General features: G+C 45.4%; 5 protein-coding genes and 1 long non-coding RNA gene across 10 annotated transcripts in view; 4 read left to right on the top strand and 2 right to left on the bottom strand.

Annotated features, from left to right (window-relative positions):
- The window catches only part of kcnj14 (potassium inwardly rectifying channel subfamily J member 14), a 56,176-nt gene extending 52,116 nt beyond the window's left edge, over window positions 1-4,060 (bottom strand). For both annotated transcript variants that reach the window (XM_071395007.1, XM_071395008.1), the window contains exon 1: window positions 3,522-4,060. The gene's annotated coding sequence lies outside the window, so the exon portion shown is untranslated. The remainder of the gene's footprint in view (window positions 1-3,521) is intronic.
- Window positions 4,061-11,614: 7,554 nt separating this feature from the next.
- On the top strand, window positions 11,615-15,357 carry uts2r3 (urotensin-2 receptor 3). Its single transcript, XM_071395213.1, has 2 exons — window positions 11,615-11,629; window positions 13,360-15,357. The coding sequence occupies exon 2, from the start codon at window positions 13,459-13,461 to the stop codon at window positions 14,614-14,616; it is 1,158 nt and encodes a 385-aa protein (XP_071251314.1). The 5' UTR covers window positions 11,615-11,629; window positions 13,360-13,458; the 3' UTR covers window positions 14,617-15,357.
- Window positions 15,358-41,510: 26,153 nt separating this feature from the next.
- On the bottom strand, window positions 41,511-44,726 carry LOC139573286 (uncharacterized). The gene is made up of 5 exons (XM_071396563.1): window positions 44,594-44,726; window positions 44,201-44,370; window positions 43,657-43,995; window positions 41,927-42,019; window positions 41,511-41,832 (listed from the first exon to the last, which is right to left on the bottom strand). Exons 2-5 carry the CDS (start codon window positions 44,343-44,345, stop codon window positions 41,759-41,761), a joined length of 651 nt encoding a protein of 216 aa, XP_071252664.1. The 5' UTR covers window positions 44,346-44,370; window positions 44,594-44,726; the 3' UTR covers window positions 41,511-41,758.
- Window positions 44,727-45,536: 810 nt separating this feature from the next.
- khdc4 (KH domain containing 4, pre-mRNA splicing factor) lies at window positions 45,537-56,001 on the top strand. Of its 4 annotated transcripts, none has more exons than XR_011674574.1 (14): window positions 45,537-45,779; window positions 47,518-47,710; window positions 47,916-48,044; window positions 48,257-48,336; window positions 48,495-48,547; window positions 48,671-48,822; window positions 50,457-50,668; window positions 50,859-50,919; window positions 51,086-51,143; window positions 51,226-51,440; window positions 52,716-52,859; window positions 53,751-53,838; window positions 53,996-54,087; window positions 55,061-55,120. XR_011674574.1 is itself a non-coding variant. In XM_071396561.1 (14 exons), exons 1-14 carry the CDS (start codon window positions 45,751-45,753, stop codon window positions 55,309-55,311), a joined length of 1,782 nt encoding a protein of 593 aa, XP_071252662.1. In that variant the 5' UTR covers window positions 45,537-45,750; the 3' UTR covers window positions 55,312-56,001. The 4 variants fall into 4 exon arrangements, 3 of the variants coding, with proteins under 3 accessions (XP_071252662.1, XP_071252661.1, XP_071252663.1); XM_071396561.1 differs by having other exon boundaries at window positions 53,723-53,838; window positions 53,999-54,087; window positions 55,061-56,001; XM_071396560.1 differs by having other exon boundaries at window positions 53,723-53,838; window positions 55,061-56,001.
- Window positions 56,002-56,443: 442 nt separating this feature from the next.
- LOC139573287 (uncharacterized) lies at window positions 56,444-57,137 on the top strand. Its single transcript, XR_011674575.1, has 3 exons — window positions 56,444-56,573; window positions 56,668-56,720; window positions 57,005-57,137. It is a non-coding gene; the product is annotated as an uncharacterized lncRNA (long non-coding RNA).
- A 1,501-nt stretch (window positions 57,138-58,638) lies between these two features.
- clk2b (CDC-like kinase 2b) lies at window positions 58,639-66,423 on the top strand. The gene is made up of 12 exons (XM_071395272.1): window positions 58,639-58,927; window positions 59,930-60,020; window positions 60,204-60,270; window positions 60,370-60,486; window positions 60,917-60,938; window positions 61,125-61,297; window positions 61,362-61,383; window positions 63,309-63,438; window positions 63,510-63,592; window positions 64,022-64,101; window positions 64,383-64,473; window positions 66,039-66,423. Exons 1-12 carry the CDS (start codon window positions 58,862-58,864, stop codon window positions 66,213-66,215), a joined length of 1,119 nt encoding a protein of 372 aa, XP_071251373.1. The 5' UTR covers window positions 58,639-58,861; the 3' UTR covers window positions 66,216-66,423.
- Window positions 66,424-69,000: the final 2,577 nt, after the last annotated feature.

Genomic DNA, 69,000 nt, shown 5'->3' with positions numbered 1-69,000 from the left:
TGTTTGTGAACAGAGCCCTAGGACCAGCTTGCTTAGGGGACTCTTCTCCAGGTTCATCTCTCTGTAGGTGATGGCTTTGTTATGGAAGGTTTGGGAATCGCTTCCTTTTAGGTGGTTGTAGAATTTAACGGCTCTTTTCTGGATTTTGATAATTAGTGGGTATCGGCCTAATTCTGCTCTGCATGCATTATTTGGTGTTCTACGTTGTACACGGAGGATATTTTTGCAGAATTCTGCATGCAGAGTCTCAATTTGGTGTTTGTCCCATTTTGTGAAATCTTGGTTGGTGAGCGGACCCCAGACCTCACAACCATAAAGGGCAATGGGCTCTATGACTGATTCAAGTATTTTTAGCCAGATCCTAATTGGTATGTTGAAATTTATGTTCCTTTTGATGGCATAGAAGGCCCTTCTTGCCTTGTCTCTCAGATCGTTCACAGCTTTGTGGAAGTTACCTGTGGTGCTGATGTTTAGGCCGAGGTATGTATAGTTTTTTGTGTGCTCTAGGGCAACGGTGTCTAGATGGAATTTGTGGTCCTGGTGACTGGACCTTTTTTGGAACACCATTATTTTGGTCTTACTGAGATTTACTGTCAGGGCCCAGGTCTGACAGAATCTGTGCAGAAGATCTAGGTGCTGCTGTAGGCCCTCCTTGGTTGGTGACAGAAGCACCAGATCATCAGCAAACAGTAGACATTTGACTTCGGATTCTAGTAGGGTGAGACCGGGTGCTGCAGACTGTTCTAGTGCCCGCGCCAATTCGTTGATATATATGTTGAAGAGGGTGGGGCTTAAGCTGCATCCCTGTCTCACCCCACGACCCTGTGTGAAGAAATGTGTGTGTTTTTTGCCAATTTTAACCGCACACTTGTTGTTTGTGTACATGGATTTTATAATGTCGTATGTTTTACCCCCAACACCACTTTCCATCAATTTGTATAGCAGACCCTCATGCCAAATTGAGTCGAAGGCTTTTTTGAAATCAACAAAGCATGAGAAGACTTTGCCTTTGTTTTGGTTTGTTTGGTTGTCAATTAGGGTGTGTAGGGTGAATACATGGTCTGTTGTACGGTAATTTGGTAAAAAGCCAATTTGACATTTGCTCAGTACATTGTTTTCATTGAGGAAATGTACGAGTCTGCTGTTAATGATAATGCAGAGTATTTTCCCAAGGTTACTGTTGACGCATATTCCACGGTAGTTATTTCTCTCTCTCTCTCTCTCTCTCTCTCTCTCTCTCTCTCTCTCTCTCTCTCTCTCTCTCTCTCTCTCTCTCTCTCTCTCTCTCTCTCTCTCTCTCTCTCTCTCTCTCTCTCTCTCTCTCTCTCTCTCTCTCTCTCTCTCTCTCTCTCTCTCTCTCTCTCTCTCTGTGTGTCCTTATCTTTCACTCTGTAATTCCTCCTCTCTCTCTGTCATTCTCTGTCTCTCCCTCTCTCTCTCTCTCTCTCTCTCTCTCTCTCTCTCTCTCTCTCTCTCTCTCTCTCTCTCTCTCTCTCTCTCTCTCTCTCTCTCTCTCTCTCTCTCTCTCTCTCGCTCTCTCTCTCTCTCTCTCTCTCTCTCTCTTTGTCTCTCTCTCTCTCTCTCTCTCTCTCTCTTTCTCTCTCTCTGTGTCCTCTTTCTCTCTGTAATTCCTCCTCTCTCTCTCTTTGTCTCTCTTTGTCTCTCTCTCTCTCTTTCTCTCTCTCTGTGTACTTCTCTTTCTCTGTGTAACTCTTCCTCTCTCTCTCTCTCTCTCTCTCTCTCTCTCTCTGTCCTTCTCTTTCTCTCTGCAATTCCTCCTCTCTCTCCCTGTGTCCTTCTCTTTCTCTCTAATTCCTCCTTTCTCTCCGTGTGTCCTTCTCTTTCTCTCTGTAATTCCCCCTCTCTCTCTCTCTCTCTCTCTCTCTCTCTGTACTTCTCTTTCTCTCTGTAATTCCTCCTCTCTCTCCCTGTGTCCTTCTCTTTCTCTCTAATTCCTCCTTTCTCTCCGTGTGTCCTTCTCTTTCTCTCTGTAATTCCTCCTCTCTCTCTCTCTCTCTCTCTCTGTACTTCTCTTTCTCTCTGCAATTCCTCCTCTCTCTCCCTGTGTCCTTCTCTTTCTCTCTAATTCCTCCTTTCTCTCTGTGTCCTTCTCTTTCTCTCTGTAATTCCCCCTCTCTCTCTCTCTCTCTCTCTCTCTCTCTCTCTGTACTTCTCTTTCTCTCTGCAATTCCTCCTCTCTCTCTCTGTGTCCTTCTCTTTCTCTCTGTAATTCCTCATCTCTCTCTCTGTGTCCTTCTCTTTCTCTCTGTAATTCCTCATCTCTCTCTCTCTGTGTCCTTCTCTTTCTCTCTGTAATTCCCCCTCTCTCTCTCTATGTGTCCTTCTCTTTCTCTCTGTAATTCCTCATCTCTCGCTGTGCTTCACAGAACACAATCATCTGATAATGACCGAGAGAGAGTTGGCACGCAAGGAGGCGTGTCAGTCTGTGAAACTATATATTTTTCTCACCCTCCTCCCCTTTCCATCTCTCTGACCTCTCACTATATCCCTAGCTTCAAAGGACAGAGTGGATGGTAGAGGGGTAATCCTTGGCCCCGAGTCCAAATACAGCGCTCCCTCTCACAGAGCTGCCAAACACTGGCTCACATGGCCCAGGGAACCACACACAGATAACAACATAACTTATGATGATGAAAATGGTGACGATTTCAGCATTATCATCATACAAATTCTGATTGGTTGAACTACAGTAAGAGTAGGTAATACAGTTCTGACCTTCAATTATGTTTTAAGTAACTAAACAAGAATAAAGTAAGGTTCTTCCCAACAGCCTAGTCACAGACAGACGTCACAACCCTGTCAAATTATACAACGCCTGTGATTCCCAATACTTCCATTTTTTTTAGGAATGTTTTTCCATTACCCAAAATAATCAGCCACGAAAACACAGCAATACAGGCCTTTGTTTCCCTTTTCCTTTAACCTATCAGTATACAATGTACAGATATGTCTACAGTGGGGTGGAAATCTGTCACTTTGAAGGACAGTTCCACCAAATCCCTTTGGACAATATGTTCCCACTATTCTAGTGAGGATCCCGATCAAAACAGATGACTATTAATAACATGTTGCCAACTAAAAATACACCAAATACAAAACAGAGGAGGCTGTTAATAGTTGCTTCCTCTGAAGTAAACACCTGCCCAATATGGAAATGGACAGATTTACAATGTAAAACACTGTACAAAACAATTGTCAAATAATTAAGAGGCATTTTCAAGTGTCTACTATCTGCATGTCTCTAACAGAGCACTTTAAAACAGTGTAAACAGACATTATTCCACTGCGACATAAACAATATCATATATGTTTGTGGTTTGTCAACTATGAACAACAGCAGGTTATGTCTAATGTCCATGATGCTACCATTTATGGAAGCTTGTGCGCAAATTTCAAAACAGTTATATCGGTTAAAACAGCAAGAGTATTATGATCAAATTTGTCCAATACAAAAATGTGTATTTTGGCAACTTATTTAATGCAAAACAATTATCACTCACCGTTTTATTCGCCTTTTTGTAGTTGTAAAGAAATTCTGCACATTTCCATTCAGGACCACCTGATTGCTTTTCTTCATATATGAATTTGTAACACAGGAGGTAGCCAGCCTACTGTAAAGTGTCCGGGACGGGTACCCTCCTCTCGCTCTGTATGCCCGTGCGCTGGCTCGCACCGGGATATTACCCTCGTTGACTGACTGCTACCGGCCACGTCTCGTAGTGCGCTCTGACTGGCTCCTTCTCCCTCGCTCTCTCCAGTAACAACTGGCTACTTCAAATATCCCCTACATGTGTGGTGTTGTGACAGTAAAACTAATGGTGTGACAGTAAAACTAATACATTCTGCATATGATTTTATTGTCTAAAGTTTAAATGTAAAGTGGAGAATATTGGTCATACAACGTCAATGCGCAAAAGCAAAAGGCATTGCGAAATGGGTAGGTTGCTCAGCAGGAAAAACATATATTGTTACCTTCATTTCTGGTGTCATTAATAATGTAAATGTTTGTCATGCAAATAAAAGGTAATTGTGCAGGAGGCGTGTGTGTATGTAGTGTAGGCTCTGTGTGTGTGTTTACTAATACTTAATCTGTTTTAATCTCGGTCAAATTCACCAAGGCGTGACCTATGATGTCATATCATAGCCTCTGTCATCTAATGCAAATAGGATCAGACAGCCAGCAGCGCACCGGAAGGTGATGGAAAGGAGGTTAGGGGCTGAAACCAAGGATGTCATATCATGACGCCGGGCAATAAAGCATTCACTTTTCTCTGGCTAAAGTTAGCAAATGAATCACATAGTGTACAATCATAATAAGGAGTAAATGATCACGTCACTGTGCGAATTAGATATGAAGGATTAATAGGCCTACCAGTGATTCAATACATTAGCTGTGGTTTTGTACCGTTATGCTACTGGTCCATCTAGCCGTCTGTCCTTGCATAGTGTGAGAAAGGTACACTGATTGTAATTGATCGATGGAAAATTCTCTCCAGGCAGCGAGAGAGAGAAATAGAGAGAGAGAGAAATGTGTACATGGGAGGGAGAGAAGGGGAGCGGGAAAGATAGAGGAGAGAGAGAGAGTGTACATGTCATGAGAGAGAGAGGAGAGCAAGAGAGAAAGAGATGGAAGAAATACTTCATTATTGCCTCTAACAGCTTTTGAATGTGAAAGTTCATGATCAGCACAGCAAAGAGAGAGAGAAGGGAGGCATGGTTTTATGAAACAGTTCAATTCAGTGGCATAGACAGACATTCGTTGGTGGGTGCCCCCCCAAAAAATGTTTTTACACATTTTGCCATGAGGCTGAGAGAAAATGTCTAATTTCCTGCAATTAAAGCTAAAATATAGGTGTGTTAACTGTGATAAAGGCACTGGGTTATGAGCTGTCTTGTTTGCTAAATAAACAAATGACATAGGCAGTGACATGGTGCATATAGCCATAGAAGCACAGTGACATATGCTTCAATGCAGTCATATTTGTGGCATATTGGGGTTGTGGCTTTCAATTAGTTATTTTTGGCAACCCATACTGTGAGAGTGAATGTCATTACAGTTCATCAAATATGACTAACCCAGTGCACTGCTTGCTATGAATTCTATCTGAAGGCATTTGCATGTTTAAGTTAAAAGACAAAGAATGTCCCATTTGGAACACTGACAAGTAAACACCATCCTTTAATTTTTTCATCTCAATCTGATTGGATGGGCCTGTCTCCCAGCAGGTGGGCCTGCACCCACCTAGGCCCACCCGTACCTACGCGCCGGGTTCAATTAAAATATACATCCCATCATTCAGAACATGCTTCCCCTAAAGATCTGTAATTGGCATTTCCAGGCTATGCTTTTTTATAGGGTGTTTGTATGGGTAGAGCAGAGGGAGGGTGCTTTAGCAACACATAACCACCAGAGAGCAGATGTCAGCCATTTTTGCAATCATCACCAAAGTGCTTGCAGCAACCAAGGAGGTTTGGGCTTATTTTTTTAGCCCTTTTTCTCCGCAATTGGTAGTTACAGTCTTGTCCCATCACTGCAACTCCCGTACGGACTCGGGAGAGGTGGCCGGCTGCAACACAGCCTGGGATCGAACCTGGGTCTGTAGTGACGCCTCAAGCACTGCGATGCTGTGCCACTCGGGAGGTCGAGGTTTGGGATTTAGATTATGCATGATAGTATAAACTACCCAACAGGGAATCTAAGCACTATTTCCCTCTGCCTTGGGAGAAAATGCCATTTATGTGACCATTTTCATGTAGCTTTCCTCTCGGGGCTTGTTTCAGAGTATAAGGGTTTCTTTTTTGTGATTGTCAAGTGATTTGACACTAAATATATTGCATCCTACACCAATATTATAATTATTACATAACTATTACATTAAAATGATCATAATAGATGTTAAACTACAGTTACATTGAATAAATGCTTTATAACCGTCTCAGCATCTGGGAGAAAGAAGACAAGACGGATATGTCCAATAGTTCCACTGATCTGCTCATCACAGTGATGGGGACCATCTCCCTCCTCTGCAGTAAGACCTTGGCTGCAGAGATAACATACCACATGGGCTCCATAAAATTCTGATCTAGCACAAAGAGAGATTCAGGCCCAGTAACAGTTTCCAGATTTTGTCATGGTCACAGAATGTCCAAATCAAATGCTCCAGGATTCAGGAGGAGGAGGAGAGACCATCTTGGTTCAATCTGTGGCTTTGAGGTTCTCCAGACTTCACTGCCTGTCAAAAGAGACTAGAAACGTCATATATAAGTGATTCAGAGGCGCAGGTTAAACTGTTCCTCCCTTAGAGCAGCCATTAGCAGTTCATATGACTCCTGTGGGAAGCCACATCCAACACGATCTCACAAACTCACTGCTATATATGATGTTCGTCCAAAAGACACAAACATCGATTTGCGAGGCTGCAGTCAAACGTCCAATACTGCTGTCAACCTTCCCTCAGAGACTGGCCACATCACTGTTACTCTGACTAAATGGGACAGTAGCAATTGAGGTGGTAAAAGGACTACCAATATGGAGGTAACTCTTCCTGTGCCATAAAGATCTAGACCTATTGGCAGAGGCCAGTCTCGCTGAAAGAAATATCGGCATCTGTTGTGCTGGTAAATGACAACACAATAAGCCAAAACAACCCTTGCTCTGTGGATTAGTGAAAGTGAAACATCTTGTTTAGAGTCCTACATAGGCCTGTGTGCGGAGGGGGATCAATAACTCATCGCGAGCGTGGCTAATCAGCCGGAAGGAACAACCGTTTGTCATGCAGAAAAGATGTCCGCCCATTTAATTATTAGTATGGGAAGCTGGCCAACCGGTGGGCAATTTGTCAGTCAGTCGTTGAGAAACAGGAAGAAATTAATTAACATAATGAAGGTATAGCGCAAGGACAGCACGAGAAGCCGGAGGTGATTATTTGGTGTATTTTAATTTCTGTCATGAGAGGCTACTAAAGTTACATCCCTTGTAACTACCGCTCACAGATGCTGATATATAGAAAAATAAAACACTGTTTTTCCAAGGAGAGTGTGTGTGTGATTTCAAGCTCAGTTATTCATAACCTCTGGAACTCAGCAGTAGCCTACAAAGACACGTCAGAAGGATTGTCGGTCACATGGAAGGCTTCACACCTGACTTACATCTGGCTACACAACACTGGATGAATTACATACATTCGACACACACCTGACTTACATCTGGCTACACAACACTGGATGAATTACATCAGACACACACCTGACTTACATCTGGCTACACAACACTGGATTAATTACATCAGACACACACCTGACTTACATCTGGCTACACAACACTGGATGAATTACATCAGACACACACCTGACTTACATCTGGCTACACAACACTGGATGAATTACATCAGACACACACCTGACTTACATCTGGCTACACAACACTGGATGAATTACATCAGACACACACCCGACTTACATCTGCCTACACAACACTGGATTAATTACATACATCAGACACACACCTGACTTACATCAGAACAATACGGATGACTGTTGGCTGTCATGAAATACTGAAATATAATGTCTGTTGTCGTTATCATGGTCATGACAGCGTAGTACCACTGTGACAGCTGCCTCAAGGATATGGTTCCTACCTTGGCGTATTACAATTTACCTCTGTCATCCAAGGGTTTAGACCAGCCAGGTTCTCTATGTGATGTCCATCTCGAAGCGACAGCTAGATCCAGGTCCCTTCCAGACACAACCTAAAACAACATAAATGTAACGTTATAGAGCATAGATGTGATCAGCACAACAATGGTCAGGAGGAGAATGAAGACCCTGGTTTGGGGTCAGTTTCAATGATGAAAGAAATAGATAATAGTTCAGAAAATAAGAAATTATATAATTGATCTGGACACATCTCTGAAGTCACATCTCTGAATGAGGTTATTCTTCGTTCCTCAAATGTTCATTGAAACAACTGTAGAGTAGGTTAAGATGCCGCAGTCATAGCTCAAGTGCATGTAATTAGAGATTACACCAGACAGGACTGTCATGTGAACAGAGATTGATGGGCTGGATGTGTACCACAGAAGAAAACACGCCGCATACCATCTCAGATTAACTTCCCTTCTCATCTCCCCTTCTCTCCATTTCTCCCCTCTTTCCCCCAATTTGTCGTTCTCAATTTTCTCCTCATTTGTCTGAGTCAACATTGACCACTAAATTCTCTCGCCTAACTATTCCATACCCCTTCATCTCTATATTTCTCTCTATCTCTGTCCACTTGAGAGCCCAAGCAGTGAGCACCCAGAGCTCACTGCTCTCTCCCGTCTTTGGCCTTTCCTTCTACCTTTCTTCATCCCTGTCTATATACACTGTATCTCTATTTCAATCCATTGTTCTGTCTGTATCGGAGCAAGCCTATGTCCCTGTACCCCTCCTAGCCCCTCTCCCTCCAGCTTCTCCCGCCCCTAGCCCCTCTCCCTCCTAGCCCCTCTCCCTCCAGCTTCTCCCGCCCCTAGCCCCTCTCCCTCCTAGTCCCTCTCCCTCCAGCTTCTCCCGCCCCTAGCCCCTCTCCCTCCTAGCCCCTCTCCCTCCAGCTTCTCCCCCACCCAGCCCCTCTCCCTCCAGCCTCCCCCCCCCAGCCCCTCTCCCCCTTAGCCCCTTAGCCCCTCTCCCCCTTAGCCCCTCTCCTCCTTCTTTGGCATGCCCGTGCCAGGTATTTGTTCAAATTCCTCACACCCTGCGGGGCTAGGTATGTCCCCCCACCCTCCCTCTCTCGACTTCTCGTCTTTACGACCTGTCTCAGTCTGTCTTGTGTTCTCTTGCTAACACATGTATGGGACATCAAGACCAGACCTCAGCATTGGTATCACATACAGTGATAGAGGCGTACAGTGCACAGGTTAATACTCAATAAGTACCACACACAACCAGGTCAATGTGGCTGAGTTGCTAGGGGCATAGTGGTGCTGGCAGACCCAAGATGGTGGTTTCAATTCCCGCGCACAAGCCTGAATGTGAGTTAGAAGTTTCTTCTATGCTTAATGACCAAATCATTGCTATTTAAACTTGTTTCTGACATGGAAATATGTTGTTAGAGGCACTGGCTGCCTTACTGTAATTCAGACATCCCACCACCATATAAAGCACTGTGTGTGTGTGTGTGTGTGTGTGTGTGTGTGTGAGAGAGAGAATCTGTGTGTGTAGTATTGACATTGGGCCGAAGTTGAAGTGCGTTAGTTATTGCAGCGCTCCCCGAAATGACAGCAAATAACGACGTCTCACTGGTGTGTCAGCACGTCTGTCCGTCTGCCTCCTGTCCTGTTCTGCTCTGTTTCACTGGAAAGCCTCATGAGTCACACATTTTTCCTGGAAGATACTGGAACTAACACGCATATCAAGACCAGTGTGTATGTGTAATCTAGCTACTTATTCAATATACAGTATGTTGCGGCAGAACGTTGCTGATTGTAGTTCTGTCTGTTGCAATTGAGGATTGATTCCTTTTGGGGTCGATAAAGTTACAGTTTTACATTTAAATCATTTTGCAGAGGCTCTTATCCAGAGCGACTAATAGGAGCAATTAGGGTTAAGTGCCTTGCTGAAGGGCACATCAACATAATTTCCCACCTTGTTGGCACTGTGATTCGAACCAGCAACCTTTCCGTTACTCGCCCAACTCTCTAACCGCTAGGCTGCCTGCCGCCTTATACCTTATCTTAATCAGTCCCAATTGAGTGATTGACTTTGTAATTGAAGAAACACACGAGTGTAAATGTCACTGAAAGAGTATTGTCGTGCGTCATCGTGATTCTTACTGGAAGGTGCATGTTCAGTAAACACTAGTAACGTAATGTCTATAATGAAGAATGTACAATTGAGTTCATTCATAGCAACAATGTTTGTACAATATGTATTGTACTCTAGTCTAGTGTACTCACCATTGGTTAAGTTCTTGTGTTGTTAATTTTTGTGTCATGTTGTTATAAAGTAATTAAGCCTACTGTTTATTGCACTGGCAGGATAAATATTGCATAATTAATTTCAAAGCGATTCACTGATTCACAGGGAATAGCATTAGTATGTCTTGGCCTAGGCTATGAGGAAGCCAGATACTGTATTTTTTATTTACATTTTATTTAACCTTTATTTAACTAGGCAAGTCAATTAAGAACAAATTCTTATTTAAAATGAAGGTCTACCCCGGCCAAACACTCCCTTAACCCGGGCGACAGAGGGCCAATTGTGCGCCGCCCTATGGGACATTTAAGTATTTGTAGTAATATAACATCCTATATAAAATAAAATAGCTTTTTATTTCAGTAAAGGGTTCGTAAGATAAGTATTTATTTGGCTTTAAAAGGGATGTTCTTGATCTCTTAATTGAAAGGTTGGTATTATTTTTACCCTCCAACAGTAATCTCTTTGTTGAGTCATCTCATCAGAATACCAGATCCCCAGCTTTTCCTCCTCTTGGAATCACAGCTGAGACCAAAGCATCCAGCTGATATAAATCTATAATGATATACTTTATGGAGGACTTTTAACATTTAGGCATCATGGTAATACATCCTTGACTCATTGGCATCTGCAATGTACTGCAGTCTACTTCTGAGATACCATTTATGGTCAAATGCTTGAATTTAACAAGTCAATGCTTGAATTTTGTGGGGAAATCTTTCCAGGACGTTTATCTGGACCTGGCTCAAAATTATTGAACCGATTATATCAAAATATTGAATTTTCACATGCATGATCATGCAACAACACTGTTCAACCCTCACCTTTTCTTTACAGCAAATACAACTAATCTAAAAACGCACATAGTAACACAAGAAAGCCCAATTCAAGTGTAAAGGAGCCCATTATTTTTACCATAATATGAAATGTTATGTTAGGATGTAAATACAGAACACTTCATATGAACCTAAAGTATTGAAAGACACACTCATTCAAGCAAGCAATGTTACATTTCCAAATGGATTCATTATTTCAATTTAGAATAGAATAAATATTATCTTAGGGAAGCTTGAAGAGTGTCCAAACTTTCACCATTTGACAATAACCATTTACTGTAAGGACTTGATTATAGGCTGCATGAATGACAGCTATAATAGTTACTTTAACCACGACCTTTAATAACTGACTAATATAACCAGATGTCCAATATAATAAATAAAACAAACCACAACAAATGTTCAGCCAAAATATGGAACTCTATGTGCCACCAATGAAGTGAAAGACCTCTCTCTCTCTCTCCCTATCATTCTCTCCCTCTACGCTGTGCGCGCGTCTGTTTCTCCTCCTTCCCCCTCCCGTGGACTCGTAGACACACCAGAGACTGGGCTGCGGGGGCGAGGGCCACACTATGAGGAGGGAGAGGAGAGGAAACATAGCATAGCGAGGCACAAAGTTAGGAGGAACAGCTTTAGATCCATCAACCATCACCTGTCTGATAACGAATAATAAAGAATTGAGGATATCTATTTTTTCTATAGACAAAAACTGGACCAACTATAGGCCTCTGTGGATTTTTGAATGGAAACTGAATCGGACATTCAGACCAATTAAATGGATGATGATGTTATTTGCAACTAACGGAATTGGATTGAATAAGGTAAAGACAACTCAACAAATGATATAGCATACTTCAAAAATGTGTATTTGTTGTCTTGGCTAGAGCAGTCTGTAATAAAGAGCTCTGGTCTTGGATATCCACTTCTGTGGAAGAATTGTCTAATACGCTACCTATTCATCTGACCATTTAGCCTAAATTATTATTATCAATAATTAACAAGTCATCATTAGGCCTACTCTACTCTTCAGTCAGTCTTTTCAGATATGTTTATGTCACTGTGTTAACCGTAGGCATTGGCCTGTTTGTCAAATGTATTAAATTCAAACGTAATTTATATTCTCTGACAAAATGTTATATTTGGAGCTTGCACAAATATTTTCACAAAATAATACCCGTCACCTACATTTAGAAGGCATAGCCTATTCGTTTTAGATTATGATGTGGTAGCCTTGGCCTAATAATAGAAAGCAAAATTAGGCTAAAATATGAAATACCTAAGTAACAATCTAAGGAAAGAAACCTCCAGTAAAAATGCAACCGTCTGAAAGAAATGTCAATTTGTTAGAGATATTAACAGAGATGTTATTTTAAGGGACACGTTAAACCCAGTGGGGCCACAGCGGGAGTTCGGCAGGCCCTCCACAGTTCAACAGTAGCTCTTAACCCCGGTACTGGCGGAGCCAACATGTGTCATAGGCTTTTTCTTCTGCACTCTAGTTTTACCCCCTCGATCTGCTTTGACGTTACCGCGTACAATTACAATCACTGCAATTACCACTACACGAGAGCTATAAGTTAGGTTGGATAGGTTATTTGGATTCGCCTATAGGAAACCACGTTGCAAACAAGTCTATACTTGTGTGTTTATAACCATTATTAACTTATTATAATTAGCCTAATGTAGATATCGCAATGTTTTGTTTAATGAAACAGTGGGTTTCAAACCTCATTTTATGCCCTAATAAATCACCGATTGTTAAACAAAACATGATATTTTATTGCCTACAACATGGGTTCTCTCTGTCTCCTGCCTTGCTCTTCCTATCCCCAGCCACAGCGGTGTAGCAAGCCGATGGAATTTCATAAACTGGTGAGGAATATGTTCTGTTAAGTTAAAAATGTGGTGACAGCTTGACGCCGGAGTCTCTGCATTCTCGTGCCCCCGGTGCGCAAATGTGCACGTAGACATAAATCTGGAAAGGGCCGAAAAACGCGTCAGCTTGCTTGCCTGCCTCATGTTCAACTTCATGAGGCGCGCGGTGAATATTTGTATGTGTCGGTTCCACATTTCGTTTCGTGCCATGAAATTGTTGCCCACAACCAGCGGTGCGACCTTAACAGGAGTGCAGGGGGTTCATCAGTAAATTTATGACCTACAAATTGGCTCTACACCCCTACACAGAAAAGCCAGTGTGAAAAAAAGCACTATAAACGTATCTAGAATTGAAGCTTTGCCAATACAACGACTTCTATGATGATGCCTTTCTAAATTGCCTCTGTTACTGGGACTACTACACAAATACAATACATTAACAGAACATTAATCCATATGCCAAAAACAAAATGGCCAAAAAGAGGCAGAATACAGTTGTGTGGCAAATCATTAAATGCTGTAGATGCTTTTCAGAAGGCCATTTTCTGTGTTTCAATGCTAATACATATAACTTTCTCCTCTCCCGTTTCCCTTTCTCAACCATGCTCCCCATCTCTTATGTCTACCCCCCCCCTACACTCTTACCATTGTCCACCACCAAAACCCTCCCATCCAGCCAAGTGGAATCAAAATAATAGTTATTCTCCCTCTGACATTTATATAAACCCAGCTAACCTCCACACCACCACCATTTCAGAAGTCTCAACTAAAAAGTATGGATTTCTCTAGCTCCCTGCCTCCCTCACCTTCTCCATTATACACCTCCCCCTTCATCCCCAACTCCTCCTTCCCCTCCGCCTCTCCATACATCTCTCCTTCCCCCAGCCTGGCCTCAACCGCTCTCTTCTGCTCCCTCCTGTCCCTCCTGGCTCTCCTGGGCATTGGGGGGAACCTCTACACCATGGGTCTCCTCATCAGACGCAGGAGAGGCAGAAGGAGGCGAGGATGTTCTAGCAACTGTTTAGGAGGGAGAGGAGTACCGTTACCATCCTGCCTCTCCTCCTCTCCCCCCTCCCTCTCCCCTTCCTCCTCTCCCACCTCCTCCTCCTCTTCCTCCACCTCCCTCCATCTCCAGGTGCTGAGTCTAGCTCTGGCGGACCTCCTCTACCTCTTCACAGCTCCCTTCATCGTGTACGACAGCCTGGCGGCTGACTGGGCATTTGGGGAGCTGGGCTGTCGCCTCCTCTTCAGCCTGGACCTGATCACCCTGCATGCCTCCATCTACACCCTCACCGCCATGAGTCTGGACCGCTATCGGGCTGTGGCCAACCCCCTGGCCACCTCGTCCTCCCCCTCCTCTGGGCTGCTCCGTGTGGGCCTAGCCTGGGGCCTGGCAGTGGCCCTCAGCCTGCCCATGATGATCACCCTCCACCTGGAGGACGGAGACGACGGACAGCTGTGTGTCCCTGCCTGGGACGAGCAGAGCTCCAAAGTGTATATGAGCGTGCTGTTCTGTACCAGTATGATAGGGCCGGGGCTGGCCATCGGGGCTCTGTATGCTACTCTGGGCCGTCTCTACTGGGTGTCCCAGACCCGGCCCTGGGACAGTGGTAGTGGGGGTAGCACGTCCTACCCTCCGCGGGCCCCAAGGCCCAAGGTCCTGCTCCTCATCCTGGGGATAGTTCTGGCCTTCTGGGCCTGTTTCTTGCCCTTCTGGGTGTGGCAGCTGCTGCCGCTATACCGGCCCGACATGCTGCGGACAGTACCGGTGGGTACCCAGGTGACGGTGAACCGGATCCTAACGGGGCTGACGTACGGGAACTCTTGCGTGAACCCATTCTTCTACACGCTGCTCACAGGGGGGAAACGACGGAGGAACAGGCAGGCACCGACGTCAGCGAATCAGCTCTGCCGCAAGAGCAGTCCGCAGTAGTGTTCGTGACAACACAGACAGTCCGGTATAATAGACTGCTCTGGGGGCTGGTGGGGGGCTGCTTACAAACTGTCCGATTCAAACACCCCCGTCTCCCCCTGAAATATCAAAGGGCATTTCACTGTGTGATTGTTACTCCATAAGGACTATACCAAAGACAGCACTTTGTATGCACGTTTGTGACTGGACCATATTTCCTATTTGGAGATTAAAAATGTGACGGGCTGAGCGAAAATACCTAAGCTTCAAAACTTGAGAAATATCTCATTGATTGTATGAATTCACAAAAATACATCCACATACGGGCCATGAGTGGAGTATGACAACAGGGAAGCAGCGTTTGTGTGTTATGTTATCATTTAGTGGACCCGCGCATTTCCAGTAAAATGACACACTTCTATCAGTCTGGAATGCCATCAAAGAAAATGTTTTGCTTTTGAACAGCAACTGATTGTCACTGGCCATGACATATTTGGAGATTTTTCTTTAAAAAGTTGTTTATTGACACAGAGAATGATGTTTGAGGGGGTAGAGAGGACCTCGTTTCATGGACCCTTAAAGTTTGATATGCACCCCTAAAGTCAGAACTTTTTTTATTAGCAATACCTGCATGGTGGGTTTGGACTTATTTTGTAATGAACTCTGCAATGCTTTGCATGGTGACGATGACGCCTGTATTTATATCCAGTTTGGTGTGTATAATATGATATAATATATCAAATAAAAACATGCTTTATATACTAGAGTCTATGTCACAGGTTTTTTGTTCCCTAGAGGAGAGGATGTGTTCCTTCTGACCCCTCAGAAAAGGACACAACATAACTGAAAACACAGATCTCATACCCACGGTTTTATGGTATTTATGACAATAGCAGACGAGGGGAGAGAAAGAGGGACGGCCAGAGAGAGTGAGCAAAGAGATGTAGAGGGAAGGAGGGGAACAGAAGGCGAGAAGAAGGAGCGACAGAAAAAGAGAGAAAAAAGCAGAGAAGGACAGGCCAAGAAGAAAGTGCTGAGTGGAAAAATCCCTGGATTTGAGTTTGCACTCATACTTTTATTTGTGTGTCTGTGTCAGCGTGTCTGTAAGTCTCTCAGGTCTTCCCCTTCCCTGTGTGTGTTCGTTGGGCAGCCTCTCTCTCTGTGTCTCCTTGTAGCAACAGCGTGTCTGTCTGTGTCTGACTCAAACACTGACTGTACTGTACACCCAACAAAACCCTGTGGCTCTTTGATGCAGATGAGCAAATATTGTTGTTTGACAGAGAGGAGTGAGGTTGGGGGGATAGGGGGCTGGGTGGGGGGGATAGGGGACTGGGTGGGGGGGATAGGGGGCTGGGTGGGGGGGATAGGGGACTGGGTGGGGGTAATAGGAGGCTAGGTGGTGGGAGGGTTAGGGTCTGGGTGGTGGGAGGGATAGGGTCTGGGTGGTGGAGGTGTACATATGTGAAGGAGTTTGTTTAGAAGTATTGCGTGCGTGCATTTAAGAGAGGGGAGAAGAACAATGGACTTGTTGATGCATGTCACGCTACTAATCAGTGGGAATAGGGGACAGGTGTGTGTAATGAAAGTTCCGGAGGGATCCGTGACAGTATCTATACCCCCCCACCCCCCCGACGTGCTGCACCAGCAGCGCAACGACACCGGCTTCGAGGACGATCACAGGAACGCAGTGCGGGTCGTTCAGGGCTCGATGCAGCTGCCGAAGTTGCGGCGGCGTCGGATGGACCAGTAGCAGTAGCGTCGGACGGACCAGTAGCAGTAGCGTCGGACGGACCAGTAGCAGTAGCGTCGGACGGACCAGTAGCAGTAGCGTCGGACGGACCAGTAGCAGTAGCGTCGGACGGACCAGTAGCAGTAGCGTCGGACGGACCAGTAGCAGTAGCGTCGGACGGACCAGTAGCAGTAGCGTCGGACGGACCAGTAGCAGTAGCGTCGGACGGACCAGTAGCAGTAGCGTCGGACGGACCAGTAGCAGTAGCGTCGGACGGACCGGTTTTGGCGGCGTCGGACGGTCCAGTTGTGGCTGCTGAAGTGGCATCGTTGGACGGACCCGTTATGGCGACGTCGGACGGCCCAGTTGCAGCTGCCGAAGTTTCAACCCTGTGTTTTTGTTACGTATTTGTTTGGTCTTCCTCCCTGTGCCCTTACAGGGCACGCCGTAATATGGGCTTAATAAAAAAAACTATTACGCATTCCTGCACCTGTCTCCCAAATCTCTTCATACCAACGTGACAATAATAATCAAACTAAATTATATAGAGATACCATGTAGCATACCTTTTAAAAATACAGTGCATTCGGAAAGTATTCAGACCCCTTGACTTTTTCCACATTTTGCTACGTTACAGCCTTATTCTAAAATTGATAAATGTAAAAATCTTCATCAATCTACACACAATACCCCATAATGACAAAGCAAAAAAATATATATATACATTTTTGCCAATTTATAAAAAAACAAACAGAAATATCACATTTACATAAGTATTCAGACTCTTTACTCAATACTTTGTTGAAGCACCTTTGGAAGAGATTACAGCCTCGAGTCTTCTTAGGTATGACACTACAAGCATGGCACACCTGTATTTGGGGAGTTTCTTACATTATTTTCTGCAGATCCTCTCAAGCTCTGTCAGGTTGGATGAGGAGTGTCGCTGCACAGCTATTGTCAGGTCTCTCCAGAGATTTTGGATCAGGTTTAAGTCCACTCAAGGACATTCAGAGACTTGTCCCAAAGCCACTCCAGTGTTTTCTTAGCTGTGTGCTTAGGGTCGCTACTCCTGTTGGAAGGTGAACCTCAGTCTGAGGTCCTGAGTGCTCTGGAGCAGGTTTTCATCAAGGATCTCTCTGTACTTTGATCCGTTCATCTTTCCCTCGATCCTGACTAGTCTTCCAGTCCCTGCCGCTGAAAAACACCCCCAAAGCATGATGCTGCCACCACCATGCTTCATCGTAGGGATGGTGCTAGGTTTCCTCCAGATGTGATGCTAAGCATTCAGGCCAAAGAGTTCAATCTTGGTTTCATCAGACCAGTGACTCATGGTCTGAGTCTTTAGGTGCCTTTTGGCAAACTCCAAGTGGGTTGTCATGTGCCTTTTACTGAGGAGTGGCTTCCTTCTGGCCACTCTACCATAAAGGCCTGATTGGTGGAGTGTTGCAGAGATGGTTGTCCTTCTGGAAGGTTCTCCCATCTCCACAGAGGAACTCTGGAGCTCTGTCAGAGTGACCATTGGGTTCTTGGTCACCTCCCTGACCAAGGCCCTTCTCCCCAGATTGCTCAGTTTGGCTAGACGGCCAGCTCTACTCTAAGCTTACTCTAAACTTCTTCCATTTAAGAATGATGGAGGCCACTGTGTTCTTGGGGACCTTCAACACTGCAGACATTTTTTGGTTCCCTTCCCCAGACCGGTGCTTCGACAGAATCCTGTCTTGGAGCTCTATGGTCAATTCCTTCGACCTCATGGCTTGGTTTTTGCTCTGACATGCACTGTAAACTGTGGGACCTTATATAGACAGGTGTGTGCCTTTCCAAATCATGTCCCATCAATTGAATTTACCACAGGTGGACTCCAATCAAGTTGTAGAAACATCTCAAGGACGATCAATGGAAACAGGATGCACCTGAGCTCAATTTCAAGTCTCATAGCCAAGGGTGTGAATACTTTTGTTTTCGCTTTGTAGTTATGGGGTATTGTGTGTAGATTCAAGATGATTTTGTTTTATTTCATCCATTTTAGAAAAGGGCTGAAAATGAAATACAGAAATCTCATTTAGATAAGTATTCACACTCCAGAGAAAATACTTTATAGAAGAACCTTTGTCAGTGATTACAGCTGTGAGTCTAACTGGGTAAGTCTCTAAGAGCTTTGCATACCTGGATTGTACAACATTTGCCCATTATTCTTTTCAATATTCTTCAAGCTCTGTCAAATTGGTTGTTGATCATCGTGAGACAACCATTTTCAAGTCTTGCCATAGATTTTCAAGTAGATTTAAGTCAAAACTATAAATCGGTCACTGATAAACATTCCGTCTTTTTGGTAAGCAACTCCAGTGTAGATTTGGCCTTGTGTTTCAGGTTATTGTCCTGCTGAAAGGTGAATTCCACACCCTGATCTGTTTCACCTGTCCTTGTGATTGTCTCCACCCCTCCAGGTGTCGCTTATTTTCCCTGGTGTATTTATCCCTGTGATTCCTGTCTCTCTGTGCCAGTTCGTCTTGTATGTTAGTCAAGTCAACCAGCGTGTTTTCCCGTACTCCTGCTTCTATTCTCTTTTTGCCAGTCCTCCTGGTTTTGACCCTTGCCTGTTTTCTGGATTCCATACCCGCCTGCCTGACCTCGAGCCTGCCTACCACTCTGTACCTCCTGGACTCTGAACTGGTTTTGACTTGTCCACGACCATTCTCTTGCCTACCCCTTTTGGATTGATTAATAAATATCAAAGATTCAAACCAGCTGCCTCCCGTGTCGGCATCTGGGTCTCGCCTTGTGCCCTTATAGTGGAAAGCAGTCTGAACCAGGTTTTCCTCTAGGATTTTGCCTGTGCTGAGCTCTATTCCTTACATTTTGTATCCTAAAAAACTTGTCATTCCTTAATGATTACAAGCATTATCATAACATGATGCAGCCACCACTATGCTTGAAGATATGGAGAGTGGTACTCTGTAATGTGTTGTATTAGATTTGCCCCACACGTAACACTTTGCCTTCTGGACAAAAAGTTAATTGCTTAGCCACATTTTTAGCAGTATTACTTTAGTGCCTTGTTGCAAACAGGATGCATGTTTTGGAATATTTGTATTCTGTACAGGCTTCCTTCTTTTTACTCTGTCAATTAGGTTAGTATTGTGGAATAACTACAATGTTGTTGATCCATCCTCAGTTTTCTCCTATCACAGCCATTAAAATCAGCAACTGTTTTAAAAATCACCATTGGCCTTATGGTGAAATCCCTGAGCCGTTTCCTTCCTCGCTGGAAACTGAGTTAGGAAGGATACCTGTATTTTTGTAGTGACTGGGTGTATTGATACACCATCCAAACTGTGATTAATAACTTCACCATGCTCAAAAGAATATTCAATGTCTTTTTTGTTTTATTTTTTTTACCCATATACCAATAGGTGCCCTTCTTTGTGAAGCATTGGAAAACCTCCCAGGTCTTTGTGGTTGAATCTATGTTTGAAATTCACTGCTCGACTGAGGGTCCTTACAGATAATTGTATGTGTGGGGTACAGAGATGAGGTAGTCATTCAAAAATCATGTCAAACACTATTATTCCATGTAACTTATTATGTGACTTGTTAAGCACATTTTTACTCCTTGAACTTATTTAGGCTTGCCATAAAGGGGTTGACAACTTAATGGCACAAGACATGTCAGCTTTTTATTTTAATTCACTTGTAAACATTTTAAAATATATAATTCCACTTTGACATTATAGGGTATTTTTTTTAAATACAGGCTGTAACACAACATGTAGAAAAAGTCAAGGGGTGTGAATACTTTCTGAAGGCATTTTCTAAGAAAATGTACTTCCTTCCCGTGTTTTGTGCTGCTGGGATGGTGCAAAACTAGGCTGGCTATACTGTATTACACACAGCAATGGATAGGCTATCCCAATCATCAGCCCTGGCCTGCCCTGCTCTTGCTGATGTAGACATAAAGCCTTTTGTGCTGTCTAACCAATGGCTGTGATGTGTACAGTGGCACTTCAGGAGGCGAGTCAAAGGCTTCTTCCGGAAAAAATGTTATTTGTAAAAAAAAAAAAATTCAATATCTGTGCGCACGGACTAGGCCTCCTGATGTTCTGTTCCGTTTAGGAGGGAGAGCGCGAAGACGAGAAGGAGGACTGGAGTTAAGCTTGCTACAGCTATAATTTATTTTAAATGAAAACAAAATATTTTGTTGACCATAGTGAAGCTATTTGTCGGAGCTATTGACCTCACAATAAGCCAGATTTGACTAATTTACATAATTTACATTACTATGAAGCGGCAGCATGGACAGTGCATGGGTGCTGAAATGCTATTTCGAGAAGGCCTAATTAATTTAAACAGTCTTGATTTTAATTTGACTTTAGGCTACTAAAGAAAATAGCTAAAGCATAGGCCTACCTCTTGTTAGCTTTTGTGGACCTTATTATATACAGCGATCTATAACGACACTTTAGTTTGCAATACTTTATGCTTTAAACAAACTGTAAAATGCCGGGGAAAGTTGTGACTATGATGCATATGGGATATCTTTGGTTTGTCTCTACGACATCAGAGGATGCACTACAACCTATTGCCGAGGAGACAAAAATGTTACTTTGAAGTAATGTGTAATTCTGTCACTATTAATTGACGTCTAAAATGTCAACAGGCTATTAAACAATACACTAACTCTAAATTAGCAAGCTGGGTAGCCTAAGAAAGAAAAATAATAATTTGGGCTATATTATTATTATTTATTTGACCATTATTTAACCAGGGGAAACCCATTGAGACCAGGGTTTCATTTTGAAGGTTTCCCTGGGAACAATAATGTCAGGACTCCTACCGAAGGTGGCTCCCCTCCCTGTTCGGGTGGCGCTCGGCGTTCGTCGTCACCGGCCTACTAGCTGCCACAGATTTTTTTCCTCCCCCTCCTTGTCTGTTTATTAGTTACACCTGTTTGTAATTAGGTTTATTAGTTGGGCTTTATTACCCAGCCGGCCCTGCTGGGTGTGCGGGATTGTTTGATGTGTACTGTCGTACACGCCTGTAGCCACGGTTGTTCGTGTACGTTGGTTATTTTCGGAACTGTTTAGTTCCCCTGTGTTTTGGGGCATTTGTTTTAAGTGGCGTCGTTTTCACCTATGTGGTGATTAAAGTAGTAACGCTACTCTGAACTTTCTGTCTCCTGCGTCTGACTTCTTCCTCCACTACACCCCGGGCATTACAAATAAATCAACATAATCAGAATCAAAACAACACAATCAATTTACAATTTCACATTTCAACAAATCAAATTCAAAAGCAGCAGATAAAATTACACATCAATCAAAACAAGTGCATTTCTCCTTCACCACATTCCTCATGAAAGTCCCAACCTGACCCTTCGAGACCAGAGAGTCAAGCCTCAAAGTGGGCTGCATGTCATTCCATGCGCTAAGGGCACAATAACTAAAGGCAATCTTCCTGAACTCTGTGGAGACCAGAGGAACCTCTAGAACTATTCAGTCTTGAGAGCGAGTCTGGTGGCTTTATTTCCAATTAAGAAGTGAGGTAGCTAGGGAGTTTCTGGAGAACTGTTTTATATACAAATAGCAGCCAATGTTGGGCCCTTTTGGTAGTCAGAGACTCCCAGCCAACAGAATTTTATAAAAGGCAATGATGTGTACGAAAATATTGTCCAGTGATATAGCTAAAGCCACCATTTAAGAAATCAATTGTGAAGCATTTGTGACATGCTACAGGCTGGCAGGAGAGCTCAGCATTTCAACTACAGGACTTTAACAACATGCCTATATATTTTGCATTTAGGCTATAAACAATTACCTTATTTTTTACTTAGAATTAAATAATAATGAAATGAAAAATGTCTTATTAGGCTATAGAGTCATTCTACAATGCCTTTGAATTCACTTTTAGAAACATGAGTTTGGCCAGTCTTTGGTTTGAGGATCATGCGGTGAGCCATGCATGCCTAGTTGTTAATTTAGCCTAACAGATGTTCTTATATTCCCATGCCCTAATCACAGTAAACACACATCTATTTTGTGATAACAACATCATGGAATATAATAGAATACATTTGTAAATGTACAAGTGCATATACTGTAGGCCTACCTGATGATATTACATGAATTCTTGAATTCATGTATGATCAGATACTTCAGATGTAACTGGTTCTGTTGCGTTCCATTTTTACAGTTGATGGACAACTTTAGCACTGTTCCAAACTTAGACTATACTCTTTTTTAAAGTCTAGTTTCTCAGACCGCAAATAAGATGATAGATTCATGCCGTGCTTTTATTATTATGGAGATCTTCTCACCCTTGTCAACGGTGGTCTGCCAATCACAACTTTCTGCCACTTTGCCATGTAATGCTTACAAAATAAAAAACAGTTTCTAAAACTGCATCTAAGGCTCTGGTCTGTCCTAGGAGTGAGGGTAAACGGTAGACATGTTCTCTGCTATCTACATTGTTTTAATTGTTATTATGGGTATAGTGGAGGGTCACTTGTTTTTTTTAAAGCGTTCAGGGAGGGTCGGGTAAAAATATATTTTATTGAAGGAGGGCCATCCATTTTCAGGTCCGATTTTCTTCAGTTATCATTCATTATAAATAACGTACAGTCCCTAAAAGTTTTCTCGGTTACTATTCAGAAAGGCCTAAATGAAGGGGAATCTCAAATCCGCAGAGAGAGTGGACCTACACAGGGGGTAAGGAGGGAGCTGGTAAGTCCTGTAACTAAGAGACATATTGGTAACACCTGACCCCTAAAACACTGATGATGAGAAACATTAGTGAGCAGTAGCTCGTTGGATTGGTTGGCTGATGGGCAAACGCCCTTTTCCAGGGTACTTTTATCAACATACACAGCAACAACACCCTCTGGAGACCAATTAAAGTTAGTTTTGACAGATCGCTATCCACGATAAGTCTCCAATAATTATGTGATGTCAACAAATTACGCATTCACTTTCATGGCGATATGGGTGAACTGTGGAAATTCTTGTGGACTTCAGAACTGTTCTAGCCATCTGAATGTGCGTCCTGGCCGTTCTGTCTGTATGGTTGGGAGCCTCTCCTGAAGTCTCGGGGTTTGCCGCCATGTGTTTCCATTTACCTGGCTTACCTCGGAGCGTGACGTTCCCACCGCAGTTATTACCCAGCGCCCTGTGCGCCCTGTGGGGGGTGCTTCTTCTGTGAAGTTAATGCAATAGCCATCCACCTTGAGACCCTTACTGTCACAGACAACTAGTCGGTCTCAGAGACCTTCTTAGTCCAACTGGGCTCTCGGACTAGACGTTATAGTAGAGATACAGCATATATGACAGACAGAGACGCTGTACAAAGAAAAACATATTGGCACGTTCTTGGGACGAATGTAGGGTTCATGTGGGAATGTGTTCCACGGATCACAAACTTACAGCAAAATGACAGAAATGGAGGGTTAAACTGAAGCTCATCCAAAACAGACATTTCACTCCATTTTCGCCATTGGGGATTTGACAGTACTGGCAGTGGAGTTGGTCGTTGAATATTGCCCGCCTCAGGCATATTGGACAGGCCGTGGGTGTCAGTGTATTCTCATACTCCATATATCAGATGATTAAGTTATCCCTCACGTCTGCTGGGATGACTGAGTGTTTGATAAACTTCAAACACGTTGTGTTTATTCAACCCAACCAAACCGGCGGAAAATATTGCCTCAGTCGGAGGCTTAGCCAATCCATAAACTGTGGGTTTGTGTTGGTGGTAACCAGCGCCTGCAGGTCGGGTCCAACCATAACTTCTGCCTCCTGCTCTCCACAGAAAAGTCTTATTTCACACCGAGACGGGTGTCTTTGTCCTCCTATCCTCTCGTCCGCAGGGAGAGCAAGAAGACAAATATTTTCTTTCAGGAGCGTCGCTCTGTTACCTGAGAGTTTCATAAATCCAGCACGTCTATTTCCTGGAACTGTTGAGTGTCTTTCCATCCCCTCGCCCCTCCGCCCCACCCTCCAGACCCTTCTCTCAGCCAGTGTTTGGGCCTGGAGCAGGTGCCCCTCCCCTGGGCAGCCTGCTCAGGAAAGGCTCCTGCTGTGCAGACGAGACTGGGCCGCAGCCCGGGCCAAGCTCATGCTGTGAGGGGTATAAGAGGCTCCCTTCTATCCAGACACACACAAAAAAGATTTGCCTTGCACTCCTCCTCCTCTCTCGCTCTGTTTCTCTCCAAAATGCAATCTTCCCATCTGTTTTCCCTCTCTCAAATCACTTTCTTTCTCTACTTCGCAAGTCGCTCTGTTTCCCTCTCTCTCTGCCTCCCTGTCCCTTCTCTCACCCCATATGACTTTATAAAGGTTACAGACCAAAGCACGTCCATCAATCCTGGAAAATTATGAAAAACATGACTACTAAAAAAAGGTTTAACTCTTTACTCAAGCTATCATAATAAGCAGTAAGAGTTACTGTAGTTACTCATGCCCTGTAGGCCAAGCTGTGTGAGTTACTCATGTCAGTGTAGTTACTCATGTCCTGTAGGCCAAGCTGTGTGAGTTACTCATGTCAGTGTAGTTACTCATGTCCTGTAGGCCAAGCTGTGTGAGTTACTCATGTCAGTGTAGTTACTCATGTCCTGTAGGCCAAGCTGTGTGAGTTACTCATGTCAGTGTAGTTACTCATGTCCTGTAGGCCAAGCTGTGTGAGTTACTCATGTCAGTGTAGTTACTCATGTCCTGTAGGCCAAGCTGTGTGAGCAAAGAAACTGAATTTATGGAGCATCACAACCAGTCACAACTGACACATGGTTACTTACTACATCATTTAATGTGGTAACAACATTTATCAAAGTATGAGGGTAGGGTTTATTTTAGCGAATGCAATCGAAAACCTGTTCAAAACTCCCCTACTCGTAATTGCTGGTTTGACAGCAAACACTTAAACCAGGGAACAGACAGAGTCTCTTTGTTCACCCTATGGCACCCCCACCATGAGGAACCCTCCTCCCCGCCACGTCCCCTGTCTTCACACTTCTGTGTCAGCCGCCAACATCAGGCGAGACCCAGGCTTGCGTGCCTTGAAGGCTGGAGGTTACATAAACCTACATAGGCACTGCAGTTCGCACATGGGCTCTTACTAGTAAAGACTGTAAATATGACATGTCTCTCCATCCTTCTCCAGGGCTTGACATTAACGCGTGTAAAAAAAATTAGTAAAAAGCAAGTTGGACAAGAAGAATATAGATTTGAGATGTCCGAATGGACAAGTAAAACAATCACACAAAAAACATTGCAATATCAAACAATTACAATTGGATCAGAGTTGGATCATTGTCCCTCCTGAATGCGATATATTGCTGTTCTCCCAATTTCTGAAGACTGCATCCAGTAGGATTGTATTGAATTGACAGGTAGAAGCAGTCTTTCAATCATCTCGGGTTGTGAGCTTTTGAGAACAAAGCAAAGAGCTGTGTGTAGCAGTGTGTGCACGTGTTGATATTCGGTGCTAATTAGTGAGTTATTTACACAGGTAACGCACATTTTGGTCAGCAAACAGGGTTTGTACAGTCATGAAAATCCTGGAAAAGTCATGGTGTGCAGCTGTGTGCATCACCTGCATGTGTGCCAGTGTGAGTCGGCCAGAGAAGAGAGAGACATTGCAGCAGGTAGGCCTAGCCTATAAAATAATGATAAACAGACTAATTAGATAACTACATAACAACTAACTACATATCGTGTAGCCTGGCTAGTTATCTCGGCAGTTATCTATTTAACATTATCATGTATTAATGTCACAGGTACTCAAACTGCAAATGACCGACAAGCAATTGATGAACTGGTGCCTTAAAGCTGGAATCCGTAAGGCGGCGTCCGTAAAAAAATGTAACATGCTGTGTGACGCTCCTCAGCTTATCAACAAAAATGATAGGAACGGTGGAAGGGCGGCCATTGGAGCCGTTTCCCCCTACTGCAGATTCCATCTTTAATAAACCAATGCCACATACTCCTGTAGAGACCAACCATCTCTACAGCGCTGAATATTGGGAGCTGAAAAATAAATCTGTGTGGAAAGCTGGAATTCCCCTCTGTTCAACATTGGCTATGTCATTCTAACAACTTTAAAATATATTCTTAGAATAGCCTAGTTGACAAATACCTCCCATGCTGTCAATAGATCTCCACTGAAACCAGAATATTTGAGCCTTACAAGGTTATAGATAAACACGTCTTAGTTACCTTGCTTTGAATTAGCCTAATAAATCCATTTGATCCCTGATTCATTGAATGAGTAAATTATTTTATAAAGAAATATAAAGTATTTGGTTGTACAGTTGTGGCCAAAAGTTTTGAGAATGACACAAATATTAATTTTCAGTCTGCTGCCTCAGTTTGTATGATGGCAATTTGCATATACTCCAGAATGTTATGAAGAGTGATCAGATGAATTGCAAAGTCCCTCTTTGCCATGCAAATGAACTGAATCCCCCAAAAACATTTCCACTGCATTTCAGCCCTGCCATAAAAGGACCAGCTGACATGTCAGTGATTCTCTCGTTAACACAGGTGTGAGTGTTGACGAGGACATGGTTGGAGATCACTCTGTCATGCTGATTGAGTTCAAATAACAGACTGGAAGCTTCAAAAGGAGGGTGGTTCTTGGAATCATTGTTCTTCCTCTGTCAATCATGGTTACCTGCAAGGAAACACGTGCCGTCATCATTGCTTTGCACAAAAAGGTCTTCACAGGCAAGGATATTGCTGCCAGTAAGATTGTGCCTAAATCAACCATTTACTGGATCATCAAGAACTTCAAGGAGAGCGGTTCAATTGTTGTGAAGAAGGCTTCAGGGCTCCCAAGAAAGTCCAGCAAGCGCCAGGACCGTCTCCTAAAGTTGATTCAGCTGCGGGATCGGGGCACCACCAGTACAGAGCTTGCTCAAGAATGGCAGCAGGAAGGTGTGAGTGCATCTGCACGCACAGTGAGGCGAAGACTTTTGGAGGATGGCCTGGTGTCAAGAAGGGCAGCAAAGAAGCCACTTCTCTCCAGGAAAAACATCAGGGACAGACTGATATTCTGCAAAAGGTACAGGGATTGGACTGCTGAGGACTGGGGTAAAGTCATTTTCTCTGATGAATCCCCTTTCCGATTGTTTGGGGCATCCGGAAAAAAGCTTGTCCGGAGAAGACAAGGTGAGCGCTACCATCAGTCCTGTGTCATGCCAACAGTAAAGCATCCTGAGACCATTCATGTGTGGGGTTGCTTCTCAGCCAAGGGAGTGGGCTCACTTACAATTTTGCCTAAGAACACAGCCATGAATAAAGAATGGTACCAACACATCCTCCGAGAGTAACTTCTCCCAACCATCCAGAAACAGTTTGGTGACGAACAATGCCTTTTCCAGCATGATGGAGCACCTTGCCATAAGGCAAAAGTGATAACGAAGTGGCTCGGGGAACAAAACATCGATATTTTGGGTCCATGGCCAGGAAACTTCCCAGACCTTAATCCCATTGAGAACTTGTGGTCAATCCTCAAGAGGCGGGTGGACAAACAAAAACCCACTGATTCTGACAAACTCCAAGCATTGATTATGCAAGAATGGGCTGCCATCAGTCAGGATGTGGCCCAGAAGTTAATTGACAGCATGCCAGGGTGGAATGCAGAGGTCTTGAAAAAGAAGGGTCAACACTGCAAATATTCTTTGCATCAACTTCATGTAATTGTCAATAAAAGCCTTTGACACTTATGAAATGCTTGTAATTATACTTCAGTATTCCATAGTAACATCTGACATAAATATCTAAAGACACTGAAGCAGCAAACGTTGTGAAAATTAATATTTGTGTCATTCTCAAAACTTTTGGCCACAACTGTAATTATAGGCTTAATGATGCAATATTTTATAGGCTATGAAGGGTGGCCAACCATCCCCCAGGAGAGCCTTAAAGATGGAATCCGCAGTAGGGGCAAACAGCGCCACTGGCCACTGTCGTGGCAATTTCCTGTATTACCAAATGATGAGAGAGCAAACCACACACCAGTCAGTTATACTCAAACTTTACCTTTAATAATAATTAAGCTTTTGCAATAGCATTTGACTTTCAACATTTTAGTATCTCTAATGAAAAGTTGAGAGAGGCCAACATAATGGCAACTGAGATCTTTTATAGCAAAGATCCACCCCCTAGTCGACATGACAAACCACAGATAATAGGAACTGTTCACAAAGAAAGACTTTTACTTGAGAGAGAAGTATCCCATAGCTAGACAGCATTCGCTATCAATTATCGTTCAGTTTGGTCTCCTAAACAAGGTTCTTATCTCGTTCTTGGTACTTCATAGTACTAAATAAAACATTACCTCATCCAATGGCATATATCAAATGTCAATTCTAGATACTCCCATCTCAAATACACCCCCTCCTTGACAAGCTCACTGAAGACAGTGAGCCTCTTAGGTCATATACTAGGTCAAGATAAGGGCAACATCAAAGGGGTAATACAATGTTTACAGACACTGCCATACTCCTCCCCCCAATGACAAAAGGAGGGAGTGACTGGCGTACAGACATTGTATGAGATAACTAACTGGTTCCCCATTAATCACGCCATCCCTTCACATATTTTAGGAATAGTTATAGACACATTCCCATAAGAAGACAATGTTCCATTCTGTCCTCCTCCCCTTCTGATATTCTGCATAGCACCACATGGTTTAACAGATACATTGACATATGAAGACAAGCCTGACCTCTCCCCTCTCTGGGCCCCAAGTGACTAAGCCCTAGCTGAGAAGTGCAACTGCCAACCCTATAGTCCAAAGGGAAACATTCTAATGACAAGTATCTCATAAGCATATGATGAAAATAAAACATCTTATCTATGTTACCCAACTAATTCTGATTCATCCCCAACATTCCCCTTTCAAGGGACTCCGTCCCTTCTGAAGAATCAGAACAGTAACATGGTACCTTACTAACAGTAGTTGCAGAGTATATGAAAAAATAAAAAAATACATACTCAAAATTTAATGATAATAGGGAATCAAATCCCTTCAGAAACTAAGTTTACAACCTTTATACCACAAGACAGACTTGCACAAGTTTAATCACACAGAATAATACATTTGTTGAGTAAAATAAAAAATAACAGAACATAAATGCTCCCTAAATTACAGGAGAACCAGTGTCTAAACACAGGCCTCATCACAACATATAGGACAGTCATCCCTCTGAGTCCTCATGCTCAGAATTGGGTTCCCCGCTATCAGAGATATAGTTAGGAATAGGGAATAGGTCAGGGAAATCATTCATATACTGTGAACCCTCTATCTACACTGTCCAGTGAGAATATTTCACTGTGTTCACCTGATTGTCGTCCATCAATCTCAGATTCTTCATCTACACCTACTTAATTTGCAAGCAAGGGCATAGTAAGAACAACATCAACCACTTTATTAAACAATTTCTTCACACAAATGATAATTAGCAACAGAGCAATCAGTAATATTAGACCATAGATGCACCAGTGGAAAATAGTCGCTCCCCAAGCACCAAACACTGACTGAACCCATCCTAAAGGATTCCAGTCGATGTCAGGCTGGTGTTCCCTTTCGAGAACACCACTAAGCTCTTTCAAATGTTCCACTACAATAGTCAAATTGTCATCTCCCTGGGGTATGAATGTACAGCAGTGATCTCCTATAATTTGACACACCCCTCCTTCACGTGCTAGCAACATGTCAAGTGCCACCCTATTTTGTGTTGCCATGAGTCGAGTGGCTTGCAACTCTGGTCTTATCATAGAAAACCCTGCAGTGGTCAAATTTACCAGGGATTCCAAATGATATCCTAGCCTATCCAACTCATGTGCATTCTCCGATGCCCCATACCAGGGGAATAAACCACGCCAGAACTTTTCCAATTTCGAGGATCGTCGCGAGTCACTGGGGACATAATTGGATTGCGAGATGTCCCTCTTAATTAGTCTTAACCTGCTTGGAATGGAGGAATTCGTTTTTTTGCATTACCACAAGGGATATGTTTAGTTTACCAAAAATACAGCACCCTGTCCAATTTGTGGGTAGGTAGAGATAGGCTTTATCACCACAGATCCAATAATGATCAGTAAATGTTGCCGAGCCAAATTGATGAGAACGATAGTCAGTTTCCGCATCAATAATGGTATGCCCCACCCCCAGTCTAATGGGGTTTCCAGAGCTGCATGTTCCCTTCTTCCAGCTACATCCTATTGGGAAAACACTATAATTGACTCATGTTGACATTCCCAGATAGGATTCATTAAATTGTGGTATGGAAATATTGCTTGGGTTGTGACAATGACAGGTTCTGAATGGGGTTCGCCGGGGTTGGACTTGAATAGGTTCTGGTACACGGGATCTAGGTTCTAAGATGATTCTACTGCACCAATGTGAACAATCAAATCCCCCTCGTAAATCTTTTGTTGATGACAAATTACCATTAATGCATTTATCCCTCAGTGTTCTACCTAGTGAGGGTTGACCCCCTGTGTTCTCATTGGACAAGAGCACTTCTAGTGCACATAGTGTCATTAATGCTGACCTCTACTGAATACTGTAAGAATGGGGAGATCGCTGAATGTGGAAACAAGCTACATACATTACAGGAGGTATTTCCTAACATCAGTTCAGTCTTTACTGTATAGTTAAGCAGTGACCACCAAGTGTTTCCCTCGTGATTCCTACTGTGATGCTCATCCAGTGGATGCATCGACCTTCTTCTTCTTTCGATATGGGAGCGGCTATTGTTTGCTGGACTCCTATCCTGAGCCTGCCGTTGGCTCGAGCTGGAGTGGCTGTTATTTAAGTCCCGCCATGGGACTGAACGGTCATTAGTCGAGTCCGTACCATGTTGTCTTTCCAGGACCGGTTGTCCTTGAGTCACTGTCCATATGGCAACTGTAATGAGAAGGCTCAAGACAAGAGCAAGAAACATTATGTGTAGAGTCTGGGCCTGATCCTCCCATGGCCATATAGGCGGTGACTTCCGGCATCTCTGGTCCTCCATCCTCAGGGTCTGGTGGGCAGTATGGCACCTTCCTGCAGTGGCTGGCATGGATCCAAGTAGACCTCTCAGCTACGTGAACAGCAGTGGGGGTAATCAGCATCACCTGGTATGGTCCAGTCCACCTCTGCTGGTTCCAATGCTTTCGTCTCAGGTCTTTCCCCACCACCCAGTCACCTGGTTGCAGTTTGTGCAGGATCCCCACCAGAGGCTGGGGTAGAGACGCTTTCACCCTGGGGAAAATAGCCCTCAGAACATTGTTTAGAGCAGTTCAATAACTTACCATGTCATCGTCACAGCCCATCAGTGTCAGCTTGTTCTGTGGGAAGGGAGAATTAATCATCCTCATTGGTCTACCTGTCAGAACCTCATGAGGAGCCAATCCAGTGGTTCTGTGGGGCCACCCTCGCATGTACATCAGAGCCAGGGGCATCACAGTGACCCAAGAAAGCCCTGTCTCTGCCATAAGCTTCACCATCTTAGATTTTAGAGTTTGATTAGCGCGTTCAACTAAACCGCCAGATTGCGGCCTATAGCTACAATGGGTCCTGAGGTCTTTCTGCAGACAAGTTCTGTATCACCAGGTTTACAAAGTGGGAGCCATTGTCGCTGGTTAATTTAGATGGTAACCCCCACCTTGGGATGATCTCCCTAAGGAGATTCTTGGCTACTGCTATAGTAGTGGAATGTCGACATGGGAAAGCCTCTACCCACTTGGAGAAGGCATCCACTATCACCAGACAATATTTGTAACCTTGACAAGGAGAGAGTTCAATAAATCCATCATTATGTGTTCAAATGGTCCTTCAGGGGTTGGATGAGCCGACAGTGACATCGGAATCCCTCTTCCCATGTTGTTAGTCATACAAATCACACATTTTGCACCAAATTGTTCAGCAAACACAGAAAACCCAGGTGCAAACCAAAATGTATTTACAAAATCAACAACTCCCCCCTTTGACACATGATCCCTACCATGTGACAACTTAGCTAAGTAGGAGAAACATGAACATGGTAAGACTGGTAGCCCAGCCGGGCCCAGCCAGAGTTTCTGCACCTGATCATATGTACATAGTCGTTTCCACTTCCTCAACTCAACAGGACCTACAGAGGATTGCAAGTCAGAGATATCAGTGAGAGAGAAGAGGTTATGATCAGGAAGTAAAGCCATCTGTAACACAGGTTCCTCCAAGGAGACAGCTACTGCCTTAGCTGCCAAGTCAGCCATAGCATTACCTTTGGAGACAGGGTCGGAAGAGTTAGCATGAGCAAGGCACTTACAAACAGCAATTTCAGAAGGGAGAAAAATAGCTTTTAGCAAGTTATCAACAAGTTTTGAATGAGAGATTGTCTTACCAGAGGAGGTCAGGAAGCCACGCTGTTTCCACAGAGTACCAAAATCATGTACCACACCAAAGGCATATCTGCTATCTGTATAGATAGTAGCAGACTGGCCTTTAGCTAATATGCAAGCTCTAGTGAGTGCAGAGAGTTCTGCTGCTCGAGCAGAAAGGTGGGTGGGTAATTTAGCACGTTCCAGTGTGGTTGAGGCAGTAGTAACCGCATACGCAACCAATGGTTCTCCTTTCTCAGAACGCTGAGCAGAGCCATCTACAAACAGTTCCAAATGTGCATTTTGCAAAGGGACATCAGTTAAATCCGACCTTGGTTTAGAGACAAGCTCCACCAGAGCAGCACAGTCATGCGGCTCTCCATCATCCTCGGTGGGCAACAAAGTAGCAGGATTTAACACAGTGCACCTCTTCAGGGTCACATGACACATTGTCAGAAGAACATTCTGATAATGGAGCAGTGGAGCTGGTGTTGGATGGGCCGTCTTTGCCTGTGAAATAAGAGCATGTACAGCATGAGGAACGTGTACAGTGAGTTCACACTAGGCAACAATGTCTGCACAAGCCGACACAGCTTCAGTAGCAGCAGCCACAGCTCTCAAACAACAAGCCAGACCTCTGGCCACACTGTCCAGCTGTTTGGAATAATACCCAACCGGGCACTGCTTTCCTCCATGTTCCTGTGTTAAAACAGATGACATAAAACCATTTTTCTCACAAACAAAGAGGTTAAAAGGTTTAGAATGGTCAGGGAGTCCCAAACAGGGAGAAGTAGTAATGAGTTGTTTCAGTCTGGTCAGAGCAGTCAGTCCCTCTGGTGTCCACTTAATTCTGTCAATCATAGCCATTTTGTGGCCATAAATAAGGTCAGCAAGCGGCTGCACCACCTCAGCATAGTCAGGTAACCACGCCCTACAATACCCTGCCATACCAGTCAATGACATCATGTGTCGTTTAGTAACCGGCTGTGGGACGGAGAGAATAGCCTGTATCCTCTCTTTACCCAGCTGCCTGCCATTGGGAGAGATGTCATGACCCAAATACCTCACTGTCTGTGAAACCAACTGTAACTTCTTCTTTGAAACTTTGTGGCCATTCTCAGCAAGAAATATCAACAAAGCCCGAGTATCAGTTCCACAAGTTTCCATTGAGCTGGAGCACAACAACAAATCATCCACATACTGAATCAGAGTGCTGCCCTCAGGGGGTATAAAACCCTCCAGATTTTGTGCTAAAGCTGCTGAAAGAATAGCGGCGGATTCCACGTAACCCATTGGAGCCACAGTCCACGTAAATCTCTTACCTAATAATGTGAAAGCAAACCAGAACTGAGATTCTGGTGCCACTGGAATACTGAAAAATGCATTTGTCAAATCTATCACAGAGAACCACTCTGCTGTGGGTGGTACCGCCCCCAACAGTGTAGTAACATTAGGAACCACCGGGGCACGGGCAAAAACTGCATCGTTCACAGGCCTTAAGTCCTGGACCAATCTCCAATCACCTGAAGGTTTTCTAACAGGCAAGATATGGGTGTTACAGGGTGATTCTGGACAGGGAATTAAAGCACCATTAGCTAACAGGGATGCATGAACAGGAATAATACCTGCTATTGCCTCCCTACTGAGTGGATACTGTGCTCTAGATGGGTGCCTGGTATCTTTAGGAGTGACCACCATTGGCTCAGCTCCCTTTATTCTCCCCAAATCATACTTGTCCCTTGCCCATAGGCGTTCAGGGACCCCTCTCAGGAGGGGTGAGTCTTCACTCAACAACATGATATTGGTAGAAAAGAAACCTGATCAACACCATGCACACCCCTCTCAGTTGGAGTTTCCCAACTGAGTGGGTAACAACTTGTCAGTGTGCTGGGTGAATAAGTTGACCCATCAGGGCACATCTCCCAGTCTGTAGCATTAACCAAGCTTTTCATCCACATTCCAGTATCCACCCATTCTACTCTGTCTGATTTTGCCAGGGACACGTGTGGTGCGCTATCCTCAAACAGGTAGAGCTCTTTCTGTGCAGGGATTAGATTAACCCCTAAAGCACAGAAATCACTGCTACAGTAGAAACCCTCACACTGCACTGACTCATCCTGTAATGTATCACACAGCCATTGTTTCTCATAATGGAGATCTCTTGTCAATGGTGAAAAATGGGAGGTGCAATGTAAGCCTGCTTCAGACATGAAACTGCCCTCGTGGCCCCAATGGGTTTTAGTCATTGAGAAAACACGAGCAATATTGGGCACCTCATCATCAACATCCCATGCATAATACAAGTCACAAAGCTCAGACATTAACATCAATTGCTCCCCCCCCTTTCTCCTCTTCCTCATGAATAACAGTTAAACCGGTTCGGCCACATGTTATGTTGATGCCAAGTTTACACAGGAGGTCCCTGCCCATCAGATTGACAGGACAGTGGTCGGAGTAGAGAAATTGATGTTGACAGTTCTCCTCACAAAAGGAGACAGGCATAGTTACCTGCTCTCTGAGTGGGAGGCCTGAAGCCCCTACAGTTTTGACTATTTCATTAGACATGGGAGGTTTTGTCATGGCCTTGCAGTTAATCACAGACATAGCAGCCCCAGTATCAACAAGAAATATTAGTGACTCACCATTGACGCAAGCCTCCACGGTTGGCTCTACTCTCGGAACGGTGTGACACTTTTTAAAAACAAATGCTCTTGTTGCTCTGTAGATTTTAGCACAACTGTCCCTGTCTCCTCATCATGTCAATACACCTCCTCCTGTCCCTGTCTCCTCATCATGTCAATACACCTCCTCCTGTCCCTGTCTTCTCATCATGTCAATACACCTCCTCCTGTCCCTGTCTCCTCATCATGTCAATACACCTCCTCCTGTCCCTGTCTTCTCATCATGTCAATACACCTCCTCCTGTCCCTGTCTTCTCATCATGTCAATACACCTCCTCCTGTCCCTGTCTTCTCATCATGTCAATACACCTCCTCCTGTCCCTGTCTTCTCATCATGTCAATACACCTCCTCCTGTCCCTGTCCTGGATTGTACAGGGTCGTCTGTGCCGGCGGCCCCGTCTGCCAGGCTCCAGGTTGTCCTCTGCCTGGAGGGACTCCTTGTGGGCCCCACTGTTGCTGTTGCTGGACCCCGTGAGGTGTCCCGACCTGCCATTGGTTGGGAGGTGGCTGCCACGGCTGTTGTTGGAATGGGGCTGTCCATGCATGTGCTCCTTTTCCTCCTCTTCTTGCCCCATCCCTTTGGGCCCCTCTTCTCGGTCCGCCTCTGCCTTTGTTCCTCTGTGCATTCGTTGTCTCGGAGCAGTCAGCAGCAAAATGACCCGGCTTCCCACAGTTGTAACACTTGCGCACTCCACCCCCTTGTCCTGTCCCTGCTGGGACTGCTCCCTGGTAAAACATCATCTGGGCAGCCTGTAGTTTCTGTGTCTTCACTTTTTCTTCCTTTATTTTTTCTTCCTTCTGAGTACTTTGTTGTCTCTCAGCATGCTTGCAGTGCTGTACCACCGTTGCTAATGGCTCAGTCTCCCAACTGATGCAGGTAGTCCTCACAGCTTTCTCCAGGCCCGGTGTCAGACCCCTCACCAGGGCGTCTTTCAGCAGATCCCCATATGCATGTTCGTTTGGTCTGATACCACTGTGTAGCCTGAAACAGGTCTCAAGTCTCTTTCTGAAAGCCTCCAGGCCCTCATCTTTCTTCATAGTGCATTCTCTGATGGCAGTCCAGTCGGTCTTAGTTGGATACATCTCCACAATCCTGGCCAGCAGTGCCGTTATCTGGTCCTGATATGCGCCATTCACAGTCCACAGGTAGTTGCAATCAAACTGTCCCTGTACATCCGCCCACCTGAGTCCCAGTTTCTTTTTACAGATATGGGCTATCTCAGCAGCAGATGGTTTGTACTGACCCACCAATACCCTCATTTCTGCTGAATATTTCACAGCGTCCTTACTTGGGTCTGGTAGGTCTACAATGTCTTTGATTTCATCATGTCTCCACGTCCTCTGGACATACACAATGGGGTTCCATGCTGCGGCGGCAGCAGCATTAGCATCATCAGGTCGAGGCTGAGGGTTGGGACAGGCCATCAGAGGGTATTGTCGATACTTGTCTGATGCTGGGTCGTATGGGGAGGGGGTAGAGACACGCCTCTCCGTCCTGGCCCGTAGACGGTCCTCACTTTCCTCCCTGGAGCTGAGTGGAGGAGCCTTGAGAAAGGGATTGTTGATCTTTTTACCCTTCTGGCGTGCTCCCCCCACTGCGCCTCCAGTGGGACTGGCCGGAGTCACTCCAGACCCTTTCAGGACTTCAGCCAGGCTCCGTGCCAGACGATCAATCACCGTGGTGTTGGGAGAGACAGGGGGTGAGGCTGCAGGTTGTAGTGGTCTTGCATCCAGCGGATCAGCAGGAGGCGGCTGAGGAGGAGGGAGGTCCGGCAACACTGGGTAGAGAGTTTGAGGAGTACAGTAGGGAGGGGGACAGTCTGTCATCATCATCCTTCCTATTGCTTCTCACTGTTTCATCTTTCCCCTTCCTTACTCCTTCCTCAGTCTGAACTACCATATTCTGACAGGGTTTTCCCTGAAATGGGTCCTGTCTCTTCTTTCGTTTGTCAGCTTCCCTTTCCCATTTTCTGAATTTCACCCAGTCAATTTGATCCTTTTCCCCTAGTTTACCTTCCTTCTCTACCAATCTCTGTCTTATCTCGTCTAACAGCGTCACACTTAGTGTCCCTGTCAAAGGAAAACCACCCTCTCTATGCCATAGAAGTACCTGTTCCAGAATATCCCTACCCCATTTATCTACCATAACCTTCAAGGCTCCAGTAGGAGGGTCCGGAATGCCTGGTTCTTTGCTCCCGCGCGCACCCATGGCTCCTTAGTCACACACACACAAACTCACACACACACACACACACACACACACACACACACACACACACACACACACACACACACACACACACACACACACACACACACACACACACACACACGGAGAGAAAAACAGTTATAACAGAAATTCCTTAAGTACTCACACAGAACTTTAATGATCACCCACACAGGATTGGTCAGATGCTCACACAGAACTGGTCAGATGTCCACACAGAACATCAGAACATAATTGAAAGGTTACGCACACAGAGTCAACCTACCGCGCCCACACAGAACGCTCCTACAAAACAAAACACTCACACAGAGTAACCCAGGGCATACCTGGCTAGCACATTTAAAATAATTGGAATTCACCACTTCTGAGGGTCACTTAGACAGTCACACAGACACTTTCAGAATGAGGCCCTTCTTCCAATAGGGCTTCACCAAGTACCGTGTTTCACACAGAACACACAGTCACCCTGGCCCCTCACCCCCACAGACCGCACCAATCCCCACTGTGATCAATTCAGTGTCAGGACGGCTCTAGGTCGCCTGCAACCGACCAGTGGCAAAGTATCTTTGAGTCCACAAACTCTCAGATTACTCTCCTCCGACTCGGCCCTGCTTACGCCTCCAAGGTGCCCCCCTCACACAAGAACACACTCAGAGCCCACGTAACAGAGGCTTTTGTTAAAAAACTCAACTTCAAGTGTGGTTTGCTCACCTCAACTTTTTTTTTTTTTTTACCATGTTCGGGATGTGGTATCCACTCGGCTCGCTGCCTCTCAGATCTTAGGTTGGTCCATCTGCTCCGTTCCCGAAGTGTGGTCTCCCTGAGATCCCAAGTTTGAGGGATCCCTTGTGCACGATTTACCTACGTCGTCAGGAGCGGTCACCGAGTGAAGATTCACATCCCATCCTCGTCGCCAAATGTCGTGGCAATTTCCTGTATTACCAAATGATGAGAGAGCAAACCACACACCAGTCAGAGTTATACTTAAACTTTACCTTTAATAATAAAGCTTTTGCAATAGCATTTGACTTTCAACATTTCAGTATCTCTAATGAAAAGTTGAGAGTGGCCAACATAATGGCAACTGAGATATTTTATAGCAAAGATCCACCCCCTAGTCGACATGACAAACCACAGATAATAGGAACTGTTCACAAAGAAAGACTTTTACTTGAGAGAGAAGTATCCCATAGCTAGACAACATTCGCTATACATTATCGTTCAGTTTGGTCTCCTAAACAAGGTTCTTATCTCGTTCTTGGTACTTCATAGTACTAAAGCATTACCTCATCCAATGGCATATATCAATTGTCAATTCTAGATACTCCCATCTCAAATACACCCCCTCCTTGACAAGCTCACTGAAGACAGTGAGCCTCTTAGGTCATATACTAGGTCAAGATAAGGGCAACATCAAAGGGGTAATACAATGTTTCCAGACACTGCCAAACTCCTCCCCCCCAATGACAAAAGGAGGGAGTGACTGGCGTACAGACATTGTATGAGATACCTAACTGGTTCCCCATTAATCACGCCATCCCTTCACATGGTTTAGGAATACACATTGTTACAGACACATTCCCATAAGAAGACAATGTTCCATTCTGTCCTCCTCCCCTTCTGATATTCTGCATAGCACCACATGGTTTAACAGATACATTGACATATGAAGACAAGCCTGACCTCTCCCCTCTCTGGGCCCCAAGTGACTAAGCCCTAGCTGAGAAGTGAAACATTCTAATGACAAGTATCTCACAAGCATATGATGAAAATAAAACATCTTATCTACGTTACCCAACTAATTCTGATTCATCCCCAACACCACCACACCACAGCTGTTATTGTTTTGTTGCTGAGCTGAGGAGCATCGCGCAGCATGGTAAAAAAAAAAAGATATGTACATTTTAGTGCTCTTCTATCGGGGAGGGAGTGTTTGTTGTTTGTGCTAACCTCTTCTGTCATTGTAATATCGAAGGACAAGTGGCTAAAAATGTTTGTCAAAGCAGTGTATTCCGCCGTCTCTCCCTCTTTCCATGTCTCTGCCCATAAACAGTCCTCCCTTGTCAAGTTGGGAATCAAAGCTCCCCTGACCTCTGACCTATTGACACTTAACTCATCTGAACCCCATTCCCGAACTTACACTTCAAAATAAACTCAGCAAAAAAAGAAACGTCCTCTCACTGTCAACTGCGTTTATTTTCAGCAAACTTAACATGTGTATGTTTAACATATTTGTATGAACATAACAAGATTCAACAACTGATACATAAACTGAACAAGTTCCACAGACATGTGACTAACAGAAATTGAATAATGTGTCTCTGAACAAAGGGGGGGGGGGTCAAAATCAAAAGTAACAGTCAGTATCTGGTGTGGCCACCAGCTGCATTAAGTACTGCAGTGCATCTCCTCCTCATGGACTGCACCAGATTTGCCAGTTCTTGCTGTGAGATGTTACCCCACTCTTCCACCAAGGCACCTGCAAGTTCCCGGACATTTCTGGGGGGAATGGCCCTAGCCCTCACCCTCCGATCCAACAGGACCCAGACGTGCTCAATGGGATTGAGATCCGGGCTCTTTGCTGGCCATGGCAGAACACTGACATTCCTGTCCTGCATGAAATCACGCACAGAACGAGCAGTATGGCTGGTGGCATTGTCATGCTGGAGGGTCACATCAGGATGAGCCTGCAGGAAGGGTACCACATGAGGGAGGAGGATGTTTTCCCTGTAAAGCACAGCATTGAGATTGCCTGCAATGACAACAAGATCAGTCCGATGATGCTGTGACACACCGCCCCAGACCATGACGGACCCTCCACCTCCAAATCGATCCCGCTCCAGAGTACAGGCCTCGGTGTAACGCTCATTCCTTCGACGATAAACACGGATCCGACCATCACTGCTGGTGAGACAAAACCGTGACTCGTCAGTGAAGAGCACTTTTTGCCAGTCCTGTCTGGTCCAACTACGGTGGGTTTGTGCCCATAGGAGACGTTGTTGCCGGTGATGTCTGGTGAGGACCTGCCTTACAACAGGCCTACAAGCCCTCAGTCCAGCCTCTCTCAGCCTATTGCGGACAGTCTGAGCACTGATGGAGGGATTGTGCGTTCCTGGTGTAACTCGGGCAGTGGTTGTTGCCATCCTGTACCTGTCCCGCAGGTGTGATGTTTGGAAGTACCAATCCTGTGCAGGTGTCGTTACACGTGGTCTGCCACTGTGAGGACGATCAGTTGTCCGTCCTGTCTCCCTGTAGCGCTGTCTTAGGCGTCTCACAGTACGGACATTGCAATTTATTTGCCCTGGCCACATCTGCAGTCCTCATGCCTCCTGCCGGAAACTTGCCTTAGGCATGCTGCAAGATGAGCAGGGACCCTGGGCATCTTTCTTTTGGTGTTTTTCAGAGTCAGTAGAAAGGCTTCTTTAGTGTCCTAAGTTCTCATAACTGTGACCTTAATTGCCTACCGTCTGTAAGCTGTTAGCGTCTTAACGACCGTTCCACAGGTGCATGTTCATTAATTGTTGATGGTTCATTGAACAAGCATGGGAAACAGTGTTTAAACCCTTTACAATGAAGATATTTGGATTTTTACGAATTATCTTTGAAAGACGGGGTTCTGAAAAAGGGACGTTTCTTTTTTTGTGAGTTTATATGGAGACAGAATGCAATTCTCAGATCTTGGCTCATTCATCATACAACCCTTTAAGTCTAACAATTCACCAATAAATGGAACATAAGGGCAAACATATTATAGCTTGCTTTACACTGTTGAGATTCACTCACACTCACTTTTAATCAACTGGTGGTGGGCTTTAAAAAATATGGAACCTGTTATGAGAAAAGAGTTGGGTCTATTTGACAATACAGGCATGTTGCAGTGTTGAATCAATGTATTATTTGAGTGCCACATTGTGGTGAAAATAAAACAAAAACATTCTTTGGTCAAAATTCTCCAAATAATGATATGTTTATTATTCTACACTCCAATTTTGTAATAAATGATAGAAAGTTTCTCAAGTCAGCTGGGTCCAGATACATCTGCAAGATTACAACAAAACATCTGTTTTAATCTTTTGAGTAAAAAACATGCAACAGGGTGATCAAATTAAGATCCTACACCTGTGCACTAATGTGTGCCATGTGTGCTACATGAGTTCTCACAGCACGTCTCACCGGTCCTCCCTCTCATTTTGGTCCCTGTATTGTACTGCACTCATTGCACTGCAATTCTCCTTGTCCTCTGCCTCTGAGCTGCCACACTGCATGGTCACACAAAGAGAAGAGATAGGTGTTGAACTGACTCAGTCCCAGAGACTCAAGAGTCAGACTAAGATCCACTATGCTGCCACTTACATCTCATCACGTATAGTCTCACAAGAAATGCCAATGGAGCCACGGAGAGGATCAGGAAGGTGCCAAAGCAGGTGACCAGTATCAGAGACAGGTCTGGATGAAGGCAGAATGAGAGAGATCAGGATACAAAGTGAATGGTAAAGAGTGGCAGTTTTGACACCAGAATAATGAATATGATTTCAGACCAGCAATGAGGAATGAAAACCTATGGCAATTGGTAAACTAAAAGTATTCTTAGTATCCATATTCTTATCGGCAGACTCAGTAGCCTCGGTTTTTCTAATGACTGCCTTGCCTGGTTCACCAACTACTCTGCAGACAGAGTTCAGTGTGTCAAATCGGAGGGCATGTTGTCCGGTCCTCTGGCAGTCTCTATGGGGGTACCACAGGGTTCAATTCTCGGGCCGACTCTTTTCTCTGTATACATCAATGATGTTGCTCTTGCTGCGGGCGATTCCCTGATCCACCTCTACGCAGACGACACCATTCTATATACTTCCGGCCCTTCCTTGGACACTGTGCTATCTAACCTCCAAACGAGCTTCAATGCCATACAACACTCCTTCCGTGGCCTCCAACTGCTCTTAAACGCTAGTAAAACCAAATGCATGCTTTTCAACCGTTCGCTGCCTGCACCCGCACGCCCGACTAGCATCACCACCCTGGACGGTTCCGACCTAGAATATGTGGACATCTATAAGTACCTAGGTGTCTGGCTAGACTGCAAACTCTCCTTCCAGACTCATATCAAACATCTCCAATCCAAAATCAAATCAAGAATCGGCTTTCTATTCCGCAACAAAGCCTCCTTCACTCACGCCGCCAAACTTACCCTAGTAAAACTGACTATCCTACCGATCCTCGACTTCGGCGATGTCATCTACAAAATAGCTTCCAATACTCTACTCAGCAAACTGGATGCAGTTTATCACAGTGCCATTCGTTTTGTTACTAAAGCACCTTATACGACCCACCACTGCGACCTGTATGCCCTAGTCGGCTGGCCCTCGCTACATGTTCGTCGTCAGACCCACTGGCTCCAGGTCATCTACAAGGCTATGCTAGGTAAAGTGCCGCCTTATCTCAGTTCACTGGTCACGATGGCTACACCCACCCGCAGCACGCGCTCCAGCAGGTGTATCTCACTGATCATCCCTAAAGCCAAAACCTCATTTGGACGCCTTTCCTTCCAGTTCTCTGCTGCCTGCGACTGGAACGAATTGCAAAAATCTCTGAAGTTGGAGACTTTTATCTCCCTCAACAACTTTAAAAATCTGCTATCCGAGCAGCTAACCGATCGCTGCAGCTGTACATAGTCCATCTGTAAACTACCCACCCAATTTACCTACCTCACCCCCCATACTGCTTTTATTTATTTACTTTTCTGCTCTTTTGCACACCAGTATCTCTTCTTGCACATGATCATCTGATGATTTATCACTCCAGTGTTAATCTGCTAAATTGTAATTATTCGATTTATTGCCTACCTCATGCCTTTTGCACACATTGTATATAGATTCTCTTTTTTTTTTCTACCATGTTATTGACTTGTTTATTGTTTACTCCATGTGTAACTCTGTGTTGTCTGTTCACACTGCTATGCTTTATCTTGGCCAGGTCGCAGTTGCAAATGAGAACTTGTTCTCAACTAGCCTACCTGGTTAAATAAAGGTGAAATAAAAATAAAAATAAATAAAATAAAAAGTTCAGGTGATATAGTATGAACTCACTGTCTCGTGTGATGCTGATCTCCTGGCTGCTCCTCCTGGCCCTGCCTGCTCTGGCCACACAGCTGTAGGTCCCCATGTGACAGCTAGAAGCCCCCGCTACGCTGTACATCCCACTGACAGAGTCCCTGGCCACTGGCCAGCCGTCCCTCAGGAAGGAGAATGTTACAATCACTGTGGTCCAGTTACAGTCAGGATCAGGGTGACTATGTAGACTGTGGTTACCATGATGTTGGCTCAGTTTGCAGTTGCTAAGCTGGGCCTCACAGGTGAGGTTGAAAGCCCCGCACTCTTTGACCACGGTCGAAGGAGATGCTGACAAAGTCACTGATGTGAAGAGCTCTGGAGAGGATATTGATTACACAGATTGATTAGAGGAGGAAGTTGAGAAAAATATAGATTGCAAAGAAGTAGAGAAGTGAAATATATTCAAATTGTCACTGACAAGAGCTAGAGTAACGAGTGGGGCTTGTCAAGTAATCTATGAAAAAGTGCATGACACCACATGCAAGACAACCATTACTCATGTGCTACTCTCCTCACTCACCAATGACATTAACAGAGACTGCCTGGCTGTATTGGATGTAGAAGACTGGCTGTCCTCTCCCTGCTCTGCACCAGTACTGGCCTGTGTGTGTGACAGAGGCACGCCACAGTTGGTAGACCGCCCCACCTCCAACTCTGCCCCACATCTGCTCCACAGGGCCAGTGTCCTGCCTAATATAGTGTTATGAGCATTAGTTCGTTCCACTTAGTACATTCCAGTTCCTGTACACAGTTATTCAGTGCCATGTTTTACTATCATCACTCAGGGAGTGATGGATACAACAAGTAGCCTAACACCCACATTCTATTAGATTGAACTGAAATCTATCACACCTCCCGACATCCAATATACACGATCAGAGAAGCAACATAAAGAGGGAGCCGGAGGTCACACCTGTCTTTGTGCCAGTAGAACTGCCAGCCCAGCCCAGAGTGGCCAGGTAACTGACACGCCAAAGAGACTGTGTCCTCAGTGTACAACTGTCATCCTGAAGGCTCCACAGTCAGAGTGGGCATCAGTAGAACCTCTGTGAACACATGCAGTAGCCTAGAAGCAGTAGCCTAGAACTTGAATATAATTCATGGTATAAAAATGAAGAGTGTGTGGTATTAAAATGATACTCACCTGATGATGGATAGACCACCAGTGTACTCAACACTAGAACATAATAGACATTATGCATAATAAGGCATATGACCTGATAACCCAAACTCAGACATAAGCATTACAATTAGGCTAAGCCTATGTGGCACTGGGTATTTAATTTTAGCCTGCAGATCCATGATCTAATTGCCAAGGGGATTAAAAAAGGTTAAACTTGGCTGATAGCCTACTTACAAAGTACAGGAAGGAGAGACATTCCTGAGCTATTCAGTGAATCATGGTAAATAAGGAGGGGAAATCAGTTTACTGAAACAGTTAGGCTAATTAAACGGTCCACAAAGGACCACACACATTGAAAAAAGTTGACAACAATACATTTTACACATGCAATAAGCTGCAATTGGGCCAATGTTATTGTTTTAAACACAGAGACACAACACCACGTGTTGACAACAACCATAATTTACCTGGCTAACAACCATAGTTTACCTGGCTCTGGCATCATCACCTGAGCATCCTGCTTGTAAGATGTCTGGTCCTACATTTTCACGTAGACCAAGCTGTGTGCTGTGGGGTTTCATTTGGGAAAACTGAACCGACATTAATCTGATTCATATCCGCAACACTCACCTGGGGGTGGCAGGAAAACGATGATAGCAGGCAGCCACAGGACTGCATCACCCGGTAAACGCGGCCTGCTCAGCTCGAGCTGCTCACTGCGTCCCCTAGCGTCGCACATGATTGAAGAAAATAATCTGTGAGGGAAGCAAAATTCAACACAGCTCCGGTCCTTTCCCCAAAAAACAGGAAGTGGGAGCGATATCGCATAGATTGAAAGCTCTTGCAGTAAATTACTCCACTGTCTGGACAAGCTATATTGAAAGTCTGGCGGAGTCAGTAGTGTTAGTGTTTTTATTCAAAGAGAAATTCAACCAAATAGAAGATTGATGTCATTTGGTGGAACGCAAAACGGCGGGTGAGTTGAAAGAACGTTGCGTTGTCACGGTGCATTTTACCGCAGACTTGCTCAACACTGACTGAGCAGCACAAAGCTAGCTAGTTAATTTGTAATGGCGGAGTGCTTGTAACTAGCTACGTGAGTTATGCTTAGTAGCCAACGGTGTAGCTAGCTAGCTGTCGCTGCCCAGTTTAGAAAGTGGTTGGTTATGTAGCCAGCTAAGAGCGCCGTTGGGTGATACGTTTATTTATTGTTTTAAATCGATGTGAGTTGGTTACCTAGCTATCTATTAGTTAGCTCGCTAACTGTTGTTTTGGTAATTTACAGTAGCTAACTACGTATGGTTGCTAGTAGCTAGTTAACTAACGTTAAGCACAGCGACGTGAACAAACTGTTGGATAACTAGCTAGCTAACGTTAACAAGTCAACAACATTAATTCAATCCACAAAGTTAACATTAATTGTAACGTTAGATGGCAAAGACTAAACTAACTTGTTAGCTAGCTAACGTTAGCCTACGACCTCTGAACCCTGTAATTGATGTGGTCATTTAAGGTGCAACCTGCAGTTGCTACATCCATTTTATTTATTTTTACTTATAAATAATGATTTCCTGATTGTAGTAATTTAGTTCACCTAATTTCAGTTTGACAAAACAAGCAGGTACAGTGTAGAGAATCATTGTACCATCTAATCCCCTGTGAAATATATTTTCCATAACCAAAAATATTGTGTTTGAAGCTGGTGTATAAAACCAAATGTAAAAGACACAAAAACAAAACTTAAGAATGGGAAGCATAGAAATAGCCACACAAAAAAGATATACTGCTTCTTAGATTTGCTTTCAAAGACAAATCTATAACTAACATACTTTTTTGTGTGTAATTTGCCCCACAATTTCGTGATATTACGATCTTATCTCATCGCAACTCCCCAACGTACTCGGGAGAGGCGAAGGTCAAGTCATGTGTCCTCCGAAACATGACCCGCCAAACTGCGCTTCTTATCACCTGCTCGTTTAACCCGGAAGCCAGCCACACCAATGTGTTGGCGGAAACACTGTTCAACTGACAACTGAAGTCAGCCTGCAGGTGCCTGGCCCACCACAAGTAGTCACTAGAGTGCGATGAGCCAAGTAAAGCCCCCGCGGCCAAACCCTCCTCTAACCCAGACGACGCTGGGACATTTTTGTGCCGCCCTATTGGACTCCAGGTCACGGCCGGTTGTGACACCGCCTGGGATGGAACCCCAGGCTGTAGTGACGCCGCAACACTGCGACGCAGTGCCTTAGACTGCTGCGCCACTCGGGAGGCATATAACTAACATGTGAAATTGGTTGGTCACCCAAAACGTTTTGCTCAACTGACATACACCATCAGAACCCAAAATATACTTCTTTTTTTTACGACATGGGAGTAAAACAAAAAGTATATGTAAACAAACACTGTATAGCCTCATGGTTAAAACTATAATTGTTATATCATAGATGGTCAGTTTTTGCATCCATAGCTCTGTCCGAGAGTTGTTAGGCCTACGTTTCTCCAGCATCCATCCCTCCAGCTTTTTACAGAAACGGGTGGGGAGAGGCCTTGTGATTGCTGCTTTTGCACTGCCCTCCATTCTCTTTCTGCTTCTCCCATCCCTTCCACTTACCATTGCCCTCTTTCTCTCCCTCCCTATCTCCCCTGCCTTTCTCTTTCACTACCCCTCCCCCCTCTCTCTGTTCCCCCACCCCGCTCCCCTCTTTGTTCCTCAGTCGCCGTAGTAAATGGGACCAGCCGGGCCCAGGTCCTGGTTCAGACCAGATGGGGGAGGCGGAGGCGGCTCCTACAGGGGCTCTGGACGCTGCAGCTGCTGTGGCAGCTAAGATCAACGCCATGCTGGTAGCCAAGGGCAAGCTCAAGCCCTCCCAGATAGGACCGTCTGGACCATTTGGACCCCCAGACAAGGTAAGGGTCAGGAAACCTCTTACACTGAAAACATTAGAAACGCTTTCAGTCTCTCACCTGTAATCTGGCTTCTCTCTGTCTTCGTTGTCTGTCCCTCTCTCGCCTCCAAATTCTGTAATCCCCTAGCTCTTAATCTCTCTCTTTTTTTAGAGATATTGTTGTAAATGTTAGCATGCGGCACATAAAGAATCTTTGTCATCACCAGGTTGTGGGTGTAGGGAAGCCCCAGCCTCCTATGAAAGCGAAGGATGACCTGGTGGTGGCGGAGGTGGAGATCAATGACGTTCCTCTCCCCTGCCGGAACCTGTTGACCCGCGGACAGACACAGGACGAGGTCAGAGTCCATGACATCATTATGATCCTTAGACCCATTGATTGATCAATCTGGTCAACAGTCAAATTTACTGCTATGTTTACCCAGCTCTTTCTCTGTGTGACACGCACATGTACAGACTGGATCAGTGTCATGTAAACCAGTATGGGACAGAAAGTGTCTCACTTGAGGACAGTAAATGACCAGCTTCTTCTTCATCCTATTGTGTGAAGATCAGCAAAGTGAGCGGTGCTGCTGTGTCCACCAGGGGTCGATACATGGCAGCAGTGGAGAAGTACAAGGCTCCACAAGGGTGAGTCCTGCTTCACACCTTCTTTATTACCACACTGATCTACCAAGGAGATTACTGGTATTTACTTTTTTCCATACAGACAAGTGGATCTGTTGTCTGATTGCATCATACAACCAAGTCTTAGGCTACTGACCGACTGCTTCTCTCTCTGTCGTCAGGGACCGACCCCTCTATCTCCACGTCCAGGGCCAGACCAGGGAGCTTGTCGACAGTCAGTACATCTCTATTTACTCACCTAATTTGATTAAGATTATCACCATTTCTGAACATCAGGATCACCAGGGTCCTTCTTTCCTGAGTTTCTATGTTGTGACGATCCAATCTCCCTCTCCAGGAGCTGTGAACCGCATCAAGGAGATCATCACTAACGGAGTGGTGAAGGCGGCCACCTCCTACAGCGGAACCGGAGCCACAGTCCCAGTCTACCAGCAACACAAATCCCAGCCCCCCATCAACCACCATCACAGACCACACTTCCAGTCTGGGGTAAGCAGTGTTTTCCACAAGTACATAGTGGCCAGCCAAATAGAAAAAGTAGCCAGCCAGGGCAATTTTAATTTACTGAAAATGAATGAATTTGTTGTTTGGGGTATGGCCTAGGCTTATATATTCTTATTTTCTAAATAAGAGAGCGTTTAACATGTCTTGAGATTAAAGTCTTATTTACAGTGACTTTAGTCCCGGCATGTTAGGAAAGGAAACGTAGGGACCATGTCACCATGGACATGCAGTATAACCACGCTGTATGATTTATGGATGGCAAAGGGATATAGGAGATTGACTTTATTTAGTCAGTTTGACACTTTTTATAAACTAGTCAACACTTGCTGTTCAGTTGTCAATCAAAGCACAGTAAATAGTCTACTATGCACCACGACTCCACGTGGCTGGCTATGTGAAACACGCAAAAGAAAATACTGTGTCCGCTACGTGGGGCGTTACCGCGTACGCGCTCTACGTATGGCGTTACCGCGTACGCGCTCTACGTGGGGCGTTACCGCGTACGCGCTCTACGTGGGGCGTTACCGCGTACGCGCGCTACGTGGGGCGTTACCGCGTTCGTGCGCTACGTGGGGCGTGCAAATTCACTGGCATCATGCTCTCTCCTTCCTCTGTGTAAAGAAATTAGACTGCAACCAACCACAGTGCACACAAATTGTACCGGGAGGCGGGACAGACAGCACATTGAGTTTCCCTGTCATCGCTCGCTTTGTGACTGACGGGCACCTATTCTATCAATAGATCGATAGAAGAGGCATATCGTTCATTCTATCCAGAGGAGGCACGGCGGACTAGTGAATTGAAACGTTTAAATGAAAAGTAGCCTAGTTAATAGGACGTGGAAAAAGTAGGTGGCTGAAAATCTGTTGGCTGGGCTCCCTGCCTGTGCCATTAAACCCCTACAACTCATCCAGAACGCCGCAGCCCGTCTGGTGTTCAACTTTCCCAAGTTCTCTCACGTCACCCCGCTCCTCCGCTCTCTCCACTGGCTTCCAGTTGAAGCTCGCATCCGCTACAAGACCATGGTGCTTGCCTACGGAGCTGTGAGGGGAACGGCACCTCCGTACCTTCAGGCTCTGATCAGGCCCTACACCTAAACAAGGGCACTGCGTTCATCCACCTCTGGCCTGCTCGCCTCCCTACCTCTGAGGAAGTACAGTTCCCGCTCAGCCCAGTCAAAACTGTTCGCTGCTCTGGCACCCCAATGGTGGAACAAACTCCCTCACGACGCCAGGTCAGCGGAGTCAATCACCACCTTCCGGAGACACCTGAAACCCCACCTCTTTAAGGAATACCTAGGATAGGATAAAGTAATCCTTCTAACCCCCCCCCCCCCCCTTAAAAGAGTTAGATGCACTATTGTAAAGTGGTTGTTCCACTGGATATCATAAGGTGAATGCACCAATTTGTAAGTCGCTCTGGATAAGAGCGTCTGCTAAATGACTTAAATGTAATGTAAATGTAAAATGAGTCTGTAACCGGCTGATTAGCTGATGGCCAGCACTAATAAGAAAACTGAGTTTGTGTGTGTGATTGTCGCTCAGTGTGTGTGTCAATGTTATTTTATGAGTGTCAATGTCATTGATGAATCTTGAAGACTTATATCCATATCCTTTCAGATGCACTATGTGCAGGAAAAGTTGTTTGTGGGTCTGGAGCATGCCATCCAGGGCTTCTCAGTGAAGGAGAGGGTGGAAGGGCCAGGCAGCTCCTACCTGCAGCACATCCAGGGTGAGACTGGGGCCAAGGTCTTCCTCAGGGGGAAGGGATCAGGCTGTCTGGAGCCCGCCTCTGGGCGAGAGGCATTCGAACCGATGTACATCTACATCAGGTAAGTCTCATGGACTAGACTCGTGTTCATCTGTATCAACTCAGAGAGGGCCTTGAACTCACGTACATCTACATCAGGTAAATAGCAGTATTAATGGATAGTCTGGGGGAGTAAAGTCCATGTTCATTTGTATTAGCTCAGAGACACAGAGCTTAGACACCAGGCACACATTAACTCCTCTCTTCCCCAGTCATCCCAAACCAGAGGGCCTTGCTGCAGCTAAGACCCTGTGTGACAACCTGCTGCAGACGGTGAGTGTCTAATGGTTTACTGACTGGCACTCTGTTCTTTGTTCTCTGTACACTGCTCTACTTTCACTTAAACCCTGTTTCAAGCTGTCCCATGTGAAGTGCATTGTATTATGTAACTGAGCTCTGTTTGCCATGTGGATCTCTGACTGTTCTCTCTTCCCTCCAGGTTCATGCAGAGTATTCTGTCTTCCTCAACCAGATGAGTGTCATGATGCCTACTCCCGGTACAGACTCTCTGGCTTTCTTTCTCTTTTACAGCCTCTACAATGTGTCAACATGTACTGACGTGTTCCTCTCCTCCTCCAGGCTTTATGCATCCCCCCATGGCCAACGGGATGCCTCCCCAGCCCCCTTACTACCCCCCAGCGGGGTACCAGCCCAGCTACCCCCTCCCTGTACCTCCCCCTCAGCCCATTCCTCCCCCCTACGCTGTCCCCCCTCCCATTCCCCCTGGGGTGCCTGCCGGTCTCCCCCCTCCCAACCGGTACGCCCTCCCCCCTGCACCTGTCAGTTTACCACAGGTAAGACTGGTCAATCAGATTTAGACTTGTATGGACCTGTAATACAGTACATTGAGACTTACATCCGAGCTATGAACTAGTTGTAAAACTATTTATATAGCCCTTCGTACATCAGCTGATATCTCAAAGTGCTGTACAGAAACCCATCCTAAAACTCCAAACAGCAAGCAATGCAGGTGTAGAAGCACGGTGGCTAGGAAAAACTCCCTAGAAAGGCCAAAACCTAGGAAGAAACCTAGAGAGGAACCAGGCTATGAGGGGTGGCCAGTCCTCTTTTGGCTGTGCCGGGTGGAGATTATAACAGAACATGGCCAAGATGTTCAAATGTTCATAAATGACCAGCATGGTCAAATAATAATAATCACAGTAGTTGTCGAGGGTGCAGCAAGTCAGCACCTCAGGAGTAAATGTCAGTTGGCTTTTCATAGCCGATCATTAAGAGTATCTCTACCGCTCCTGCTGTCTCTAGAGAGTTGAAAACAGCAGGTCTGGGACAGGTAGCACGTCCGGTGAACAGGTCAGGGTTCCATAGAACAGTTGGAACTGGAGCAGCAGCACGGCCAGGTGGACTGGGGACAGCAAGGAGTCATCATGCCAGGTCGTCCTGAGGCATGGTCCTAGGCCTCAGGTCCTCCGAGAGAGAGAAAGAGAGAATTAGAGAGAGCATACTTAAATTCACACAGGACACCGGATAAGACAGGAGAAATACTCCAGATATAACAGACTGACCCTAGCCCCCCGACACAAACTACTGCAGCATAAATACTGGAGGCTGAGACAGGAGGGGTCAGGAGACACTGTGGCCCCATCCGATGATACCCCCGGACAGGGCCAAACAGGAAGGATATAAACCCACCCACTTTGCCAAATCACAGCCCCCACACCACTAGAGGGATATCTTCAACCACCAACTTACCAGCCTGAGACAAGGCCGAGTATAGCCCACAAAGATCTCCGCCACGGCACAACCCAAGGGGGGGCGCCAACCCAGACAGGAAGATCACGTCAGTGACTCAACCCACTCAAGTGACGCACCCCTCCTAGGGACGGCATGAAAGAGCACCAGTAAGCCAGTGACTCAGCCCCTGTAATAGGGTTAGAGGCAGAGAATCCCAGTGGAGAGAGGAGAACCGGCCAGGCAGAGACAGCAAGGGCGGTTCGTTGCTCCAGAGCCTTTCCGTTCACCTTCACACTCCTGGGCTTCACACTCTTGATAGGCTGTATATATGATGTATTCAACATACATTGCATCCAAGTTGTTTATTTTGTCCCCAGACTCTCCCACCTTCTCCTTTCCCATCTGCTGCTCCAGTTCCGCCCAAAGCTCCGCCTCCCGTAGTCTCAGCCAATCCACCGCAGAAAAGACGCTTCACAGAGGAGGTGCCAGACGAGAGGGACAGCGGTCTGCTGGGATACCAGGTAATTTACCATTATTTTATTCTTCCACCTTATGTGCTGCCTTCGTCCAGTCTGTCCCTTCTGCCTCTGTTGTCTTCCTGTCTTTTCTTATCTTCTGTCCATGTATCTGATATCTGTTCCTCTTTCTGTTAGACTGAATTCATTATGATTCTCACTGTCTCTTGTCTGTAATTCTGTGAGTCCATGTCTGCATTCTATAGGAAAGGTTTGCTTGAGTGAGTGAGATTGAATGGGTCTAAGTGTCTCTGTTCAGTGTCAACTTGTTTTTTCCCTAGTAGATCTTATGACGTTCATTGAAAAGCATTGTAACCATAGCTGTTATTATCTGAGTCCATGTATTATTGGATTTCTAGAACTTTCAGATTATGGAGATTCTGAAGAGGTATTGTTGGATAATCATCAAATGTACTTCAATATATTGAAATTAGTGCAGGTACGATACCAGTAGTATCAGAGTCATTTGATTTATTTCCCAAGCTATGGCACATCATGTTTTGCATACAGCAGGTTTTTAAAGGACCAAAGAGTTTGGTCTGCTTCCTGTTTTAATTTTTGCCATGGAAAAAATATCGTAATACTAGTGTCGTCACAGGCCTAATTTAAATGTGTCCTCTTGATTTAATGATATGTTACTTTAATACAGTCCATTCCTATTTTCAGATTTTGTGCAATCACAGCATGCATAAACTTAAAATAATGTTTTATTCTCAGCTGCTAGTGAAAAGGAAAATGTTTTGGAATACTAACTTTGCAGTTCAGTTCCATTCAATAGTTTAGATAACTATATGCTTGTAGGCCTACTATTAATAATAGTGATTTAGGGGAGGATGTGTGCTAATGCGCCTGTGTTTTTTTGCTCATAGCATGGACCCATTCATATGACTAATTTAGGTGCAGGCTTCCCTGTGGGCAGCCCCGGCCCAGAGGCTTCAGGACCCCCGCCACCGAGTTCCTCCGGGCCGCCGAGGGAGAGGGACAGGTACGGGATGGGGGGCGACGAGTCGCAGATGCTGGACACACCGTGTGTGCAGGCTTGTGTTTGCTTGTGATTGATGTTGTGCAACACTGACTCCTCTCCTTCCCTCTATCCCTCTCTCTCTCTCTCTCTCTCCTTCCCTCTCTCCCTCTCTCTCCAGCAGTAGGCAGCTGATGCCTCCACCACCTATTCCGATGAACGGAGGCATGACACCCAAGATGGAGGAGAGGAGGCCGCTGCAAGGCCCCCTGGGTAAGGGCCCCACCCCATGTAATCCCCCTGACCCCTCCCCATCCATGGCCTCTCAGCCATAAAGCACGCTGCCCACCCCCCCCGGCCTCTTGGCTGTCAGTAGTCAGAGTCAAATAGCATTTTGCATGCAGACATGCTGTTCTCACACGTGACAGAACAAGTTATAGCAGATTACATCAGACAGGCATAGTGTTCATCGATAAGTTCTGCTTTGAAAGTCAGTCAGTTCAGAATCAAGAACTGGGCAAAGCTTCGATCACCCACTGCCTCAGGTAAATCTGTCGTTGATCCTAAGTCAACCCCTATCCCTAGGCACTGTGTAGGTCTGAGAGGATTTTATAGGTGTAAGCAATATGTAGAAGAGTAAGGCTGATCTATTACCATAATAATAATTACCACCTGGCATCTCATCATGTGACATCTAGGAGGTGTCTAGGGATGGATTTCAGATTGGGAGTCCCCCTCTCTGTCTAGCTGGTGCTGTCCCCTCGCTGCCCGTCCCTTTCTGATGACGTCATCAGACAGGAGTGTCTGTGCCCGTGTGTGACTCCCTCACTAACAAGACTCTCTCTTTTTTGTGTTCTTTCTCTGTGTTTTTCTTCTCTTCCATGTCTCTCTGGGTGGGATGCCGGATGGGGGTGGGGCTCTTCTCCTGTGGCGCTGTCCTGCATCGTGATTGGACGGCTCTAACGCTGCCGCTCCCCACCGACCAATGACTGCCGCTGCTGACCCATGCCCCTCTACCTAACTCACCCCTGCTGCCAAACACAATGCAATCTATTAACTTTCTCTCCCTATCTGTTGGTAAACAATTGACTTCCAACTGTTGTTTTTGAAACCTTTGTGCTGGTCTTTGGTTGTGTTCTTTCTCTCGGTGTGTATGTCTCCCCCTCTCTCTCCCGCACCCCTCCTCTTTCTCCCTCATTCCTCCCTCTTTCTCCCACTGTTTTTCCCTCTCTCTCATCTCTCTCAGATCCCTCAGTGAAGAGGATGAAGACGGGGCTCGTGGCATATACTGGTGACTCCTCGGACGAAGAGGAGGACCACTCCACCCCCAAAACCTTGGGGGCAGGTAACCATGGTAACGTCGCTGGGGCAACCCACTCCACCCCCACATCATCCTTGGGCTGGACTCTGGGGTACCGCTGCCCCCCTCCTCCCCAGCGTGCCAAAACACAGCAGGCACAGTCACAGCAGCCCATGCCTTTCTGGATGGCCCCATAACACAGGAGTATTAAACCTCATACTCCCTCCCCTGACTCCTAGGGCCTTTTGGAGGATTCCATAATGAAGATTTTACACCCCAAACTGAGCCCCAGTCCCCCCTTTTCCCCTTTCCCCTGAACCATCACTCCTACCTACTCCTCCACTTGATATAATTTATTTTGTGATGACTTAGATTTCGTTAAAACAGTTTTGCCATGCGCTCAGCAGTAAAGCAGACTCTGTAAAATGGACTAAACAGACCGGCTGGCTGATACAAAGAGAACAGACTCAACCAGCCAACCAGGCACAACCAGGAGACTGACGGACTGGATACATGGTGACAAGCAGCAAGATGCCCCAGACTTCCACACAGATTCAAGTGTACTCTGAACTCTGTATAGGAGAGACAGCTGAGGAACAGACACTAATGGAGGGTAATAGTGGCCTGTTTCTGGTTGATTTGGAATGTCCAGTCCTGATTTTACTAGTGTAGAAAAGCACTGAGGTAGAAGAGATTTCAATGCATTCTAAATTATTTATTTTGTCATAAAATATATTTCCCCCATCCCCATTTTCTTTTTTTGGTCCAAATCTCCCTCTTCCTTCATTGAGTACAGATCATACAAACATGCTCATTGGACTTTTAGAAAATGCAATTGACTCAACTGTTCTAATGCTTTTGTGGAATAAATTAGCATTATCTCTGTGTATGAGTTTATTTCAAGACTGGTTTGACAGATCATGCAATAGAGAGAAAATGGGTGGTTTAACTAACTAGCAGGTGTGAATCTCCCATGGTCTTAAACAACCCACAATCTGAATCAACTGCCAAGAAATCATCTTTACCTGTTCTGTTATATCACACATTCCTTGGCTATGTTCTCAAAATATTACATGAGGACACCTGTCAAATTTCCATGTATTGGGTCAACAACACCAGTGTGTATAAAGAAAGGGACTGAGCCCAGTAGACTACATTAGTTCTGAAGAGACATTGTTTCAGAATGAGGGGTGTTGTAGCTCTGCTGGTGTTGCTGTACTGTCTGTCTGGGACATGAGCTCAGGGGGAGAGTGGAGGGGACAGAGAAAGATATCACTGAACAGGGTCACAGTGAAGGAGGAAAGAGCAAGGAGAGTGATGCTGAATAGTTGACCACCCAGCCTGACATCTGGACTGAGCAGAGGAACATGGTGGTGGAATAGAGAGTGGAGCTGAGTATCACTAAGACTGAACTGCAGTAACACAAGAACAAGGTGACTGAACTGAAAAGACAACACAGGTAAAGTAAGACAGCTGTATCTAATGTGATTACTGTAATCAGCAGAGTAGTGGTGTGTTGAATTCTTCAACCGTTTCTTTGTATGATATTGTAGAATTGCAGGCCAGAGTGAGAGCCAGGTAGAGGAGCTGAAGACAGAAAATGCAGGTAATGTAGAGATTTAAAAATAGAGTATGTAAAGAGGATTTGATATATTTGGTCCAAATCAGCCAAGGAACAGGTTCCCAAAATTGTTCCTATATTTGTAATTTCAGCTCAAGCAGCTACAGGTAGCCTACTGCTTGCTTACACACCCATCTACATGTATGAACACACATGTCCATTGGGACCAGATACAGACACTGAGTCCAACATCACTAACAGGCTGCTCCAGTGTCTGGTGGCTGTGAGAGACTGACTGTATTGATCTCTCTGTTTTTCCTCTGATGCAGGTGTCTTCAGTGCTCCAGTGAGAGGAGTACATGGACTTCGGTTTGTTCATGAATGACCAGGGTATAATGTGGAATGGACAGTACAATAGTCACGGAAGGGGACAGTATCTCTCCAATTCTGGGACTCTAGAACTGGAGGAGGGGGACTTGGTCTACATGCGTCTCCCATCATGTTAAAGGATCTATGATGATTCAAACAGCTCCTTCAGTGGCTTCCTGCTCTTTCCTATGTGAGATGAACACCACAAAAGCTGTAATAAAAAGTCCAATCTGTTCTTATAACATTCCATGAAACATGACCGTAAAATAAAATGACTTAACGTCTTCTGTTGATGTTTGACTGTATTTACTATGCTATAGATGAATGTTATTCAGCTCAGTAGTTTGGGTGGAAGGCAAAGGGTCAGCGTTGGGGGTTAGAGTGGTAATGTATTTATTGTATGTAACTACAGACATAATTAAATAACTGTCCAGATCCACAGTCAGTTAACTGACAATTTCAAGCAGAAATTTCAAGCACTTCATTCTTTCTCTGCTTAATGATAACACTAGAAGCCCATTTAGCCTATTAAAGCTATACTGCTCCCATATTCATCTGTTACACCTATACATCTACTAACTGACATACAGGCCAGATCAGTATCGCCAAACACAGACAGCAAACTTTAAAGGTACAATCCTGAGTTTGTGTCAGCCCAACAGCAGCCCAACCACTTGGTTTGGTGTAAAGCTTAGAGATGGGTCTAGTCGTGCTTGTAAACATTATTCCTAAAAAAAGTTTCAGAAGTTGCACCTGTGCTTGTAGTGAAGAGATGCACTACATGGCAGTTTGGAACTCAGTAGGGAGTGTTGAAACTGAGGGCAGATACTTTTTACGCGCTACACCCTTCAGCACTCGGCAGTCCCGTTCTGTGAGCTTGTGTGGCCTACCACTTTGCAGCTGAGCTGTTGTTGCTCCTAGACGTTTCCACTTCACTATAACAGCACTTACAGTTGACCGGGGCAGCTCTAGCAGGGCAGAAATTTGACAAACTGACTTGTTGGAAAGGTAGCATCCTATGACGGTGCCACGTTGAAAGCAGTTCTTTGTGTTGGTGAAGAATATACATGACTGGGTAATTTGTACATGTTTAAGTTCCTCCCTGGTATATCCGGAGAGTTAACTTCCTTGCAATTGCTTGAATAAAATCTTAATTTGAAAATGAGCTCTGCCTGATCATTGGAACAAGTTTTTCTTCAACAGCATACACAGAGGACAGGTGTAGAAAAGCACTATGCCAGAGTGCGGGGGTTAAGGAGGTGACAGGAGTGTCAGGGAGGGAAACTAAATATGCCCCTCATACACTCACACACACCTACACTCACCCACACTCCACATCTTAATTCTGGTCTCAGGACTTTCCCTGGGGGGTGTGACCAAAGGTTATTATTAGTGTCCGTCTCAACTCTCTCTTCTTCTCTCTCTCAATCTCCTGTATCCTTCTCATATCTCTCCTTCCCTGTCTACTTTCTCCTTATCTGTCTGTCTCTTTGCTTCTCTGTTCTGTCTTCATCGGTTCATCTAATCTGCTCATCTTGTTTCATTCCTTCACTCTTACTTTTGTCTCTTCTCTGCCACTGTCTTTTTCTTTTTTCTGTTTTCTCTTCTCTCTGTTTACTTTGTCTGTTCTGTCTTCCTCTGCACTCCTTTTTGCTCTGTCATTAGTTTCTGTCTCCTCTCTTCTGTCGTCTTTCCTTTTCCTGTTTCACTATTTGTGGACTTTATCCTTCCTTCTTTGCTGTGTTCTTTACCTACCCTGTATCTTCCTCTCCCCTCTTTTCCCTTATCTTCTTAATTCCCTCTCTCTGTTCTGAGTTATGGGGAAGACAGAGTTGTACTCTGTGTATAAGAGCTTTCTGGACTGTATCGGCCTCTGCCTCTCTGTGAGTACCCATCTGCATCTTCCCTCCTCTTCCTCCTCGTCTGCTTCTCTTTTCCATTTTCTCCTTTCCTTTCCTTCTCTCTCCCATCCTTTCCTTTCCTTTCCTTCTCTCTCCCATCCTCTCCCATCCTCTCCTTTCCTTTGCTATGCACTGTTCATTTGTTCACTGCCTTTTTCTTAATGTTTGATATCATTTAGTTGTGTTTTGTGAAGCTTGATACAGCACAGTTTTATTCCTGGCAACCCTTCACTCTCTCTACCTGTGTTCTGCCTCTCTACCACAACTCTCTCTCTCATAGAGAGAGAGAGTCTGTGTGTGTGTTCATTCAGTCTGTAAGCCACCCTCTAAGTCGGGGATAGTTGCCCGCTCAGCACTCTCTCTCTTTCTCTCTCGCTCTCTCTTTCTCTCAGCACTCTTTCTCTTTCTCTCTCGCTCTCTCTTTCTCTCAGCACTCTCTCTCTTTCTCTCTCGGTCTCTCTTTCTCTCAGCACTCTTTCTCCTTGTGATGTTCTGATATTAATAACAGTCTTAGAATGTAGATGGAAATAGTCACAGAGCTGCTCCATGCAGGCCAGCCAGTCACTTGACATTTCTCATTTAGGCCCTTAATACCAGGACAGGACAGGACAGGGAGAGGGTTTAGGGCTCCACTCTACTGTATGTACAGATAACATAGTCCACTACTGATATAGTCCACTTGTTCATACTCTGTTTAAGTGCAGTTCACTTCACCAGTTACCTGCTCCAGGTGGCAGTCACAAGTCATTACATTCATCAGAAATGGACTGTTTTCTTAAAGGGAGTTAGGAGGAGCCTGTGGAATTGGATAACATCATCGGGGGCTTGCAACACTAGTCCTCAGCTTACAAGCATTTTAGATTATTAAGCAGCTGTTATGTCAGCTGTGTGTGTGTTATTGAGAGGCTCAGTCCAACTATGCTGACGACTTTTGCCCTGTTGTCCCCTCCTCTAAACCCCTGACCCCTGACCTCTGACCCCTAGCGGAGCAGCAGTGAGGGGCCAGGGAAGAACGAGAAGGCCCCTGACGATGGTCACCTGGCCTACCAGAATGGAGACGTTCTACAAGAGAGGTGTAGGCTATGTTTACCTTCTCATCTACTAGTCACTCCCTCTATCTCTCCCACTATCCTCTAGTCTTCACATATTGAAAAGACAGGATAGGTGAATGTTTTCGAGCCCTCTCATAAAGAGACTCCTCTACTTCCCAGTCTTTAATTGAATCCCCATGCCTCCATCTCTTCGTCTTCCCCATCAGATGAGGTTATCAGTCTGTTGGGAGAGGGCACCTTTGGGAAGGTGGTGAGGTGTGTGGACCGGCGCAGGTATGAGAGGCATTTATAAAATACGCATGGACACTCGTAGAGCATCAGGTGGAGCGTGTGCTGGTTGTTAGCTAGCTATTCTCTCTGTCTCTCTCTCAGGGCTGGGGCACGTGTAGCTCTGAAGATCATTAAGAACATGGAGAAGTACAGACAAGCTGCTAAACTGGAGATCAATGTCCTGGAGAAAATCAACGAGAAAGACCCACACAACAAACAGTAAGGAGTTTGATGAACCAGTAGAGAGTTTGAGAAGTTGTTTCCCTCACCTTCTGTGGCTTTCTCTTTACTTCTCATTTCAAATATTAAGTTCTGCTATTCTGATGTATCAAATACTTATGTCATGCAATAAAATACAAATTAATTACTTAAAAATAATACAATGTGATTTTCTGGATTTTTGTTTTAGATTCCGTCTCTCACAGTTGAAGTGTACCTATGATATAAATTACAGACCTCTACATGCTTTGTAAGTAGGAAAACCTGCAAAATCGGCAGTGTATCAAATACTTGTTCTCCCCACTGTATATGTATGCCCATATGCATGCTGGTAGCTCTCCAGAACCAGTGTTGGTGGTGACTACTTCCATAGACTATGACATTACTTACCAGGGATTGTTTAGTGTCTGGTAATGGTCTCTTTGACCAGAAGAGGGCGCTGGTTCATTGATGTAGCTCAGTCTACTAGCCTGAATCTCAATTCTGGGCCTCAAAGCCAGTTCCACTGCTTTTTTCATTGTTCCCCTCTAATCAGGGACTGATTTAGAGCAATTCATTATAAGGTAAAACAGAAAAGCAGCAGGCTCCGGACCTCGTAAGGTCAGAGTTGAATACCGCTGGTCTACTACATACTGTAGAGGAACTCCTATGGGCAGCAAGTGCAACGCTGGGCAGTTTCACCTTGGCTGTCCAGGTATTATCATGATGGATGCATGGTTTATCTGTTTCCCTCTGCAGTTCTCCATATCAACAAGCTGACCCACACTGACCTCAAACCTGAGAACATCCTGTTTGTCAACTCTGACTACACATTTAACATTTACATTTAAGTCATTTAGCAGACGCTCTTATCCAGAGCGACTTACAAATTACACCATCACTTACAACGCTGAGAAGGTGAGAGGGGGGGGGGGGGGCTTTATCCTTCCTTCTTCACTCTCTTCTTTACCTATGCTTTCTCCTTTGGCTAAAAGACCGTCCTCTGTCCTCTCTCCTCCGTCCTCTCTCATTTGTGACCCGGAAACCGATGAGTGGTCGAGGAGTGTGTCAATTTATTAGTAGGCAAACGGAAGAGTGTCGTCCCCTCCTCGATAGCCACTTTTCATTGAGGACACTCATGTCTACAGTATCCTACTGCAGAAGAGTTTTGACATCTGCCACACCCCGTTTGAAATATACCACACCCCATTTGAAATATACCACACCCCCTTTGAAATATACCACACCCCGTTTGAAATATACCACACCCCATTTGAAATATACCACACCCCCTTTGAAATATACCACACCCCATTTGAAATATACCACACCCCCTTTGAAATATACCACACCCCATTTTAAATATATCACACCCCATTTGAAATATACCACACCCCATTTGAATCAGATTTGGTTTTGTCAGAGGAGAAAAACATGCACAATTTTAAAACAATATGCTACGTATTGTTTTAACTATAAACTGTTTTGCATCTTAATTTGTTTTGATCACTTTAAACATTTATTTTGGGATCCACCCCTGTAAATGTCATTTGCCTGATGAGTGGAGAAGGACCGTCTCATTTCAACCAAGCACATTTTCATCCACGGTCACTCTCCTTGCCGATTATCCTAGATTCACTTTTATCTTTTTCAAAATGAGGCGAGAGAGGACGGAGGATAGAGGACGGAGGATAGAGGGCGGAGGAGAGAGGACGGAGGGATAGAGGACGGAGGATAGAGGACGGAGGATAGAGGACGGGGGATAGAGGACGGAGGATAGAGGACGGAGGATAGAGGGCGGAGGATAGAGGACGGAGGATAGAGGACGGAGGATAGAGGACGGAGGATAGAGCGCGGAGGATAGAGGGCGGAGGATAGAGGACGGAGGATAGAGGACGGAGGATAGAGGACGGAGGATAGAGGACGGAGGATAGAGGACGGAGGAGAGAGGGCGGAGGATAGAGGGCGGAGGATAGAGGGCGGATGATAGAGGACGGAGGATAGAGGACGGAGGATAGAGGGCGGAGGATAGAGGACGGAGGATAGAGGACGGAGGATAGAGGACGGAGGATAGAGCGCGGAGGATAGAGGACGGAGGAGAGAGGACGGAGGAGAGGGGACCGAGGAGAGAGGGCGGAGGATAGAGGACGGAGGATAGAGGGCGGAGGATAGAGGACGGAGGTTAGAGCGCGGAGGATAGAGGACGAAGGATAGAGGGCGGAGGAGAGTGTGCGGATTATAGAGGACGGAGGAGAGGGGACCGAGGAGAGAGGGCGGAGGATAGAGGACGGAGGATAGAGGGCGGAGGATAGAGGACGGAGGTTAGAGCGCGGAGGATAGAGGACGAAGGATAGAGGGCGGAGGAGAGTGTGCGGAGGATAGAGGACGGAGGAGAGAGGACGGAGGATAGAGGGTGGAGGATAGAGGACGAAGGATAGAGGACGGAGGATAGAGGGCGGAGGAGAGAGGACCGAGGAGAGAGGACGGAGGAGAGTGGGCGGAGGATAGAGGGTCGGAGGATAGAGGGCGGAGGAGAGAGGTCCGAGGAGAGAGGACGGAGGAGAGTGGGCGGAGGATAGAGGACGGAGGATAGAGGGCGGAGGAGAGTGGGCGGAGGATAGAGGGTCGGAGGATAGAGGGCGGAGGAGAGAGGACCGAGGAGAGAGGACGGAGGAAGTGGGCGGAGGATAGAGGACGGAGGATAGAGGGCGGAGGAGAGTGAGCGGAGGATAGAGGGTCGGAGGATAGAGGGCGGAGGAGAGAGGACGGAGGATAGTCATCTTCTTTCTCCCCCCCTCTCTCTCTCTCTGTCCCCCCCACCTCTATTTCTCTCGCTCTCTCAGAAGCGGGATGAGAGGAAAGTGAAGGATACAACAGTAAGGCTGGTGGATTTTGGCAGTGCCACGTTTGACCACGAACACCACAGCACCATCATATCTACACACCACTACCGTGCTCCTGAAGTTATTCTGGGTAACATACAGACATCACACTCTAATCTTGGACTATTGGCTAGCTGAACATTTGTTACTGTTCCAACTCAGAGCTGGGCTGGAGTCATCCGTGTGATGTCTGGAGTATCGGCTGCATCCTGTTTGAGTACTATGAAGGCTTCACCCTATATCAGGTACTGTGTGTTTGTGTGTGTGTGGACGTGTTTAACTATACTTGTGGGGACCAGAAGTCCCTACAAGAATAGTAAACAAACAAACATTTGACCAACTGGGGACATTTTGTTAGTCCGCACAAGGTCAAATGCTATTTCTCGGGGGTTTAGGGTTAGAGTTAGGGTTAGGGTTAGGAGTTAGGGTTAGTTTTAGGGTTATGAGCTAGGGTTAGGATTAAGGTTAGTGTTAAGGTTAGGTTTTGGGGGTGTAAGGGTTAGAGTTACGGTTAAGGGTTAGTGGTTAGGGAAAACAGGATGTTGAATAGGACTGAATTGTGTGTCCCCACAATGTTAGTTACAGAAGACTGTGTGTGTGTTTGTTGTTTGTGTGATACAAGTGAAAGTTGGGAGTTTATAGCTTCTGCTGACCAGTGTTTGTGTTTGTCTCAGACCCATGACAACCAGGAGCACCTGGCCATGATGGAGAGAGTACGGGGACCTCTCCCCTCTACGATGATCTGCAAGACCAGGTAACACATGATGACAGTTACACACACACACACACACACACACACACACACACACACACACACACACACACACACACACACACACACACACACACACACACACACACACACACACACACACACACACACACACACACGCACTCCTCATAGACACACATACACATTTCTCATAGACACACATACACACTCCTCACAGACACACAAACACACTCCTTATAGACACACATGCACACTCCTCACAGACACACATAGTATACACTTTGTCTGATTTGCCATTTCAGGAAGCAGAAGTATTTTCACTGCAGGCGTCTGGACTGGAACGATAACTCCAAGGCAGGACGATACGTCAAAGACCACATTAAACCTCTATGGGTAAGTTACCCCTGAGATAAAGACGCTCTAACCTGAGACTGGACTGGTAAAGCCTTAGATACTTGACACCTAAAGACACCAGTCTCAACGTCAACAGTGAGGAGGCGACTCCGGGATGCTGGCCTTCTAGGCAGAGTTCCTCTGCCCAGTGTCTGTGTTTTTTTGCCCATCTTAATCTTTTATTTTTATTGACCAGTCTGAGATATGTTTTTTTCTTTGCAACACTGCCTAGAAGGCCAGCATTCCAGAGTCGCCTCTTCACTGTTGATGTTGAGACTGGTGTTTTGTGGGTACTATTTAATGAATCTGCCAGTTGAGGACTGGCACTCTAATGTACTTGTTGTCTTGCTCAGTTGTGCACCGGGGCCTCCCACTCCTCTTTCTATTCTGGTTAGAGCCAGTTTGTGCTGTTCTGTGAAGGGAGTAGTACACAGCATTGTACAAGATCTTCAGTTTCTTGGCAATTTCTCGCATGGAATAGCCTTCATTTCTCAGAACAATAGACTGACGAGTTTCAGAAGAAAGGTCTTTGTTTCTGGCCATTTTGAGGCTGATGCTGCTGATGCTCCAGATACTCAACTGGTCTAAAGAAGGCCAGTTTTATTGCTTCTTTAATCAGCACTACAATTTTCAGCTGTGTTAACATAATTGCAAAAGGGTTTTCTAATGATCAAGTAGCCTTTTAAAATGATAAACTTGGATTAGCTAACACAACGTGCCATTGGAACACAAGAGTGATGGTTGCTGACATTGGGTCTCTGTACGTCTATGTAGATATTCCATCAAAAATCAGCCTGTCACGACTTCCGCCGAAGTTGGTGCCTCTCCTTGTTCGAGTGGCGTTCGGTGGTCGACGTCACCGGCTTTCTAGCCGCCACCGATCTACATTTCTTTTTCCATTTGTTTTGTCTTGATTGTACACACCTGGTTTCCATTACGTTATAATTTATTCCCTATTTAACCCTCTGGTTCCCACATGGTTTTGTGCGTGTTTGTTCTTTGTTAAGTAGTCGCTCTGTTGTGTCGAGCTGGAATATTTTTCCCTGTATGGAATTTGTTTGGGATTTTCCGAGTAAAGTACGTTGTTACTCAGTTCTGTGTCCTGCGCCTAACTCCGTCCTACCTGCTGCACACAGACTCTTGACACAGCCGTTTCCAGCTACAATAGTCATTTACAACGTTAACAATGTCAACACTGTATTTCTGATCAATTTGATGTTATTTTAATGGACAAAAAATGTGCTTTTCTTTCAAAAACAAGGACATTTCTAAGTGTCCCCAAACTTTTGAACGGTAGTGTAGATGCCTTAGATAACTTGAACACCTGAAGATACCCTCTAACTTGAGACTGTACATAGATACCTTAGATAACTTCAGAGAAAAGACGAAAAGACGTCCTTATTGATGTCTTTGTGATAACTGAACCCCTCCTCTCTCTCTCTCTCTCTGTCTCTCTGTCTCTCTGTCTCTCTGTCTCTCTGTCTCTCTCTCTCTCTCTGTCTCTCTCTCTCCCTCTCTCTCTCTCTCTCTCTCTCTCTCTCTCTCTCTCTCTTTCTCTACTTCAGAGATACCGGTTATCAGAAGCTAAGGAGCATCATCAGTTCTTTGACCTGTTGGAGAAGATGCTGGAGTACGAGCCCTCCAAACGCCTCTCTCTCTCCTCCGCCCTCCGCCATCCCTTCTTCCTACAACTCCGTAGGGGCAGCAAGGCCTGGGAGAGCACCCGGAACATCTGCCGATGACCCCTGACATTTAACCCTTGACATGGATGCGAGGAAGGACAGCCCAACCATGTCATACAACGTGCCGTTGTAATGTGTCAGGAAGTCGTGCTTTGTGACAAATTGGTGTCCGGAATTCCTGTGCATTATGAGGGAAATAGGATAATCTGACCTCAGTGTCTGGGGCAAATGTATCCTTCTCCACCTTTAACATAAAAAATGGAATGGAGAGAGAGTCTGTCACTTCCCTTTAGGGTTTGATTCAGTGGAGGCTGCTGAGGGGAGGACAGGCTCATAATAATGGCTGGAACGGAGTGAATGGAATGGCATCAAACCAGGTGTTTGATGTATTTGATACCATTCCACTCATTTCGCTCCAGCCATTACCAAGAGTCCGTCTTCCCTAATTAAGGTGCAACCAATCTCCTGTGGTTTGATTGGCAGTCTCCTTATGCTGATTGACAGCTTCGCTGCACAGTGGAGGCGGGCCTAGTGGCAGTGAAACATACATTATGTATGTAGAGCACACTGTTTTAACTGCAGCATAACATTACACACACACACACACACACACACACACACACACACACACACACACACACACACACACACACACACACACGGTTTATTTATGGTGTTATAATAATATGAACCCTTCTACTGATATATATCCTACTAACTGAATCACACCAACACACCACCCTGTGCACCATTTGGACCCTGGCCTCAGAATTTGATTGAGTGCAAGCTTAGTAGGGAGCATGGTCATAAGGCTATATTTATTTTATTTAACCAGGTAGGCTAGTTGAGAACAAGTTCTCATTTACAACTGCGACCTGGCCAAGATAAAGCATAGCAGTGTGAACAGACAACAACACAGAGTTACACATGGAGTAAACAATAAACAAGTCAATAACACAGTAGGAAAAAAACAAAATGAGTCTATATACATTGTGTGCAAAAGGCATGAGGTAGGCAATAAATAGGCCATAGGAGCGAATAATTACAATTTAGCAGATTAACACTGGAGTGATAAATTATCAGATGATCATGTGCAAGTAGAGATACAGGAGTGCAAAAGAGCTATATACTGTAGGTATGTGAGAGAGGGAGCGAGAGAGAGGAAGAGAAAGGGAGCGAGAGAGAGAGAGAGAAAAAGAGGGAGGGAGCGAGAGAGAGAGAGAGGAAGAGAGAGAGAGAGAAGAGATAGTCTTAACGGGTTTTCTTTCTTCAGCCTTGGCAGTGCTGAGAGGTGGCTTTAAGGCAGTGTGTTGGTGTCTGTCTGTATGAGACCCTTCTTCCAGAATGGTGTGAGTTACTTGTAGGGCTGTTGCGGTTATCCGAATGTGTGTGTGTGTGTGTGTGTGTGTGTGTGTGTGTGTGTGTGTGTGTGTGTGTGTGTGTGTGTGTGTGTGTGTGTGTGTGTGTGTGTGAGTGCGTGTGTTTTCCCTTTTCTTGGCAGTGCTGAACGTAAGCTCAGTCTGAAAGTCAACGTACGGTGTTAATGTGTGTAAATCAGGCTAACATTAAAGTTGAGTGAGACGTCACCGGTCTATATCTGAGTGTAGAGAGAGACACTGACGGAGGAAGTGTGTGGAAGTGTGTGTGAGTCAGCGTGTGTGTGAGTCAGCGTGTGTGTGTGACCGATTATTAGTTGCATGTTTTGGACAGTCTTCTTTATTCTCATGTGTTTTGAGTGTGTGAAGCTCACAGGGGAAGCACATGTGTGTTTCCCATGTCTCTGTGTGTCTTGTCAGTGAGAGCAGTCTCAGACTGAGTCATGGTAATTCACACACACTAACATTAGACAGCCCTGTTATTGTACTGGTCTGAAAGGAATGACCTTAGTACATCCCTGACCTGTGTGTGTGTATCAGAGAGAAAGAGGGAGAAACAGAGGGTGTGTGTGTGTGTGTGTGTGTGTGTGTGTGTGTGTGTGTGTGTGTGTGTGTGTGTGTGTGTGTGTGTGTGTGTGTGTGTGTGTGTGTGTGTGTGTGTGTGTGTGTGTGTGTGTGTGTGTGTGTGTGTGTGTGTGTTCTAGTCAGGCTGGCTGCCCTTCACATGCTGGACACTGATCCACAGTGGAATCCCTTAAGAAGCTCAGACACACATACACCACAGGAGGTTGGTGGTACCTTAATTGGGGAGGACAGGCTCGTGGTAATGGCTGGAGTGGAATACGGGGAATGGTTTCAAATACATTAAACACATTGTTTCCATTTGTTTGATGCTATTCCATTTGTCTGTTCCAGCGATTATTATGAGCCGTCCTCCCCTCAGCAGCCTCCACTGACATACACACTTTACACCCTGCTAACCGTCCACCTTCCTCCTGGCTATAAATGGACTCACTACCACTCCTGACCTACTGGACTCCTTAATGTCTTGCTGTCCCATGTGTCCCTGTACTCTGTCTTACACCCCCAGCCCTCCCCAGTCCTCCCACCCCCCCCAGTCCCCCCCCCCCCCCCCCCAAAATAAAAATCTGTGCATAAGGAGCTGTGACAGAGGGCTGTGGGCTCTCTCCTCCATCTTGTTAAGGAATTAATGATGTCCTCATCTGTCACAAACCAAGGCCCAGGGGGTTGGAGGTGAAGAGGGGGAGGGGAGAGGGGGGAGGCGGAGGGGGGAGGGGAGAGGGGAGAGGGGAGAGGGGGCGGTTGGATTGACTTTGGGAGATGGCGAACCTTGGGAGCCCCACACACACACTCTCTCCCTCCATCCCCCATGTTCTGCCAAATATGTCCTGGCTGAGCTTGAACTGTACAGATCTACTATCTTAATTTCATCACTATGTTGTTGCAGA

The sequence above is a fragment of the Salvelinus alpinus genome, chromosome 4, assembly GCF_045679555.1.
Source record: "Salvelinus alpinus chromosome 4, SLU_Salpinus.1, whole genome shotgun sequence".
NCBI classification, from domain to species: domain Eukaryota; kingdom Metazoa; phylum Chordata; class Actinopteri; order Salmoniformes; family Salmonidae; genus Salvelinus; species Salvelinus alpinus.
The sequence above is the reverse complement of the archived record's forward strand: the minus strand, read 5'-3'. Positions and strand labels throughout refer to the sequence as shown.

Excerpts from the sequence above, each read along its gene's own strand:
- uts2r3 (XM_071395213.1), top strand. The coding sequence starts at position 13,459 with ATGGATTTCTCTAGCTCCCTGCCTCCCTCACCTTCTCCATTATACACC.
- LOC139573286 (XM_071396563.1), bottom strand. The coding sequence starts at position 44,345 with ATGTGGGGCAGAGTTGGAGGTGGGGCGGTCTACCAACTGTGGCGTGCC. Across the intron at positions 43,996-44,200 it reads AGTCTCTGTTAATGTCATTG|AGCTCTTCACATCAGTGACT; the intron begins GTGAGTGAGGAG and ends TATCCTCTCCAG. Across the intron at positions 41,833-41,926 it reads GAGACTATACGTGATGAGAT|TGTGGCAGCTCAGAGGCAGA; the intron begins GTAAGTGGCAGC and ends GTGACCATGCAG.
- khdc4 (XM_071396560.1), top strand. The coding sequence starts at position 45,751 with ATGTCATTTGGTGGAACGCAAAACGGCGG. Across the intron at positions 51,144-51,225 it reads TGTCATGATGCCTACTCCCG|GCTTTATGCATCCCCCCATG; the intron begins GTACAGACTCTC and ends CTCCTCCTCCAG. Across the intron at positions 54,088-55,060 it reads GCCGCTGCAAGGCCCCCTGG|ATCCCTCAGTGAAGAGGATG; the intron begins GTAAGGGCCCCA and ends CATCTCTCTCAG.
- clk2b (XM_071395272.1), top strand. The coding sequence starts at position 58,862 with ATGGGGAAGACAGAGTTGTACTCTGTGTATAAGAGCTTTCTGGACTGT. Across the intron at positions 63,439-63,509 it reads TGCTCCTGAAGTTATTCTGG|AGCTGGGCTGGAGTCATCCG; the intron begins GTAACATACAGA and ends GTTCCAACTCAG. Across the intron at positions 63,593-64,021 it reads AAGGCTTCACCCTATATCAG|ACCCATGACAACCAGGAGCA; the intron begins GTACTGTGTGTT and ends TGTTTGTCTCAG.